Source organism: Dromaius novaehollandiae, chromosome 1, assembly GCF_036370855.1.
Source record: "Dromaius novaehollandiae isolate bDroNov1 chromosome 1, bDroNov1.hap1, whole genome shotgun sequence".
NCBI lineage: Eukaryota > Metazoa > Chordata > Aves > Casuariiformes > Dromaiidae > Dromaius > Dromaius novaehollandiae.
This window is the reverse complement of record NC_088098.1, coordinates 129,407,646-129,479,734: the sequence shown is the minus strand read 5'-3', so window position 1 is coordinate 129,479,734 and position 72,089 is coordinate 129,407,646. Positions and strand designations below refer to the sequence as shown.

The following is a 72,089-nucleotide window of genomic DNA, read 5'->3' as shown; positions in this document are numbered from 1 at the left end:
TCTTCCAGGTCCTCAGGCAAAAAGATGTCGATGGACACATTATCGACATCATTGCCGAAATGTATAACAACAGTGTGACACGGCTGGAGGTTGGAGGAACCCACTCGGAGAAGATTAAGATCCTCACCGGCGTGAAGCAAGGCAACCCGATGTCCCCGTTTCTTTTTAACCTATCAATGGACCCGTTATTGTGTCAATCAGAAGACAGTAAAGAAGGGTTTAGATACAAGAACAGCTCCATGTCAACATCGGCATTCGCGGATGATCTTGTGCTGCTGAGCGACTCGTGGGACGGTATGCAAAAGAATATTCAAGTGGTGGAAGAATTGTGCCATCAAGCCGGGCTGAAGGTGCATGCAGCAAAATGCCACGGGTTCTTCATAAGGCCCACAAAAGACTCTTATACAATTAACAGCTGCAACCCATGCATGATTGATGGAACTCAATTACATCTAATTGAGCCTGGCAGCTCTGAGAAATATTTGGGCCTGGGAGTTGACCCTTGGATTGGTCTCTCCCGACCGGAGCTGCAGGAAAAGCTGGGCACACAGGTGAAGAACATCCGGGAAGCCCCATTAAAGCCACTTCAGAAGGTTGAAATCTTGAAGGTGTATGCAGTCCCACGGTTGCTGTATGCGGCCGATCATGCCGGAGTGAACGCCTCATACCTCCATTCCTTGGACCTTGCAATAAGATCAGCAGTGAAGGGCTGGCTTCACTTACCTCCCAGTACATGTGACGCCATCCTGTACTCCAGCACAAAGGACGGTGGTCTCGGAATTGTGCAGCTGGCGAGCCAAATTCCAAACATTCAGGCTCTTCAGTTGCATCATATCACCCAATCCTCCGATACCATCACAAGAACAATTGTTCTGGGAGAGGGGATCCAGAGGGAGTTCAAGAAGTTGCAGATTGCCGCCAGAGGAAAGGCCGATAAAATACCATCAACTGGGGAAGAACTCCCCATGAGAATTCCGACCGTACTGGATGGGAGCAAGATGACGTCCAAATGGGAAGTACCATCTCCTCGGGTCATCTATCCTATTCCTAGCAAGTGGAGGAAAAGAGAGTTAGAAAATTGGGCCAACCCGAAAGCACAAGGCCGCGGGATCAAGAACTTTGAGAATGACAATATTAGTAACAATTGGCTCATACACTATCGGGGCATTCCCCACAGGAAGCTATTAACAGCAATACAGCTGTGTGCCAATGTCTATCCCACCAGGGAATATTTGGCATGCGGGCTGGGAGAAGGGGCACCAAAGGGATGCAGGCATTGCCCTGCGGAATGGGAGACTTGTTTGCATATTATCGGATACTGCCCTGCAGTCCAAGACACCCGGATTAAAAGGCATAACATCTTGTGTGAATTGCTGGCTGGAGAAGCTAAGAAACTGGGCTGGGAGATCTATGAAGAGCCCAACCTCAGAGGTAATAACAACAAGCTCTTCAAACCAGATTTGGCTGTGGTTAAAGAAGGCCAAGCGAAAGTAGTGGACATTACAGTCCGCTATGAGAGTGGATTGTCATCTCTGGTGGACACAGCAGCAGAGAAAGTTTGAAAGTATCAACATCTTGCAAAACAAGTAAAAGAATTGACAAAAGCTGGAGAGGTGGACTTCCTCGGCTTCCCAATTGGCGCTCACGGGAAGTGGCATAAGGTAAACGACAGCTTCCTCGACGACCTTGGACTCTGCCGTAGCCGCCAATCAAGGATAGCGAGGCTCTTCTCTCGGAGAGCCCTCCTATCTTCCATGGACATCATACGCATCTTTACCAGTAAAGGTAAGGATGTTTAACCTGTTGTACTAACCAATGTATGACTTTGCTAACCCAAAGTCCTTCTTTGGAAGGCAACAGTAAAATTCTTCACACAGAAGACATGGGCTTGCTCAGTCTTCGGTTCTGCTGAATTTTGCTCTTGCCCAGCTCCCGTGTGGTTGAGCTCTGTACGTAGGGACGTAAGATCTTGTCTCCAAATGACCTCACTGAATTTGACTCGGGCGGACAGGCTGCCTTTCAATCCCAACCCGGAAAAGGTACCGTAGTATCTATGGTTCATTAAATAGCAGCTCTGTAGCCAGCCCTGCTCTCGAGCAGAAGTAATTTCTAACTTAATTATAACATAGGGTTTATTTCTCAGTCCACTCTCTGGCATGGTACAGTACCACTAACGACCTCCAAGGCATCCATTTGTAGGGTAAAATTTGATTTGAAACCCATATTGTATATTAAAATATAAGATATGGTTCTCCTTAGGAATCTCAGAAATTTGCTCAGTCTTCCATACAAGCTATTTTCACCGGAATCATATGCCCATATGTGATCTGTCCTTAGATATGCTTTGAGCAGGCTATTTGGATTAAATGACCTCCAGAGGTCTATTCCAGCCTGAACTTTTTCTGTGATTCTGTAAGTATTGAGCTGTTGGCATCAACATTCAGGCAGGGCTGAGCTGTTCCACATTGCCAGGGCACCAGTTGCATGGGATGGGATTCCTGTCATTCACTTGCTGACTCTTCAGTCAGCACCATGTCGAGCATATGGCTCCCACCTCGCTTCCAAAATACTTCTGAGAGTCTACTGTCCTGAGGAACCTCACAGACTGGTTTACTTGGATAGTTTCAATTTAACATTGCATCAGAGAAATATTGCCTGACAGGATCAGAAAAGCTAAGTAGCAGTGGCCACTGGGATCACAACATTTGTCCTGTTTTTTTGTTTGTTTGTTTTTTCCCCCAGTAACCCCATTTGTGAGACTATAACTGGTCTTCCTGGCCAGCAATGCTATTAAGTACTAACTAGAAGCACTGAGTCTTGTGCTTCAGCAGACTTACATGATAAATTTTGTCTTCTCTTTTATAGCTAGCTAGTATATTGAGTAACGCAATTGGTCTATTTTCTTTTGCTTTCTGTTAGACATTCTACCCAAGGTGAAAGATCTTTGACTCTGCTAAGAGTAGTAGCAATGAATCCTTGAAGATAGGCACTTTCCCTCATGGCAATGCTGGGGATTAATTAACTTAATCTTTTACAGTTTTTTATGTATGGCTGTATACATATACCTGTTTTTGCTTTTGGTCTGAGATAGATTGGAGGATATTTTGAATCATATGCTTTTCTACCCAGATTCATTTTATGAATGCTACAAAACCTAATATGCTCTTGAGCTGGTTGAACTTCAAAGCTGATTTCCAAAGAGGAAGGAGTTTAAGACTCCTTAGAAGTGCATGTTATTTCATATTATGAGCAGAAGAGCCAGTAAGATCAGCATGCAGTGTTGTACATCATGATCTATTTCTTCAGAATTCAAGCTTTCTGTCAGTCTCTAAATTGCATGAAAGGCTTGATATCCACTGTCTTATAACCCCTGTTTTGAGTGGAGCAGTGAAACTGATCAAGAGTTTGACATGATTTACTTAGGAAGCTCTACTTGGGTGAACAGCTTCACAAGCTCATTAGGAAGGAGGTCATTTTCATTCTCAGAGCGTAGTCCCCCTCTCCTTCGCTCTTGGGCTGCCTTATGGAGAAAACCCAGAGTACCTTGCTCAGGACAAGCAGTGCTGACCTGAACTGCACCAAGCTTGGATCCCTATATAGTTTTGGGTTTTTTTAATGTATGTTTATTTCTTGTTTATATTCCCTGTATATTCTTCTAACACTCTCTCAGTAGGTTTTGCATCTCCTCATACATCATTCCATGCTCCAGGGCATATAATATACTGTTGCAGTTTCATGCTGCAGAAATTTCTTTCTGTCAGACTTCATGAAACAGCCCTTTCTTTTTTCATGTCATTAATCCAGAAACATACATGTAAAAGTCTCAAGGCACAAGGTTGCCTGTGGGTCTAGATGAGACTCAGGCAAAATACTGTACCATGTGAATATGGCCAATCCACCACTCTGGATTATGGCAATCCAGGGCAGTATTTCCACTGATCTATAAACCAAAGTTCTCCCCATGGCATGGTCCACAGCAGCACATGTAGCTGCTGATGACTTCTTTGGTACTGATGGACTTGAGGATTAAAGCTTCTGAATAGTGAGAGGTACAGTCTGTTATAACCAGGCTATACAGTCACCTGTTGAGTTTTTCCCCAGCAGAGTGTCTACTTCTAATCCAGCCTAGGTAATCCCTAGTATGGGTGAGGATGCTAAAGAAGTCCAGGGAGATAGCAATTATAAAATCTCTTCATTTCTCAAATTTCCAACAAACAGGAAAATGAGTGATAACAGACCTTCATTGTTTTTCTTTGACAAGCACCCCACAGTTTCCCTGGGGCTAGAGGTTCAGCAGAATGTAGTACAGTAGTCCATTTTATAAAAAAAGACACCTAGCTGAATTCACATCATCAGGATATCGTAAGATACACCAGTGACCACCACTGTCTGTTTGTATCTATAATTCTTAAGCAGTAATATCCACCATTATCCAGAGATTCCACTGTTAAATTAAATTGTCTGTGCTAGAAAGGCCCACTTTGGACTGTGGAGACATGCTCAAAATTACGTCCCTAGAGAGACAATCTTTCCTTGAAAGGCTCACACTGCCAGAAGAGACAAGGAGTGAAACTTCCTAGACGTATTTGTCAAGAATACCAATTGATGCATCTTCCTAATACACCCACTCAGTTAGCTGTGCTGCTCTGTTCCTGCCTCAGGGGCTGGCTGGTTGAGGGCTGACAAAACCTTATGTGGAGTAGGCAATTTTGAACAACAGTATGGGCCTCTTTCACTGGCACAGTCCCTATCCCTAGGTGGAAGTATCTGCAGAAATCATAAGTCTATAAATTCTATAAGCCAGGATGTAGTACTGGTTTCTACCTTCAGCCAGCACCGGGCTAAGTCTTTCAGTTGCTGTGAGATACACAAGAGACACAATCTGTCTAAATTTTGTGGTCCTGTAGTGTATAACCTCATCGGACCATTCTCTTGTTGTGACAAACCTGTAATGCAAACAGTTTGGTTGTGGACCATGCTTTGAGCCTGCTGCCTCTGAAACCAGGGCCGTGAGGTTACTAGCCATTAGCTGAGAGGTACACATGGATAGGCCGGGATTTAATCAGCACTGCAGGTCGCTCCTATCGGAGCAGCTGCAAGGAAGTGCTACTGCAGATGTTCTCTTCCCAAACTCCACAACCCTGTTACCTGCTCTAAACTTGGCCCACCCTGTGGCTTCTGCTTGACACCATCTGCTTGCCCAGCCCTTCAGGCGTGCACTTAGCTGGGAACCAGAGCCTGTGACCTCCAGAGATCGCTGCATCTCACAGCTGTGCATTTTAGTGGCTGTAAACATGTTCAAACAGAGGCCGATATACTGGCTACTCCAACATAGAGTTGGCAATAGGCAGTGTTTTCCAGTATTTCCACGTCCTCATGAAGTATGTATTAGAACAGAGGACATTGTTGATTTTGATGAAGTTAAATCAGGCAAGTCCTTGAAAAATCTGAAATGGTATGATTATTTCTACAACCAAGAGTCAATAAACACATTGACCTAAACATTCTTTTTTTACCTCACAGGATAGGTATGCCAGTTTTTCTGAATAGTTGTTAAACAGGTCTGAGTTAAAAATTCTGCTGTGGCTTCACTTTGTATTTTTGAAGATGTTTTACACAGTAATCACAAAAATAGGCAATGATAATATTTTTGCTTGTGAAGTGAGAGAAGAGCTTGATTTTTCTAATTACAAGATTTAGAAGTAGGGATAATGAAAGATTTCACACAACAGAGACTAACATTTTACAAATAGAGCTTGAATTTCTGCAACAGCATTCAAAGAAAGGCAATTCCTCTTCAGTGAATACTTGAATAAGTAGACTGTACTCTGAATTAATTAAAAAATTCTTTTTTTGGCAAAAAGCTAGGAACTTCATGAATTGAATTAGTTAACAATAATGTTCTTAGATGTATTGAAGAAGCTAACCTTGTTTATGAGTTCCCTAATATTTAAAATAAAAAAGGAGTGCCAGAGAAAAGTTGAAGAGAAATACATGGATAATATTGATGCAGATAGAAAATGGAGAGATACAGTCAAATATGTGGGTACACAACACATACCTTGTAAAAACATGAAAGTGCCAACTGAACTTTCATTGGCAATACTAAGAACTACTGCATATGTGGAAAAGCTGTTTTCACCTATAAATTCTTAATGAACAGATGAAAAGATCTGTTTTAGTATCAGAATTATTAATATTGTTACCATAAACCAATACTTTTCAAATATTTTTCCACTGAATATTTTATTCTGCTTTTTCAAAAACTTAAAAGATTTTAAGAAGTGATACACTGCTCAAAGGAACATGAAAACTAAAGAGGCTCAGCTTCCCAGTTTTACAGCTGCAGAATATTTAGGCAATTGTAACATTCTGTAAGCAATTCATTAATGATGCCTATAAAATTTAAGCAAAGTGCTTTCCAAAATATACCACCTGGCACCACTATTCATATTGTTCCAATACTTATGACTTCATGTACAGTTATCTAGATGCTAACTAAGCAGTGGTGATTAGTTTACTTAGCTTGTTTTATATATTTGAAATACTAATTCTTTTTATTTACTCTGTACTGTCAAGTTTGTCTGGGAAGAAAATCAAGATCTGGGGAGCTGCAAATTTAGAAAGTCCTGGCATAAACCGCTTGGAAACAGTAGTTCTGTTCTGCAAAAATAATATTATATAATGCTGAATACCTAGGATTTTCAGGCATGTAATTGTTTTCTGACTCATAAAGAATTCTGAATGATACAAAAGGGAGCACACTTCATTTCTGATTCACATTTGCTTGTGTCTTTTTTTCTGGTCCAGGAACTTTTTTTACTCCAAATCTTATCTTTTCTTTTTAATAAAGCAGCAGTCCTGCATTTTCATCAGCTCTAGCCACGAAATCCTCCTTTTTAAGTTGTTCTGCTTTGTATGTTTAAAATTATTATTATTTGGCTCATTAATTCTTCTTTAAAAAGAAAAACATGAATATGAGATCTCTATAAATTTCTTTAAGTCTTTGCATGTTAAACCATATGGCTGGCTGTAAGATAAGATGCATACATAATATACACAACATACATATTAGCAAGATTAAGTTTTTGGTGTAGTTGCATTGAATTTAATTTTAAGTATGCTAAATAACAACTGTTTTCACACGTGAGGGTCAGTATTTAGCCAGTTCTGTGAAAGCCAAGTAACTATCAATGTACAATGGAAGCAAAACCCCCCAAATTGGTGGGGACCTATTAATTCTTTTCACAGAAGCAAAAAGTGCTTGAGAAGCAGTTGATCCATTAGAAGTAACTTGCAAGATAAACATCAAAAAGGTGAGTTCACAGGCAAAAGAAATGTTGAACTTTGGCTATGTCTGGCTGTGTCCGGATGTTGTGGGGCTCCAAAAAGGAGACAGTGCTTATGACTGCTAGAGGCAGGTGGTGCTCCATATTCAGCTGAGTGAGCTACAACCCTTCTTCTACAGACAGCTCTGTACCCAGTGACCCCATCGCACTTCCAGAGCTACTGTGAAAAGCCCACTTATCTGTGACTGCGTCTGAGGTGCACCAGAGGTGAGAGCAACCAAAAATGAGCTGCAGCTAGCAGAGCAGTTCCCACGATCTGCTGCAAGCCTCCCTCTTTTCTGGGAGCTGCTCAGAGCCACAAAATAGGGTAAGACCCAGAATAACTGCTTTGGCAATGGCAGAGGGAGCTCCTTCCCAGATTTTATCTTTCCAAAGGCTCTTTCCGCCCTCTGCTTTATGGCTACATATTTGGGCATGTCACACGATCAAGAGAGATCACAAGGCCCTCAGGAAAAATTAAAGACAGAGGATGGCATGCCACTGCCAGCAGAGCAGTTTGTCAAGCTTGCAGATGGTTTCTGAGGAACACTTGGGAAAGAGACACTCATGAGGGAAGAAGGGTATGAGCTGGATGCACTAGGCAGCAAAATCAACTCTAAAATGCAGTTCTTTTGCCATAAATATCCTCCATCATCCATGCCCTAGAAAATTTTCCTTATTTTTGTGCAGAATTTATGATAGCAAGTCTGTATAGATCATTCCTTCAGCGTAAGAAGGGATCTGAAAGGAGGGCAAAGATGAAGCAAATCTGTCTAACAGCCTGCTAGGGTATTTTCATGTTCTGCTGTGCTGATGGCCCTGTCCCAGTGAGAGGACCCTCTGTCCTGTGCATGGAAGTGGCTTGCATGCCAAGCTGTACAGAACAACAGCAGAGCCAAGTGAGCTCTGATAAAGCAAGATTGCCCAAATGCATTTCTAGATGCTGGGTGACAGATTTCTAAGATTGTAGGCGGTGATTAATAAATGGAGCAGAAGGCGGCTGTGATAAAAAGCCTGTTGCCGGTTCACACAACAAAGTAGAAAACCTTGTGAAGAGACTGCTGTCAATATTGTGGTGAAGGAACGATTCATTCAGCAATTATTCAGATATACTGTTGCTATGTTTTTTTCTTCTAAGAAAGTTTCCTGTATTTCATACTAGGACTAATTGCTAATGAATAGAAGTGTGTTGTCTATTAAAAGGCACCCAGTTTATTGAATTCAGAAATGCTACGTGGAAGGATTGAGCAAGTTATGTTTATTAATTTTGATATGTATCTTAGCTATTTAGCTCATACTGCTGTGTACGGTACCTCATAGCAAGCTCCTGGGAGCATGTCCTGGTTCTGCTGAGAGCCCTCCACAATGTCCAGGGAGGTACAAATGCCACTCTCTGGTGAGTTTTGTCTCCTTGATACGGGAGACAGTTGAGGTCTACAGGCAACTGAACTTAATCAGCACATGGATCAGGGGATGTTCTTATATCTATAGCACAGACACCAGCACAAGGCTTCTCATATGTCCTGCCTAAAAAGTAAAAAGGATGTAGAAGCTACAGCTTCAGAATTAAGAGCAAAGATTTGGTTTTGGCACAGAATAGCCTCATTTAAAATAATTCACACGTGTTTCTAACGCTGTTAATCTGTTTTAAAATTCAGTGACATTTGAAGCCATACATAAAAAATAAAATTCTACTAAAAATATGCTTTAGCACAGCCCACAATGACATCTCTAAAACTTTTTCATTATTTCATCAGTACTGTTTATCACATTTATACATTTAGACAATTTATTTTGAAACCATAGATAAGAGATAATGAAACAGGAGTCATCTTTACAAGGTAATAATCCTGTTGTAGATCCCACCTGAGTCATCCACAAGGACATGGGTCAATTACCACCAGTAAAATATTTAGACAAATGCGAAGTGGAATTAATTTCACCTTTTCTTGCTTCTCCCATTGTGCCTGGCACTTCCTCGTGCTGAGTTCAGCTGCAGAGCTGAGTAGCTAAGAAAATACCCTAGGGTCAAGAAGTACTAAATGTGTCTTCCATCTGAGTTTCTCTTTGCTGTCTACAGTGGATTTTTGCTTAGAAAATAAGGTATCTGTTGCCTCAGTAAAAGTTACATAATTCTTCATTTAGCCATACAGTTTTGCTCCCTCTTTTTTGTTTTCCTGCTCATTGGTACACACACCATCTGTGCCTTTACTACAACATTCTTACATGGCCTCTAGGCTTAATTAGTGGCTTTAAAGTTTTATTACTTTGCCCTTCAGCCTCATATTAGTCATTTTGCTCTCTGTTTTAAAAGTCTGCCCTATCAAACCTCGTTGTTAGCATGTCAACCACAGGGAAACCACCTCTGATATGATACCATTCCTCACTGTATGGTCATGGCTGGTCATCAGTGGAAATACAGTAATAACAAGAACCAAACCTAGCTGTTACATTCAGCACAATAAAAATTTATTAATTAAAGAAAAATAGAATAGCTTGCCAAGAACACAGAGGCAGTCAGGGTAAGAGCCATATGAGTAGGTAGAAACAAAAAAAGGTGCTTAGAATAATCTCCTTTCAGTCACCTTTTCTAATTCAATGGTTGAGAAATCTCAGATGGTGCCACATATAATTTATGTGATGACAGCTGCAAATACAGTCAGAATGTTGTGCTAAATCCTCTTGCAGTCTAAAAACATATATGGCAAATCCCAAAAATTGCCCCTCAAATTTGAAATTCAGTCCAGTTCAACTGGGGAGATTTTTGAGATCGGTCTGTGTTTGTAAGGGGACCAGTGCAGATTCATAGTAAGGAAAACTACACCTCAGAAGGGCTGGATAATACTATTTCCTCAAAAACAGAAATATTTTGTAGCAAAGCTGGGTCACTTTCAGATTGTAAGAGGAACTAAGGCTTTCTGATTAAGGCCCTGGGCAGGAAAAGGAAAGTGTAAAACCCATCCCTGCCAAAGGTTGCATGTATATCCCTGGGCAAGTCACGTCACCTTTCTGTAACTTGTTTCTGCAGCTATAAAAATGTGACTGATTTTTTTCTTTTTCCCTTCTTCAAGCATTTGTTGGAGTGAAAGCTCTTTTAGGACTGGTCTTTTTCAAATTGCATATTTGTAGGGGACCTAACACAACAGTGCTTTATCTGACTGAGGCCTCCAGATGTTACTGTGGAATAGATCATTAAGGCCTCAACTTAATGTGGTAGGAAAAGTAAAAACTGTAAATGATCATTTTAATTTTTATTCTGCAATGTAAGCTGGGAAGAATGCAACCTGAAATCTCTCAACTTGTAAATTTGCTATTATACTGGGGCAAATGAGAGCACAATCATGACTTAATCATTCTGAAAGAGTTTAATATCTAAATATGATTTTGTTTATTGCTATTTTCAAGTTTGCAGAACACAGTACAAAAAAACAAGAGATACTCCATTCTGAGACTGATGAACACATGAACATTCATTGTGGAAATATCAAGAGATTTTGCAAGCATACAGATTGTTCCTTTTATACCCTATCTGTATTCTTGAGTGAGGGTACAGGGGAGGTCTTTCATATGACATTGCTCTCAAAAACTGAGTGACTTTGAAATGCTTTATTTCATATTAAATATGACAAAATTTGATTATCTCTTACAAAATCCCCTTCACTGTTTTCATTTAAAAGGCAAACAACTAAGCTATTTTTGTGTAAAAGAAGAAAAGGAATAAATATAATTGAATAGAATTTTATGCCACTTTCATCCAATTCCTTCTGCTCAATTTGAATTATCACAGTTCCAGTGTGCCACTGGTCCTTCTCCATCAGAAATAATGAAAACATAAATGAAGCACTTGACTTGTTATTTGTATAAAAGACATTTGCCAACCCAAGGCCTTCAGCAAGGATTATTTTAAACTCAAAAATGTAATTTACTAAAGCCATTTAGTTTACTAAGTCATTTAGTTACTTATCAGAACTGTAGTAGTTGACTATCATCTACGTAAATATATGCATCAAAATTTGGAAGAAGTCAATTCGAACGTGGCTTCACTGACAGAGCTGAAAAGACAGCACTGTCCCACATTTTCAAAAGATCCAAATACCATCTAAGACCAGGTTGTACCTCCAAATAGGAAAATTTTGGAAAAATTGTGGCATAATAAACAACAGTAAATTAATTTTAAACTCATTTATCAAATACAAATTTTTGAAACATGTTTGATGTGTTTGAAATATGCATGGACCAATACAATAGAAATGAAAATAAAGCAATGACACATTATCAGATCTGTTGCTATGTCACAGCTCACAATAACAGAAGGAATAAGCAGAAATAACTAGAGGAGTTTTGAGAAGATGGTCCAGCAAGCCCTACATCCTTTCTTTTCCTTCACACAGAAATTGTTTTCTGTACTCTCATACTAACAAAATTTATTTACATTAATTACAAATTTGTACCAGAAAAATATTTATTGAAAACTTTCTCATGTATTGAGTTTATGATGTAGTTATGATGAAGTATTGCCAGTATCTACAGCTGAAAAATACATCATGTTCAGATCCTCTCCACTACAGATGTTTTTTTCTGACTCTTCCAGGATGCATACTGTCTCAGACTCACAGGTAGACACATATACAGAGATTTTATTCAGAACAATGCCTTGACATAGCAGTTTTGTTCTAAACATACCTTTCATTTCAGCAGCTCTACTGAAACCTGATGCTAGTGTAGATTAAAATTCAGCTCGTGCAGTTTGCTGAATATTGGATTTCTTAGTCCTCTTTTAAGTTCTTCTCTTTAGAAGAATGACTAATTGGGAGCATTCACTTTGATTATCAGGCAAATAGCAAGTTCTTAGGGCATTATGGTGATCTATGTTTTTGTGAGTCAAATCAGGAGGACTTCCAATCAGTACAATGAAAGACTATTTTTTATTGGCATATGCACAAGAAGAGTCAGAATGATGGCTCTAAATAGAATTATCTGTTCCTGAAAGTACATCTGGATCTGGTCAGGTATGAAACACAGCAGCTCTCCTGGAATAGCAGCCTGTGTAGCTCAGCCCCGAGTTATGAGCATCTCTCCCCAAATTCCAAACAATAGTAAGCCATTTGCTACATGATATCTGAATTATAGTTGCTTTCAAATGGACAATAATATTTGTTGATTTTTCGTTTCTCATGACTGTGTTTTCTGAAATGCCAGCATGGCATGCTGCTATTAAATTAGATGAAATAGTCTCCAGGCTTTTCTGAAGGACCTGAATCTGATAACGTTTCAGTCTAGTCTCCCACCCACACATTCTCATCCTGCTTCACTCGTCCACAGAACATATGCTTCAGGTCAAGCCAGCTCCAGTAAACAGCCAAAGAGGCATGTGTCTTCTGAAAGAATGTCTTGCTTCAGAAGGGGTGAAATGGTTGATGTGCCATAATGCCATGCATTGCATTTGCAAATAGTATAGTCTGGATTTCACTTAAGAAATCACATATTGTCATACACAGCTGGCACCTTCCAAGGATTGGGCAGTGTAACTAATGCAGTATTAAATGATCCTGAGATTAAAGCTACAATTTATTTTCTAATGAGGTCATGCAAATTCTTTGAGCTGTGAGACTGACCATATAACTGCACTGTTCTGTAGGAGGTGTTTATTTAAACAATATTGTTCAGGGCATGACTCTATTCAAGGAAAGATGAAGTGGGAGTCTCCATCTGCATTAGTTCTGTCAAAAAACTCCATTACAAATATTTTTATCAAAATACAATCTATTTTTATCAACATGCGAATTACAGAATCACAGAACCACAGAGTGGTTGAGGTTGGAAGGGACCTCTGGAGATCATCTAGTCCAACCCCTCCTGCTCAAGCAAGGTCACCTAGAGCACATTGCACAGGATTGCATCCAGGTAGGTTTTGAGTATCTCCAAGGATGGAGACTCCACAACCTCTCTGGGCAACCTGATCCAGTGCTCAGCCCTTACAGTAAAGAAGCTTTTCCTCATGTTCAGATGGAACTTCCTGTGTTTCAGTTTATGCCCATTGCCTCTCCTGCTATCACTGGGCACCACTGAAGTCTTCTCTCAGCCTTTCCTCATATAAGAGATGCTCCAGTCCCTTTATCATCTTAGCAGCCCTCCACTGGACTCACTCCAGTAGCTCCATATCTCTCTTGTATTGGGGAGCCCATAATTGGAGCCAGTAGTCCAGATGCGGCCTCACCAGGGCTGAGTAGAGGGGAAGGGTCCCCTCCCTCAACCTGCTGGCAATACTCTGCATAATGCAGCGCAGGATGCCACTGGCCTTCTTGGCCACAAGGGCACATTGCTGGCTCATGGTCAACTTGTTGTTCAGCAGGACTCCCTGGTCCTTCTCCACAGAGCTGCTTCCCAGCAGGTCAACCCCCAACCTGTACTGGTGCATCGCATTATTTCTCCCTAGGTGCAGGAATCTGCACTTGCCTTCGTTGAACTTCATTAGTTTTCATAAAAATTAGCTTTTGAAATTAGCTTTCATAAAACTCAGTCTGACTTTATTATATGTCTTACTGGTTTTGTTTCTTTAAAATATTAAAAATAATCATTCTTTTGATCAAAGTCAGGCAATGATGTATTCTGGAGCCAACACATTTGTCACTTGAAACAATAGTTTGGGGTAAAGCTGTGATTCGTTCTTCCTATCATTCTTGCTCTTAGAAAACAACAAAAAGAAATCACAGAATTCTCTTTTACAAACTTCACTGTGATTTCCATGAAGTGAATGAGAACTTAGCCAATGCTCTTGGCAGTAGCACTCTCACATTGCTGAACTTTCCTAGATGACAGGCCAGATCATCTGTTCTGGCCGAGCTGTGTATCTCTGTCATACTCCAACATCAGTGAGCCATGCGTCCCCTCTGGCCATAAGAAACAAAATTATAAGAGGCAGAGATGTGCACCTGCCTGCCTTTCCTCCTCCAACATAGAGAAATAATCACAGCATGCACTGGGACCTGAGAATGCAAAGCAGATGCAACAAGTAGATTCTCCAAATGTCTTCCTTCTGAGTGTCGTCTCTTGTCTTATTTTCAGCTTACAAACTCTTTGGTGAACAGAATGTCCTGATGTTTGCACAACACTAACACCAAAGCGCTCCTATTTGTTGCAACTTTCCTGGTCAGACCTGCCCAGGGACACTCTAGATCACACTAAATGACTTAAGACCATTAGAGAGAACCACCTGGTTTCTGGAGTCCTTCCACCCTCTGCTGTGGGCCCAGTCTCAACAGTGTATGACCATAACTCTTGTTATCTGGAGTTCTGGTATAGTTTTAAAGCACAACTATCAGTTTTGAAATACAAGGCTGATTTCTGAAGTTGCATGTCTGAGGACAAAGTAACATCACACAAAATAGAGATTATCAAAGCCTTATTTTTGGATAAAATTTATTTTTGAATGAAGTCTTCTTTGAGAAGTGGCTCTTTCTCAGGTTTAAGCTGAAGGGAAGATACTGTTGACATTAATTAGGGCTACTTCTTCATTGTCCCTGGTGTATTTACATCTTCTGAGGTCAGCTGACTTTCACCATCAGTGAATTTACCCTCTTCCTGTTGAGTGTCATCTACAGCCTCCTTAATTCAGAAATTTCCGTTCTTTCTATGACTATTTGTGTAACTCAGAACGATTACAAATCCAGCCATGTCTATGAAATTAAATTAGTCTTAGAATGATTCTGCCAGGACACCAAACAAAAATTTTGTGTTAAATGACATATTTACTTTTAAGAATGTGTATTCATCAGGCTATTTATTAGTTTCATTAATGTAAGTTAATTATGCTGCTACAGAATTTTTATGTGATCCCCAATCTTGAACATTACGGTTTGTTACTCATAGAAATGACCAATTAGATAGATAAGCAATACATTGATAAACTTTCAAAACAGTTTCTTAGAATGGCTGCTATAAAATAAGATTTCATATTCACTTTGCCTTTATTTAACAGGTTTTGTTTGACTGTGTACAGAGGGCTTCCTGGCTGTAAAAAGACATGAATAAATTAGAGAAAATAGAAAGAAGAGCAGCAAAAAATGATACAGAGTTTAGCAGGCATGACCTATGAAGTGACAGGAAAGGAATTTAATAGGTACAGCTGAGAGAAAAATGACAAAGAGCAGATATGATAACTGTATTTAAATGGTTCAGGAGAAGTAACACAAAAGATGGGGAGGAAGTATTTAAAGTGATTAGGGGTAATATAATAAGGAGTAATGGCCTGAAACTTGAAGCGGGAATATTAATTTAGGTTAGGTGTAAGGAATAAAAATGCCAAAAGCAAGGACAATTAGACAACAGAATGATTTTCCAAGAGAGGTAATTGAGGGACCATCACTAGGAATACTCAAGAGTAGATAAAACCTGTACAGGTTTAATATTGAGCGCAAATCCTGCGCTTGTGCAGAGCGATAAACTAGATGACTCTTAGTAACCTTCCCTAAGCTAGTATTTTAGTGATTGTCATGAATAAGATGAGGTACAAATGCATGTGGCTCAGCTGAGCTCTGATTTAGCAAGTTTTAGACAGTCATTTCTAGAGTTGAATTCTTCACCCTGAGCCTTAATAGCAAAATGAAGACCAACAATGCTAAGCATAGAAATTTGACAGAGAATGCTGCAGACAGAAGTGAGAAGAAACAAAATTCAAAAGAAGTGAATACATCTTTCATAGCCATATGCTCTAATCACAGTCATTTCTTTAATCATCCTAAACACATGGATTCATGCATAGACACCTGTTCTGATATTTGAGAACACATATTGTGACATATATGTGTATTCTTATATAGAGGCTTCCAGAACAACACTGTCACAAGTGTAGTGAAGCACTGAGAAAGACTTGTAAAAATGCATTAATTACTGAATGTCTACTTAGTTAAGGAGAGCTGGAGTTCTATCTTTTTTTTTTTCTTTTTTTTTACCCATAGACACATGGCATTGCATATAACACACTCTGTAATGTACTATGTGTTTTTCTGGAGTATGGAATTTACAGTAGCTCCATTATGCACTGGTGACAATCCATGAGCAGTTTTACCCCTCATCTTAATCTGTGATCTAATTTGGGATCTCCTTTTCTTCCAGCCTTATCCCATCTCCCCCTACATCATCCTCCAAAAAAACACATAAAATAGCAGGATAGAAATAGAAGTCTATAAATCTTTCTGAAGCATTTATAGAGCTGCTCTGCACTGTGGCATGTATTCAACTGACAGCCGCTGCATGTCTTTGTGTTCTCATTCATTAGACATTGCAGTCTGCAATAACACTGGCATAGTGGAATTCTTTATATCCTAATTATCCTTCTGCTCTTTCAGTCACGCACAAGGTAACAATCAGTAGATATTTTGTAGGGATGTTAGCAAGAATGTCCAAAGTATTGCTTTGGTTAACTAACAAAACAACAAACTTTCTATAGAAGTTTCTCACAATTTTGAAAAGAATCTGAGCAATAGGTTGGGGACAGTTGATTTGTTTAAGGAGGGAATTAATAATAAGTATTCAGTCACACAATTAAGGTAAGTGAAACGATGAGCCTACTCTGACCCTCAGCAATTAAAGAATTTCAGGAATTTTCTAAAAGAGAGAAAAAGAGCAGGGCCTATTGTGCAGCATGGAAGGACTGTGGTTCTAGGACAGTAAGAGCTGGGAAAGCAAATACTTTTGTCAGCTTACCACTGCTGATGTCAGCTATGCCACAAGTTTCAATAGTACTGATTAAACAGTTATAGTTTTGAGAAGCCCATTTTCATACAGACTGAGATGCTTTGCCTTTATCTAAATACCAAGGAGACCATTATGTCATGCCCAGTAGGAAGCGAGGCATAAGTCATCCAATAAAGGTCAGCTTCTGAAGGATCAGAGATGCCTGTGTTAGATAGCAATAGTTGGTGGACTGTGTTTTTAATTTCTCTACTTTCCCGATTAAAAATATTCTTTAGACAAAATGTCAGTTACTGATATTAAACTAAGCATTTTTCAAGCCATGATTTATGAAAACATCCAGGAGTCATCTATCTGATTTTTATAGCTGCAGGTGAAGTTAGGAATTGGCAGCAGGATATACTGTGTTTATGAGGAAATCTCCAATACAATATTTATATTTTCAGTCTTGAAGATTTGTGAGTTCTGTAGGGAAGCAAGTAAGAGAGTTGTTGCTCTTTGCTGCATGCTAATGGGCCCAATTTCCTGCACTGTAGAACTACAGGAACCTGAGACTGTATCTGTATCCTTGAGGAAGGTACAGCAAAGCCCAAGCAGATGTTCTCTGGGGTGTTCAGCTGTGGCAGTGGGCTCTCGTGTGGAGACACTAGTGATGCAGTACATCAAGATCTTATGCAAAGATTAAAGTCAATGTTCTTCATAGTCATTAAAGAAAAAATACACCCCAACTGTCCTCTCAAAGCCTGATGTTTGTTTCAGTGAGGTTTGATCTAGATACTCGAACCAAATTTTATTTCATCAGAAAAGTTTCTAAGTTGTGGCAGGGAAAGACGAGGCCCAGCTGCACTTTGTAAAGCAGCCACTCCGAAAAAATCGGTTAACTCCATTGCAGTTTTATATGTCATTACATATGCACTTATGTACATGCATTCCTGGGCTAATTTTATATAGCATAAGGTGCTGAAATGCTAATGACAGTCACCTGTTTTTCACAGTCCAAATCTAAACCAGATGCACCTTTGATCACCCCATCTGATGCAAACATTGCCATGTTTACATGTTTCTAATACTTATGGATTAGGATGTAACTCCATCATACCATTTAGTCTAGAAGGCAAAAGCCAGCAGCAACATACAGGCCAAGGCTCTCATTTAATATAGGAGGTTGCCTACACAGACTCATAGTAACCCAGGGCACCTTCGTATGGCAAATGTGTTTTAATAGAGAACTGGAAACAAAGATCTGAGACTGACACATTGTCTGGAAAAGAAGAAAAGTCACATATATGGTTCTATCACTGAGTGATAGAGTAGGTGAGGCACTGACCAAAGCAAGCTGTTGAGCCTATAGCAATCCTGTAAGGATTCCTGCAGTGTCTTTTTTCAGCCATGGAAAGTGTAAGGCTGAAAGGGGACCAGGGAATTTCCAAACTGTGTCGTTCAGAATGACTGGCATGTACATGACTAATTATATGATGTTAGCTTGACTGCATACTAAGCAAATTACTGAGTAAAATACTTTACTAAGAAATACCTAACCGACATTTGAGCAGAGATAATAACCAACCAGGGAATGCGTATCATGATTAAATAGAAATAACTAAGTGTGCCCCTATAGCAAGACAGATCTTTGCATTCAAGTCATTGGCTCAGCTGTACAAACTACATCCTTTTTATCACTGGGACACTAACCTTGCTATTGCCATGTTTCCCCAATAAAACAAACTTCAGTGACATATGTGGTGTGGATGGGCAGGACTGAACAAGCATGATCTACACTCTGGTATGTAACAGTTATGCCTACATTATCAAACAGGTCAGTCCTGCAGGAGCAGATCTCTAGCGCAAAACAGCTGGTGCTGATGGTGACATCCACACTGCAAGTGTGTTGTGCTTTTACTCTGGCCTAGCTCTGCTACAGCCCTGTGGAATAAACACTCTGTAATATTTGGAGCACATTAGGTGCACTCCTGGAGTACATCTTCTTCCAGTTTAATTTAATCCAAAAGAAAGTTAGTCCACAGGGAGAGACCGATGTGTGATATAAACAAAAGCACAGTGAGTGAGGATGATCACAAGATTCATCTCAAAAGTACACTCCCAATCCAAAAATTGAACTCCAGTGAGTGCCAATAGTGGTTTCAGATCCTCGTAGTGGTAGTAGCAGCCATTGGAAGAGATCCAGCTAAGAGTCATGACTCCACTGTACATGGCCTTGCATAACATTAGTTCAAGACATTTATTATATATAATACCTGTATATTCCCCTGTATGCACTAAAGAGCCCTGTCCCAAAGCACCTATGAGTGGATTCCTGTCAGCAAGCTTCACTCACACAAAGTTCCATAGCTAGTCTTGGTGAGCCATCTAGTCTCTCTCTCTAGAAGAGTGGAGAGGAAAAGATGTACCACCAAAGCTGTGTTCAGCCCATCCTCAAATATGTGTCTAAGACCGAATCACCCTCCAGAAATGCTTCTTTCTCTCATTAACTATACAGGCAAATGACCAGAATGAGGTGAAATGAATCCACTCCTTACATCATAGTATCATGGCAGTATTAATTGAATCTTTGCTGGAATTTTGGTAGTTGTGGAATTTTTACTGAAATTGACTTTCTACTACTTTATTTCTTTAACTAGAGACTGTCTGTATTTTTATTAAAAGAATTTCATCAAAAGGAAATCTCTGAACTTTATGAAGCTCAAGGATGTTTTAAAATTAGGAGTAGTGTCTCTATAGACCATTATGTATGCATCATTTTGACTAGATATATTTTCAAAGCTAATGCCTTTCAACTTCTTTATTTCTAGAAGTATGTGGCACTTCAGTTCAATGGAAGCTGGTTTACCATTATTAAAAAGTATCACTCTCATAGTTGAACACCATATGGTCAGATTTACCATCACATAGGCTTATCATTGTGCCAAATCCTGACCACACCAACGAAAATGTCTAGCTGCTTCTTTTTTACAGTAGAAATGGAGAATGTATTTTTAAAGATTGAGGTACCCATTCTTCCTTCTTTTACCAGCATACTAAATTTACCAGGGTTTTATATCAAGCAAACTTGCTTCTGCTGTCTAAAACACACTGTTTCTGCAGTGAAAATAGTCTGTCTTTAGAACGTTAATACTTCTGTTAGTTGTAGATTATTTTAGCATTCCATCTCTCACAGTTGCCAAACCCTCTAGCCAAAAGCACTGAGACAGCAAAGGTCATTTGGGCCAATGATTACTTTTGTCAGCTGGGAAGTTTCTTTCACTTGGCTAATTAATCATGCTCCGCATATTTCTCAGGCTCAGCCTATCTCAGAGAAACAGTATGTGCCATCATTTGTACTGATGCTGTTAAAGTTTCAGCAAAGAAACTATTCTGCAGATAATACAGAAATAAACCTACAGATGACACTATCACAATAATAGACATTGTTTAATTGACTGAAGGGGTTGTAGAAATATTTTGCTTGTCGTGGAATTCAGATGTTAGCTAGTATGACTTACACAAGGACAGAGATAAATGGGGAAATCAGGTAGGTCAGATCCTATATTCTTGTCAGATTGTAATTTGATTAGCAATAATTTTGCAGAACTGCTCTCTTAGTTGTTATTTGGAATAGTACAGTCACCTTGGATATCATAATTTAAGACAGGATGTTTTTCGAACATTTAAGACTAAAGGACCTAAGATATTGAGGACATAACTATAAACTGAATGTTTAAAACTGTGACAACATTTTAAAGGTATGCAAATTCTTGTGGAAAAAACATACATTTTCATTTTTACATGGATTTTATATAAGTAGATCAGGATATTCTGCTATAAAGGTCCTTGTATATAAAAATGCTCCTTTGCACTTGCAAGTTAATTATTGCTGGTTTTGCAATAGGAGCCAGTCTCGGCTCAGCCTCACATTGGTCTGTTACTGTGAACAGAAAAAGTAGTGGACAAAAAAAACCCAAATAAATAAATGCAAATATATACAAGAAGTAACTCCTGTTAGGAGTTTGCAAGTTGGACCTATAAGTTTAAAAGGAACTTCAAGGAACTAAGTGCCTTACACCTAACTATGGTTAGTAAACTCAGTTCTTAACTACTTTTGTCCTTTCTTTCAATTTTTCAGGGGTAGAGCAGCAGGCTGCCTTTATTTTAAAAGGACAGCATAAGCTGTAAAAAGAATAATGTTTCTATTTTGAAAAAAAGTTTGGAATACTTAAAGGACATTCTTACGTTTATATGTGCAGGAGCTCCAAAAAAATGAGTTTCCTGTGCTGCTTTCCAGTTCTTTAACTACAAAGCTATCCTCTTCCTTCTAAAAGACAGCATAACTATTAGTTTTAGATTTCTGCTTAATGTGTCTTTTACAAACCAAAAAAAAAAAGTTAATGGATAAGTAGGAAAAAATAATTAATCTAACATCATTTAATAAGCAAACGTAGGGTAGGTGGGAATTTATACTATTAAAGTTGTCCAGTATTTCCAACAGTAAGTCCCTTTTTCAGGTACTTGTACTTTTGCAAAAATCTGAGCTGACATTTGTCATGCAAGATATGAGCCTCTGGTTAATTTATTCTTCTTTTTTTATTTGTTCTCTTTAAATTTGAACCAAAATCTTTTCATCCCTTCCAACTAGGGAAGACCTATTATTCTGCAAATGTTAAAAGATTACGGAAATATTTTGAGATGCTGTGGTTACCCTATGGTTGGATATTTGACAATGTAAAAGTTGGCTTTGGTGATTTGTATAAGCCTTCTCCTGAAAATACGCCTAGATTTGAACAAGCATAAGTATTTGAAAATGTGAAGAATTACTTATGTTGTTCAGCTGAAAATGATTCCATCCTTAGTTGGTCCTCTCATAGCTCATACTGACAGAGAGATGGTGACTACACTGTCTCCACAGGAAGATAAACAGGGTTCCAAAAAAGGATTATGAGGATTTGAGGACATCTTTCCTGTAGTGACTGTTTCCATGCATGCTGGAGAAAACCCAGGAAACGAAACAGAATGTGGAAAACACATCTTCTCGGCTCTCTCTCGCCTTTTACGAGCATGGTTTAAAAGCCTGCACTTTCTTGCCCCAAACCTTCTCTCTCCCTAGAAGTATGGAGGCAGAGTCAAATGCAGAAATGTCTAACACAGGAATGAGAGAAGAGCCCAACATGAGACGGAGAACGGGGTGTAAGTGGCACTGCGCGGGGAGCCAGCAGTGGCAAGGGAAGGCTAGGACTGCTCAGCAAAGGTGCTAAACAGACAGCAGACACCTAATGGGCTTCTTGCTAATTGCTACAAGGGCACTAAGATCAGGTAAGAAACTGGCAGTCTGAGGAAAAAAAACTGGAAGGGAAAGAGAAGAAACCGGAGGAAAATCGAATCTGAGGCAGTGAGGGAGAGAAGGGGCAGGAGGTCACCCAGCAGGGCCAGGAGCCAGAGCTGGGCATGGGAAGCCTGAAGAGAGAAGGGGATCACTGGGATGGTGGAGAGACAAGACTGGGAGAGGGAAATTTTGAAAAGGGCAGGGGAGAGCAGATTATACCAGAGGATGAGAAGCAGAGGAATATATACCCAGTTAAACAGACATCCAGAGCTTGGAACAGAAAACAGGACCTGAGTTTTCTCTGTTATCAGTAGATAATTGTGAAATCCACTGCAAAGCACCTTACCCCTGGTTGAGTGTTTGTCCACTCAGGGGAGAATAGCTCTATCTATCAGAAATTCTGCCAGCTCAGAGAGCCTGGGTATCTTTAACAGAGGTACCAACTGCAGTAGCCATATGATGATTTTTCTTTTTTGTTTCTTTTTTGTAATAGCAATTACAATTATGAAAACTAAAAAATCTGAAAGAGCATTATTAAGACTGAGGAATGCAAGAATTGGAGTGCCCTGTGTGATTTTAATTAGCCTACTGTTGGTTGTGGATATTGCAGGTGTGGTTATCTTTATTTGCATGTGGCACACTTTTTTCTCTCATAGCCTCACTAACAGCAAAGGATGACTGACAGTCTATAATTAAACCAACCATTTTATAGTTTTGTGTGTGCATGCATGCGCATGTGTGAATTGGTATACATTTATATAATATATATTTACTTCCACTGTTTAATTGTGGCCTTGTGCCTCGTTTGCTGCATGTTATTAAATCTCCACAGTGAAAAAAAGCATTATTAATTTCCTCACAGGGCTTTCTATAGCATTATAGTGCTTGACATAGCATCTCAGTGCTTGACAGATACTGTCTTCACATCTTCTCAGTAGTAGCTGAGATTGGAGGGTGCCAAACCCTGTTCTAAAGAGAGCTCTGGGCTTAAACACAGAAAGATTCAAGTAAAAAATTTCCAATAATTTTGTCTATGTCGTTTGACAGCCTTTCACTTGCTAGTTTTGATAATTTATTTCTATATAGTATATAATGCATTTACTGCAGTTATTTTAATTTCAGCTGCAAGCACAAGTGCTCAGGATCCACACGTGTCAAAACTTAGGGTATTGTGATCAGCACCCATAAAGTGAGGAAAGAGCAACTAAAAGCCCATGTAAAGTTGGCTTTCAAGCTAACTTCAGCTACCTGGACCATTAGACCCTCCTTTCACTTCCTAGAAACAGAAGTCTCCTTTACTGCTCCTCCATTCTTCATCTCCAAAGCCTGGTTCAGCCTCTTCACTGAATAAGGCTGTGGCCCAGCATTAAAAGTAGGATGTCATTGCATCAAAGTTCATGGTCAAGATGGCTGGTTGGATAAAATGCATAGATTCTGGCATGTCCTAAACCTCAATTGGGCTATTTTGCAGGCTTAACAACATGAGCTTTTCTTTCCCCTAAAACATCTTCTCTTAGTAATAAAGACGTAAACCTAGAGGAAGGCTGAACTGGTGTTTGGCATCTGCACGATGGTGGAGCCCAGCCCAGGCTGCTTTGCCACAAGAAGAGAAGACAGAGGAGGAGGAGGCAGAGGTGTGAGAGCTCTTTTGGAGGAGAGGTGGAAGGAAAACCCTTTCCCTTCTGGAGGGATCAGATCTGAATAGATCTAGAAGAATCAGATCTGCTGCTCCTGCTGCCACCAGAGGTGGGATGGGACATATGGAAAGAACAACTGATACTTCTGCACTTCTCCTACAAGAGGAGTTTTACTTCATCACAGACATTTTTACTGCCTTCTCCCCTCCAAACCTTCTTGTAATGCAGCAGGGATAACTTATCTTCACAGGACTTTGACCAAGGCAGAGTGGTCACTGGGGCACAGCCATTTTGCCGTTCCCTTTTCTTTTCTTGCTCTTAGTCTGTGGCCCCACGCCACTGCCTATTTCTGTATGCTTAAAGCCAGCCCTAGATATGCCACCGACCAAACTGTGCATGCAGTTCTATGCATGTCACAGTTTACATAGAAGTGCTCTGTCACCTTTCTTTTGCTCTGCGTTAAAACCTATTCATTTAGAAAGGAATTATCACTTACCTTTGTGAGTGTATCAGTATGTTAAGCTTTGGTCTTTCTTATAACATCAGCTGTGACACAACAGTTGTTCCCAATACCTGAGTCCAAACAATCCTTCAAAAAAAATTAGTGATTCTCATTCAGCTTTGGTTATTGAAAGTGCTTACCTTTGAAGCCCTGCTAAATATTTTTCTTTTGCTTCTTGCTTAGGAAGCTCAGTTTAGAACTGCTTTGTTGTTGTTGTTGCTGTTGTTTAATAATCTAGTTAAAAATCATTTTTCCCAGAGATGAACGCTGTTCAAGACCACAGGGGTGGTAATAGAAAAAGCTGTCAGAGGTACAAAGAAAACTGTTCATCTACCCTATACAAAGATATGAAACGGAAGAGCCAAGAGAGAGTAGTAAGCGAGGGTCAAGGAAACTTCAGAGGATTCAGATTAGAATGAGCCAGAGGGAAATGAGGTGCGGTGGGGGAGACTAGGACTGATTTTCAAAGAAGAACTTACAGAGAATGTTTTCATGTGTGTAACAGAAATACTTTCATTTGGATTAGTATCTCTCTGTTATATGCACAAGGCACTAGCTTTTTCCAAGAGTGCCTCATGCACAGAATAATAATTTTTTTTCTTTCCAAAGTAATGCATTTAGAACAGTGAATTCTGTAGAGACAATAGAACAAAGAAGATTCATCTAAAAATCATTTTAGTGCATTTGGGTTCAAATCAGCCAGGCTCACAGTTGGGGTAGATAGCAAAATAACACTTCTATCTTCCTGGTGAATTTACACAAACAGGCCTGAAAGAGGAACACTAAGGAGAAGGGTAAGCTTGTTTTTTTCATGGCAAGGAGTAGGGAGAAGAGAAAAAGGTAGCCATGACTGAGAAAACACAAGGAAAAAGGAAATTAAAGAGGGAGTGGGAAAAGAGCAGCAAAAGTTTGAGGGGAAGAGGTAAGGAACGAAATATTCAGCCACTACACAGGGATTTCTTAGATTCAGTCTGCTTTCAGCTCTATTCAGCTAGGTACCTTTGGCGGCAGTGCTGGCTAGCTAGGGTCAGGGGGATGTAACCATTACAGTTTCTGCATTCAACAGGAGACAGGCCTCACATTTTGCCAGTTATCTCTCCTTGTAACATGAGATATCTGTCACCACCTTAAGCTATTAGGAAACACAAATATTCCTATCAAACCCTAAAAGATCTGAGTGTGTATAGAAATCCCCTCCTAGTATTCAGCCCAGTGCACATTCACTTAAGGCCAGCAGGGTTTTGCAGTTTTGTCTGTGCAACATTAGGAGCTGTACTTGCAGTGACAAGATTCCGCCCTGGTTTTTACACTGTGCTCGATATGGGTGACATGCAGAGACTGCTGAGCGCAGTGCTGTAGAGTCTAGTGCAAATTGAAAGCTGCAGGTTTTTTTCAGCAAGTCTCTAAAGTGTTCTGCTAAGCATGTAAGAACACGGTTTTTGAAAGGTTTTGTAAGCTGGTCAAATCAGTGTAAATAATCAAGCAGAGGTAATGGCCAGCTTTATGTCCTCTAGATTAGTCCTCTACCACAATTTAAATCTGCTATCTAAAGAACAGAGAGACTAGAGCTCTTCAAAGAAACCGCTGGAGATGCTGTAACTTAGGCAAACCATCTTTTCATGTAATTTCAGTCTTGAAAACATTATGAAATAATAACTGCAAGCATCCCTACTATCTCTGCTTATGATAAGCACAAGCAGAGCCATGCAACCACACCAGTTTACTACAGCATGCTGCTTCCCTTGCCATAATCCTGCGTTAAACTTTACCCAGCATTTAGTGAGGTGCCCGGCTGTAGAGAATACAGAAGGAAACTCTTTCTTGTCCAATTTACTGGATCCTTGCTAGTTTTGCGTCTCCAATGAAAGCCTGATCAAACAGGAGCTGCTGAGTGAAGTAGGATGCATTTGTATACATTTGTTTGTTTGTTTGTAAATTTATTCCTTCATTAATTCATTTATTTGCTCACCAACTGTAAGATTATTTTCATTTCTTTAAAGAGACATTCACGTCCTCTTATGCTTCTGTAAGATTTTTAAGTTTTTTAAGTGGGTTTCTGCAGGTTGGTTATTTCAGAACAAAGGAATTCCCCCCTAAATTGGATAGACAGAAAGGTCTTTAGTCCACTGAACCAAGAACAGGTATTTTATTAAAACAGTATGAACAATTCGATGCAAAAGGTAAGTGAAACATGGCCCAGACCTATCTTTAAAGGTTTAACAGGATTTTCATTTCTAATATCAAATTGAAGGAGAGCTCATTTTTTCTGTTTGTGGCTCAGGATGCACGAAGTAAACATGTCCCTAGGAGAAAAAATAATGTCTTCAGTGCAAAGTGTGAGTCACGTCTCACTTGGAAAGAAGAATAGTGAGGGAGCAGTGCCATCTACAGCATATGTTCCTGTATCCCTGAACGGGGCTAGTTCTCATGTTTGTCTCCTTTAGACATAGCAATGTGTAGCAAAATAGTGTCTCTAAGCAGTATGCAGTATGTATCTGAACATCTGTTGGGGATGCTCAGAATAAATTTTTTGCTTTCTGGAATTTCTTCTGGCTATGGGCACTTTGTAGCATGTACAGCAAAGTAATAAATGAGGGTTTCTCTGAAATAAGGGAGAGTATTTTATTTTGAATTTTTGAGTTAAAAATCTCTGAAGGCTGCACAGTGCTCTGAAAGCAAGAACTTTCAGTCATACAAGGAAAATAATTTGTTTGCGTAACACAGATCTGCCCAAAAAAAATCTTCAGTGGTGAGGAGATGTCAAATCAGGAACACTTATTTGTGATTTCTTACTAGGAAATAATGTCCCTATTAGGCACCAAAGCAATGACTATGAAGCATGTTCAAGCAAATAAAAAGCACAACTACCTTGTGAAACTTACTGTCAGAGGGTATTTTTGGATCCAAGGGTATATGGGTTCAGAAAGGAGTTAGACCACTTCAGAGATGGCAGCAGCTGGTCCTTGGGTGTTATTGAACAGAGTAGGCTGGATATAGTTTTCTTTCAGGAAATCTCTAAATTTCTGAAATGCTTTGCAAGTTCTTGTGCCTTGTTTATTGTATTCATTCTCCAGACATCTCTATTGGCTGCTAATGGGGACAGGATAATCAAGCTCAGTGGACTTTTCTCCTGACTCAGCACACTCATTACACTTCTATCTGTAGACGAAGCCAAGCCTGCTCACAAGAACAATCTCTATTACTATATTCCAATGCAAAGGAATAAAAAACAGCCATAAAAATTCTAGTAAGCTAGAATTAATGTTAAGCTAAATAATGGCATATGCATGGAACCTGCTCCACTTTAACAAGCTCTTTCTCTTGAAAGAACCAGTTTATCTTGCTAGATGCTTCTCCCCTCAAACCAAAAGATAGGAGTGCAGGCCAGGTGGCTACAAGACTACTAAACCAGAAGGCACTAGAACATGAGAGAAGAGATCTCTTCATTCAGAATTTGTATTGCATGGTGATAATAGGAACAGTTTGCATTAATGAGTCTGTTCGCTATATTTCAGGCACCCAAATAGATTTACCCCAGATACATTTACCCCAAATATTTAAGGTAGTGAGGATTCCATGATTGTCTTTGTCACTAAAAAGAAAGAAATGTAGGCCCTCTCATCAAAAGTTTTCGAGGATAATTCATATATTCAGAGGTTTTTTCATTTTATGTCTAAAAGCAAATTCTCATTGTTCCTCATGAAACACATTAGCATAGCTAATCATAAAAGTGGCTTTACACTTTTCTCTCACTCAGCTCAGGATTTTTACGTATTCTGAGTAGACTTGGGTCCGCTGCCCACCACCACGGATTTCTACTTTCTTTTGTTTCTCACTATCACAGTTCACGTTTTAGGATGGCATCAGGCCTAAAGTGCCTAGTGAACATCAGATGTGCAGCATGAGATTCTTACGGTGGTGGTATGAAGCTACTTTTTTCTTCTGCCTTCAGAAGAAATGACCTGATAGCTTCCATATAAAATGTGTTCATTTAAAGGCTATCACATTCCCTTTGGAGTTCTCATATGACTTTCCCTCTTCTCAGACATAATCAGAGGAGGCTTCCAATGTTAATCTCAGCTCTCCCAATGAAAAGAATGCAAATTTAACTGCCCTATCTCACTTTGAGATCAACAGGACTGATTACTACTTTGGGACAAGGGCTATGCTAAGCTTGTTCTTCCATGGTAGCAATATTTTATAGCTTTGCACTGTTTGTAAGATACCATCCTATTTCCCCTCCTCATTATCATCATCACTGATAATGTTCATGTTTACCTCAACATTATCATTAGATCACACAGTAGTAATACTGAGTGACCATTTTTATTGCTGACAAGTGCAAAGAGTATATATTCCCTTTCTCTCTAATGGTTTTGTCCCTGCTAGGAACGTGGGGAGCAAATTGAAATTTAATGCAGGATATGTTTTCTATTATGGAGTACATATATATGGTCTGGAAGTGGTAATCAATAAAGAAAATGTGCCACATTGTTTGCTGTACATGAACTTATTGTACAATTCTCGGTGCCTATTTATGGCTACTGAAAAGAATAATGCTACTTTCTGATGGAGGTGTTGTGCCTGTATTTTCTTTAGAAGCATTTCTGATTTTCCTGCTGCTTTTGCTAGTGTTGTTCACATTTTCTGTAGTTGTTACGAACAAGATCATAGCAACCATTCTGGACATGAATACTTACTATAGACAGTTAAAACATGGAGCTATATGAGTGAATCAACTGTCCAGGAAAAAAAAAAAAACTAGGAACTTCTTGTATGGGAGAAGTAGGTGATTAATAGCCTATCGAATCTTGACCAAAGTAAAGCTCAGTGTTTTTCTTCAGTATTACTTAGACTCTTCCATGTTCATAAGCCCTCTTCATTTTGGTATTATGCAAAGGTCAAGCCCTAATATTAGAAGTGCCAGTAAGTAATTAGTGTAAACTCAACTTTTTATTGATAATCGGGACTGTTTCAATGCACTGCAGGAGTAAATCGCAGATATAAACTTGAGCTGTGAATGGATTTTTCATTATCTTCAGGCTGACAAATACACCAGCCACTTTCAAATATGATAAAACCCACTCTATAGAAGAGTTTTTCACTTATCTAGTCATCTCTTCAATGCTGGGGTACATTGACTCTCACCCATAGAATCCTTTGGAAATATACAATTCACAGACTTAAATTGTAAAATAATGCTATTAGAGGAAATAAAATGTCGTACCAACTAGACCAGCTAAAAATAATGGGTATTTTGAAAAATCAAATTTAACAGCAGTGGATAAAAGGGAGTTGAATAAAAGCTAAATTGGAACAGAACAGCAGTTTAACTTTCTTTTTTTTTTTTTTTCTTGAAGCAGAACAAACCCCAGACTCTATTTCAAAATTCTGGTGAATTTGAACTGGAACTAAAAGTTAAAAAGTTGCAGTCACAACTGAATCCATGTGAATCCATGGGCCATGTGAAGAGATCACATACAGTGCATGGAAAAAATCCAGAGAAAACATTCAGAGCTAACATTCCTTCTGCCGCATTTTTCAGACAGGCTCACAACAGTCAAAATTACTCTGTGGGTAAATATTTGGGTTTTATATTCTCTGTCGGACAGGAGATATCATCATTGAATCTGCCTCAAAAAACATGAAAATTTAGAAGTTAATGCTGCCCCTTTTGAGCCTTTGCAGCTCCAGTTGTCATTCAGGGAAGCTGGATTGAAAGAAAACCTCAGTGTTTAGAGACTGCCTAGCATCAGCTGAAAAAGCCTCACACAACCTTCTTTCGACTCTCGGAGAGCAAGTGGAAGAGTGGTGGAAGAATGTGAGAATAATCACACAGAGTGCTGCAGGACACTTTAAGCTATTTTAAGGTCTGTAGCACAACCTGTCCTGAAATACTTGCTTGGGGTTGTAATTTAGTCAGATGCTTTGTCAGAACAAGGTACAGAATATGAAATCCATAAATTTTATATAATCTTTCATATTCACAGACCCAATATTAATAACAAATTTAGAAAAATGTACTTTTGCACTTTTGTAACCTCTATTTTTAGTCATTCTGACACTTTTCTTAATCTGGCCATGTTTGTCAGCAGCATTCCTCATGGGCTGCCTTTGTAAGAAAATAATGTATTCTGATCACATAGTGTCTATTCATCTATAGTGCTGTTGAGTCAGTTGCAGTCATATTTGAACGTTCGATAGTTTAACCTTGATATAAATGGTAGCTGAATGTCTTTTCACCACACCCAGGTACGTTTCTGACTAGTCATCAGTTTTTACTCCTAGTCTCCTGTCATTATTAGATTGCCATTTTTACAGCAGAAATCCTCCCTCTTTAAAATATTGTTCATTACCAAGAAATAAATGGCACCACCATTGTGCTTAATAAGCACTAGTTTTCTGGGGGTGTTTGTGGGCGCGTGGGTAGGCGAGTGCATGTTCTTTTTGCATTTTTATCCCACAGTTAAACTGAAAATCTGCACTTCAGTTCCAGGCAGGACTGTAGCTGCATTCCTAAAGTAAATAAGGAGCATAAGCTGGGGTCAAATTCTGGCCTTACTGAAGCAAAAGCAAAATCTCTATTGGCTTCAATGGCATCAGGATTTCACTGGTTTGCACTGGGATCAAGAAGACGTGAAGCACTGAACAGGTACCTTTCTGTTTTCTACAAGGCAAACTTAACATGCTGGATTACACCAGAGTTGATGTGATTCACCAACGATGACCTGCACCTAGCATGAGCTGGATGCCATTTTTAGGAACGCAGTCAGAGTCACAGGATGATGGTCCTTTCTTCTTACAGGGATGTGGCAGTGCCTCATGTAGCCAACCCCGCTACTCCAAAGAGCCCAGAGAGGGCTCAGGGAGGGAGGCTGCTCAGAAAGGAGTTTCTGGGTCACCACTCAAGCAAGGGATGGTTAATCCCTGGCATGCGGCTACACTTCCCTTCAAAGCCGAAACCACCGAGGGGCTAGACCAGTGTTGTAAGCTGACTGCAGCTCATGGGCTACAAGCTGGGCCATTCTGAACCAGAAAGTAGTGCAAAAAGGAAATGAAAGGTTTTGGTTGTACTAAGGGAATGAACACAGGAAGAGACTGACTGACAATGAAATTAAAAATATGCAAGATCCTAAAGATACTACATACAGTTAAATTACACATTTCTACACAGCAGGCTTTGTGGATGGCTAAGTAGGCTGTAATTTATATCTTTTTCAATCTACAGTAAATATATATTGTTGATACCTTTGCCTTTTTGGGGGAGGGTTAGCATATCCAAAATTTTTAACAATGAAACTTGCAATCTTACATGATAGGTCAGCTTGCAAACAGAAAACTGATTATGATAGCAATGTAGAGAGTGCAGGCTGTCTGTTTTTTTCCAGAACATTAGGTGTTTGACAGTAATTTGACAAAGCACAGTGGACCTATAAAACAGAAAAACTAGGGGTTCTGTAGTTGCCAAAGCTGTGAATTCATCGAATATGTAGAGTAATTGTTAATGAAGAACTTCTGTGCACTACAGTATGTTAATGCAATATAATTATGATATGCCAATAGCCATAAAGAGAGCAAGTAGTGACATATTCAGGAGCAGAAGTTCAAAGTTCAGATGACGGCAGAAATGTTAATTTTCTTTATACAAAAAGGTTGCTGTTAAAATAGTCTATATTTTATTACCACAGAATCAAAATAGCAACTAGAAAAAAAAGACATAATTATCTTAAATTTTTCAATTTGTCAAACAGACTGTCTGTGCTTCTGCAAGGATTCTTTTATTAGTTTTCCCTGCAGGCACCACTGAAGGTTTCAGCATGGCTTTGTATTCTGATGGGGATTTTCCCAGTATGCTTTTCTCGTTGGTGCCTTTTAAATCTGGAAGCCAGCAAGGTGATTGCCTTGTGTGATTGCTATAGATTGGGCTACTTCTTTTTTCCTTCTAAATGGTAAGCTATTTTTAAGTTTCTATTACACTTTGACATTTTCCCTCACTGCTCTAAATTGCTTGCTTACTGTGTTGCGGAAATGTCCTTGTATGTGCAAATTCTGCTTTTTAAAAATCACAAATTATAGACCTAGACAGTAGATATGAAAACAATATTATCTCAGGCGGAGTTCACAGGTATAAGCAGGATGACTTTTAAGGTAGGTGATAAAAGTAGTCAGCTACCCTAACAAAAATGGAATGAAGGCAAAAAAGTAACTTATTAATAATTTACAATAACTGTTTCTTGGAAAATTTGGAAAAATGTTGAGAATGATCAATCAAATTGAAAGAAATTACTGAGGATTCCGGAAGCTAGCATAAAGCAAAAATTGTCCTGCCTAATCTACAAAATAGATTAAGATCATTAATGAGCATAAATCCTGGAGAGTTACCTGTGAGGAGTCAAGTATTTTACTGATGCTCGACAAGGAATAGCACTTGAATACTACTGTGTACTCACCTTTCATAAATAACAGCCTTAAGTCTTAAAGCTGGAGAGTCAGTGAGATATTTACTATCCTTCTGAGTATTCAGAACTCTTTTTTTATTGTATTGAATTACCTAAAAGTGTTGAGGAAGGTGAAATGGAGATGACGTGACAGGTAAACCATCTTTCTGACTAGTACCATTTACTGCCATTGCAACACATGTTGATCTCACGTGCGTAATGAATTGCATGTGTTAATGGACATTTCTTATCAGTGCCCAGTGAAATTCATCTTTCAGGGTGTATTTGTTTGCTTATTTGTTTGTTTGCTTCAAAAATTGTATTTGCATACAGAACCTTGAAGTACAGTCAAAAGTTGATACAGAAAATCCCCTCACTTCTTGCTCATAAGTCGGTGATGTTCCATTGACTCTTTCACCTGCTCAATTTTTAAGACCCCAACTAAGGTACAGAAACTGCTTTTTGCCAGTTTCACATTTCACATCTGCCACACCGAAGCAGAAGAGAAGAGAAGCTGTTTAATTGTGCTTCCCCAAAGCAGTGATCTCTTCTCTCCCCTGCCACCTCCTAAATGCATTTTTATTTTCCTCACTACTAGTGCGGCAAAGTTCATTGTACCTTCTCAGTAGGCTGCAGAGAGCTCACAAGAAAATTAGTGTCTTGAATGTGTCTTAGTGGCACATTAGTGTCTGAAATAATTCTGGCAAGAGAGCAAGACAATGGAAGTTAGATCTAGGCCTTGAAAGCACAGTGTCTCATAAACAGGGAGGGTTTGAGAAGGGTAATAAATGAATTGCAGATGAAAATGGGTCCTCAGACAGCTTAGACACAGATGTCGAAGGCGTCCTCCAGCCATCTCCGCTAACCCCTTCCCATGCGCCCACTCAAGCGCTCCGCTCCCCAGCAGCTCCTCTGGAGGGGGATGCCATTTGGCACAGCCTTACTGGAACTGTGTAGTAAAATTGTGTTTGCTGTGCAGCGGTATTATTCTACTGCATGGGTACACTTAAATGACAAACACCTGTATACAGTCAGTTCACTTCTACATTTTTATGGGACTCAGCTGGGTGTAAGAGCTGAATCAAATGTTTTAGATGTGGAGGCATGACATGAATAGCTTTGGTTTCCCAAAACCAAAGGTAAGTTTTGTGCTCATTTTGCTTGCAGAGTAAATGCTCAGTGACATTCACCTGCATCACTGTTTCACAGAATTAAAAAATATGTGATGCTCCAGGAAGAAATCTATGTCAAATTTATGCTGCAACTAAAATAGAGATCTCAAACCTTAAAGAGAGAGAGCAGATGGGAACCGGCATGTCCCCAGCAGCTAAAAGAGGCACTCAGAGGCTTGAAGGACCGTGCTTCAGGTACAGTCCTGTCAGGGGCCCTGGTCCTCATCAGTCCAGCAGCATGTGGTCATGGCTCTGAAGGCCAAAACGAGGAGCTCAGCTATGTTATGCACTCTTTCTGCATGGTATCCCAGGCTCCATAAACATTTTACTATTCCTGCTAGTTGCTATTTCTATGGTGTTAGAGTTCAAAACCCAGTCAGTAGTGGAAAGTAATTGGAATAGTACCATATAAATGTAAATATATACAAACACACAACTTTACATAAATTTATATTAATACAGCCATGTTTCTATAAATAATACACAAATTACATGTGCATATTTATAAAAATAAACATAAAGACACAAATATAAATGCTTATCTTGAAATAATTGTTTGAGATTCCAGAACTACATTTTCCACACACTGTAAAAAGCAATGTCCTGTAACAGATTCAGTTAATGAACTGTATCTGAGGTGAGTATCATCCCCTTATTAGAAGTAGCCACAACAAAAACTATTTCATCTCAGGTTTCATCATTTTGGCAATTTTTGATCTGATACAGAATTCAAACTAATTCAAGTATGCAGTCTGGTTCACTAGGATGCAAACTTTATGGAACAGCCTATCAACTGGTCATCTCCTTTTTGTCATTTGATGCAGAGTCTAAGACCAAGTCGACCTTAGAAGTAGAGCAGCATAAGATAAGAGGATCTGTAGAGTCAAGCACTATGCTGAAAACCTATTACCCGCACTACTGGCCTTAACAGTATTGTACTTCAAACAACTCTAGCCTGATCCCATGGGCAGGAGCAGCTGGACCTCATCTCCCAGCTTAATTTCATCTTAAAGGAATCCAGTTTGTGTTCTTAAAGACCTGCCCACAGCGTGAACCAAGGCATGGTAAATGGGAACGACTGGAAAATTCACTTCAAAAGTATACTCCCGATCCAAACGATATTGCTAATGTAGACCACTCTCATACTGTGTAAAGGCACTCATTTACATCGTCTTCTTCAGAAAATTAGACTACACATCCAGCATCACAATAAAATAAAAGATTTTTAACTACAAAGCAAAATCATTTGTATCTTGCAATGCAAGTTAGAAAACTACAGATATTTTAAACTAGTCTGAGGATGAACCTTGGGGGAAAAAGATTTTGTTTGGATATGATATGTCTATATTTATGAATTCCTCATATCTAATTTAATTCTCCTTAAGGCCTAGGAAAGCCAAAAACTCTGAATGAAATATTTATGCCATCTGTCTACGTTTCGCCCAGCTCAAGCCATTTCTAATGGTTCTCAACTTCCCCATTACCTCACATCTTTAATAAACAATGTTCACAACATAACCTGAGAAGAGGGATCTTTTCCATTGCTAATTTTTAAATTAATATACGAAAACTTGGAAGAGAAGAAAACAATCTACTTGCATAATCACAAAAGTTACGACACTGTAGTCATTATCTTATTGTATTTAATCTTGAGGGGAATAAATTTCACACAGGTTACAATGCCGAAGGGGAAAAGGATATGTGCATGTAGCAACAACTTTTATTTCTCCTGTGAAGTAATATACCTTAAACAGCAGTAAACATTCTAATGAAATAGCAGCTGAAGCAGTAGAGCGTAAAATTAATATGCATCAAATGACAAAAAGGAGATGATCAGTTGATAGGCTGTTCCATAAAGTTTGCATGCATAATTCAGATGATGTTCAGCAATTCATGATCTTACTGTTATAACACTTTTTATTGCCAAGTCACAAAGTATATTTGTTCAGGTAATAATATCACTTTTTTCATAGCAAAGTTTAAACAACTCAGATGTCAAGTATTTGATCTGCCCACAAGTGCTTTATAAATGATATTGTGATGCTGTAGCAACTTCTTCTTTTGTAAGATGTATATGAAGTGATTTACTATATTTCTATATCTGTAGGCTGTATTTTTGCTAAATCCTCCTAAATATTCTCCACTGCGATCATCAACCAGCTTTGCTGGAAACTCATTTTGGGTATAATTTTTATGGCTGGCTTCACTGGCATATCAGACAGGCAAAAATCACTGAGCAGCAGAGTTGTGATGAGCACCTCTGAATGTGGAGACTAATTGGATTTTGAAGGTAGAAATGTACTTATTGCTTAACAACCTACCCTCAAATGTGAAGCAAGTTGGACAGTCTCAAAAAGCAATTAAGGCTTGTGATTGGGAAGAAAAAATTGCACTGGTGGAAAGAAAAGGCTAATCTCAAGAATGCAATTTAGAGGACATTTTCTTTGACCAATTTTACGTAAGGGCCATCTGTTGTTTTTTAAAACTGTATTTTAGACACAGGAAAGTGCACCTCAAAAGCAGAGTCTGGTGTTTTTTCTTTCTTTTTTTTAACAAGCAGTGTGTGCTATATTGATTGCCTAGTGATGTAATAGGTTATAGTTGCAGATTTAAGAAAAAATAGCATACATTTCTCATCTAAGAGAAAACATTATTATTATGGGCTGTAATGCTCCCATTTGCATTAACTCACATTACCTTAAGCATACCCATAAGCATATTTACAAATCTAAAAACTTACAAACAGCAAGAAAACCCAGCTGTTAACTTGCAGAAGTATGTAAACTATATATTGTCAAATTTAGACATGGATGAACAGGGTATGCCTGCATTTAACTTCAAGTACATCACTGAGCTTTCAGAAAAAGAAAGATTTTTTCAGGTTTCTTTATTAAATAATAGAGTCTAATTTGAAGTTGCCTTTCACAGCTTAACTTGCAGGTGTTTATGTTCCAATAATCAAGTTTCAAGTAATTAACTTTAAAACTAGAATATTTTTCAGTTTTAATATAACTGTCCCTCCAGGAGCTGAAGTTACGTTGAAGTTACATTGCAAAAAAATATGTGGGATAACTTCCTTTATTTCTCCTTGCATTCAGTAAAGTGACAGAAAATTATTTATGTGGTTTGTGAAAGTTTTCAAGAGTATAAAATTATAATTATTAGATTATAATTTTCAAGATTTCAAAATAAAAACTTCTATGTAAAGTAAAAAAGTGCAAAATATTAAAACTTTTTGCCAAAATATGGGTTAATAAATTCATCTAAATTGATCTCATTGAATGATTGTTATATTGGTTATATTAAAGATTTTAATTTTATTTGTTCAGTATCTTCTGGAGAAGAAATCTTTCACTCAAAAATCCACAGTCAGTTATAATTTGGCTTATTTTAAGCAAGATTTTTTTTTTCCCAAAGTTATCACTGTTAAATGATTCCAAATGGAAGTGTAAAGTTTATGATTGGAATTGAAAAAAATTCCAAAAAATAGAATTTCTGATTCTCAAAATGTAGTAGATCTACACCAGATTTTTGAATCTCTTCTCCCTCTGTAATGTCAGGGTACAAGCTGCATCATGCTCCAAGTTATGAGTAAGAAAATGGATTAAACCTACCTGGAATTCTTATAGGAAGCTTTTAGTCGCTTGGGATGAAACCGTAGCCATGCTGAATTTGCAGGGTGATTGATTATGATTTTCAATTGGTCATGATTTCATCTCTTAAGTGTCTACCTCAGCATTGCAAAACTTGCATTCAGCCTTCCTATTAATTCAGATTCTCCCCTACTGACCAGAAAAGAATGTTGTGAGGATAAAAGCAGAGATCCCAAAGTGTTACATATTTTTTCTTCAATTACCTTCTCTCATTTTCTTGAGATTTTATCCCTTTGTCCTCTCCTATTTGATTTTCTTGCTAAGCATCCCTTGTAATAAAGTGCAATGTTCAATGGAGTTGCAGTGAGCAATTTAAATAATAGCAGGTGTAGATGTGTAGGAATTTTGATTGTAATGTGCTACTGTGAAGAACTCATGCATTTACAGTGCAGCATATTTCTGAAACCATTATGGCAATAAGCCAATCAGCTTGAATGCACCAGGGGCACTGCTGCAAATGTATAGAGCTGATGAAATTCATTTCAGTCACTTATTCTTCAGGCAGGATTAGAGGAAATTGTGATCAGTTCATGCATCTCCAGTCTGGCCTGCAGCTTTGAGCTCTGGCTACAGCGGAGCTCTCAAGCTGAGCACAGATGAGGCTGGATGGTATCTAGGTGAGAAGCTTCCAAAGAAGTCCAAATGCTGCAGTGTGTAGGTGTTGGTAACCCACTAGGCAGTATATTTTCCTCTGGTCTGTTCCTTACATTAGTGCATTTCATTACTGTAGCAAACACTTGCTTGCTAGAGGTATTCCCTTGAAGATGAGAGATCAAGTTCCTTATCAGTTGCAAATCTGATTACATGTTTTCCAGTAGTAGCCTTGATATCATGTCTAGTTTCCAACTCAGGCAATTCCATTGTATTCTGTCTACTTTTTCCCTTTTCATTTTCAAAAGGAGCAAGTTAGAACCATTGTCAATATAGAATAGCTATGACTGCATTTTGGAGAGAATTAGTTGAGGCTGTCTGTATAAGAAAAGAGGGGGTTTCCCTCTGGGTACTAGTAATGACACAGTGCAAAATTTTTACATGTTTACTCATTTTTACATATGACCGTTACAAAACTCTTAGATTCTGGATTTTTAGTTTGTTAGTATGATCTCTATGATCTCCACAAATTGCCCAGAGTCTTGCTATTCAAGTCAAGCTTATTTTTTGGAACTATGACTTAAATTGTGCTAAAGGACCTCAAATACGAGTTTGAGCTACATGGCAGCAGTGAATATCTTCAGCATGCTTTGCAGGTAAATATAACATGACTTATAGCTCACTGTTCTAGGAAGCTTTTGAGAACCCATTAGACAATGTTGAACATGAATTAAGATGAATTGCTTGGGGGCATATTAGAAAAAAACATTTTTCAGGTGCGGACAGAATATCTTATTCATTGTCTTATTCATTATTCCACTTAGGAAACTGTGTTAAGCTCTTCTAATATGAAGGAGATTCTTACTGAGTTCTGTCACACCACAACGGTGCATTGAAGCTGGAAAATTAGTTTGATGCTCAGAAGCCACGCTTGAATGTCGCTGGGGATGATGCTCAAAGCGTCTGTCAGGCTGTGGGCCAAGCTTTGCTGAAGTTGCTTCTCCTCCTGCCTGTAGAAAAATCCCCGGAGCTGCACAAATGTATAACTAAAAGTTTCATCTTAGCCTGAATTTGCTAACCCACTGACATTGCTTTGAAATTACACTGTGGATCATGGTTCCACCATGTTGAATTGTTTTCTACTTCACATTGCTTGCAGGTAAAATAAATTGCATAAAATATAAAGGAGGATGTAAGAAAGACCCCATGAAGTTGTGTGGAGGAATATTAATTTTATGACACAGCTTCATCACATCTCCTCAGTAACCTGCCCCCAAAACTAACAAATGTAGACAGGATGATAATTGATGTAATTTTGGGTGATGAAATAATCTATGATCTATCAGAATTCATTTAAGAGATGTTGTCATCCTGCATCCTTTAAAGTTGTAGAGAAAAAAAATCTTTTCTATAGTGATGATAGTGCATTTTGACAGACAGGAAGTAAAGCAGCCTTAAATGTAAATTATATCTGTAACAGTTACAACATCTATAGCTATATAACTAAAACAAAATCAGACAGGATATCAAATTTGTCTCAGAAGTCAGCTGCTTAGGGTGGATTATTTCTTTTTTTTATCCCATAGCTACTCCCATAGCTAGCTATTTTCAGTCAGTACGTTTACAAGACAAACAAACTGAATGAACCTTACTTTTTAACATGTCTGAGCAGGTATTCTGATTAGCTTCTTGAATACAATCCTTTTCTTTGATGGGACAGATTTATTTCATTTGTCAGAAGTAACACCTACCTCAAGAGTCCACTGGTCATTATGACAGCCATGAGATCCTCAATCAGTCCTAGCAACCATAATTCATATAAATTTCCCATCAAAACTACTCAAAAAGAACAATACATCTTAATATCATCCTGCCATTAAAATGTTAGATTATGAAAGATCATACAGATCTGGGTCATAAATGGAAGAAGATTTCCCAGGGTACGATATTTAGTAAAAAAAAAAAAAAAAAAAAAAAAAAAAAAAAAAAAAGCTTGTAGGTCTAACTTTCAAAACTGTGTGTGTAATCAGTGATTTCTTTTCTAAACAGATAAGTAGGTGCATTAACGAGAACTTGCTTAGAATCACAAAATTTGGGTGAATGTTTGTGCACATTGGAAAGTATTGGAAAGTGCTGTTCAAAAGGAATCATTGTGCCATACCAATATTCATACACAGAACATTTTGAGGCAGAAAGCTATTTAAACTAAGGAAAAAAATAAAATTTCAAGAAGAGATCAAAAGAGAATCAGATTTCAAGAGAAACTGAAGGATGTCACAGAACATAATGGCTCAGAAATTCTGATATTCAGGAAGCAGCGCTGCAAGGTATAGAAAGTGATTAATATTCACTGCACAGATTACTGAAAAAAATCCATAGATGTTTAAAAACCTTAATTGGCTATTCCAGTCTCAAGAGAGAGGAAAAATAAGCCTGTTATTGAAAAGTACATGAGCAAGAAAGAGAGTTTTTGATAATATCAGCGCAACTCCCAATCCCTCTTTCACAGGCACAAGGTGAATATTGATTGGTGTAATTCCCTTGACTTTTGAATTGTGCCTTTTTTACATTTCCGTAAGGAAGTTCTGAAACAGGCTTCAGTACTTTATTTTTCCTCATTACTTAGGATACGCATGAACAGTATCATTTTTTTTTCCCCAGCCACAGCAATGATATTTTACTACTGCCTTAATTTTAATCAGTTTAATGTACAGAAACACATGGTGTTAAATGATGTCGGTGAAGAGCACAATGTTGATGGAAATGGCAGGCTGCTATTAGGGGTGGTGATGGGATTATGGGAAGCCCAGACTCTCTGCAAAAGGAGTCAGGGGGGCCTCTGGGAAAATACAGAGCAGCAACATTTGTGTTTCACTGAGCTCTCATGAGAGAAAGTCTTCTGGATGCTTTTTATTACAGGCTTTTGATGAAATTGAGATGGCACCACCGCGTGTTTCCAAGAATAGAAATGTTAACGTTTCTTTCACCACATTTGGGAGCTGCCTTTGACAAAGTATGGCATAGCAGACACAGAGAGAAGAGACCTGCTGTGTTGCAGAATTTGCCAGGCTCTGTAACAGCCATCATATGCTGCTTTAATCTTTCTCAGTTTTTATTTTTCCTCTCCTCCAGCAAAATTTCTGATGTATAAAAGCCTGTGTTATTTGTGAAGAAAAAAGTCTGCGGTAATGACAGTGTTTAACTTTTGATGTAAGGCATTCTTCTTTGGGCATGTTGCAAACAGGAGATTAGCTGTTTTCTTTTCATATTCTCTGCATACTAATTCTGCTAGAACTGCTATGTTACATAAGTGCTTGGTTCTTTTCTCATTTTCTTTCTCTTCTATTTTTTAAGACAGTTTAAAGAAGTAAATTAAAATCCACCGTTAAGTGGAACCTATTTCTCTCAGGAAAACATAATAATGGTCATTGAGACAACGGCACATGCTGATATTGTAATGAACTGATATAACGCAGTACATTTCATAGACTCAAGGCAATTAGGCACTGAAAATTACCCATCCACTCAGCTTACCCACCCACACTGACAGTTTAAGAACAGTCCCTCTAGGATATTTCTAAGTGTTTTGACCAGTCTAGTTTTGAAATTTCACAAGTGTCAGGACTGTCTTGAAAAAAGAAATCCAAGAGTTATTTCAAATATATTTCTATCTGACATCAAATACTACAACCATGAGATTAGAAGTGTTCTGATTTGCCAAAATGTCATTAATGTTTATGCAGAATGTTTAGAACTCCAGCTAGAAAATATATTTTAACCCTGTTGCTGACTATGGGAAGGTGGTAGACTGATATAAAAGAATTAAGAAAAAAATATATATTATCTGTAAAGGATTCACTGTGAAGTTTAAAAAAAATATGTCAAAATGGGATAAATGGATTATAGAGGATATATATTATTCATAAGTATTTTTCCATTCCAATAGGAAATATTCAGGAAAGATGGTGACCAAATAGAAGTCCAGAGGATAGTAAAAGATCTAGGAAACATGAGCAGTTGCAAGAATCCAGGCAAATACCTTTCCACAAAACAATATTAAAGAATAATAGCCTTAAAATACACAAGGCACTATTGCCTAAAACTTTTTCCATGTAGTTGGTGAATAAGTTAAGAAAACATGAGTTTATATTACAGCAAGGAAAGTTCATCTTAGATATCCAGGCAACCTCCTAAGGGTAGTGACATACAGAAACAGACTGAATGGGGATGTCTTGGAGACCCCATCACTGAAACCTTTAAAAACAGGTTAGATAAGCATTTGTCAGGTATAACATAATATATAATTCATCCAGTCAGGACAGAGGGATGGATTAGATGACCTCCTGAAATCCCTTCCAGCCATATGACTACTTAGAAGAACAGAATATACAACTACTATAATTTATAACCTGTCTCAGTTTTACTGCTTCTCTTCATTTTTTTCTTGTCATCTTTACTGTTCTGTAATAAAATAACCAATAGAAAAATGGTTTTCTTTTTTGAATTACCTTCCTATGGTCTTATATTGAAGAAACATTGAGACAATATTAAGTCCAAGTGTCCTGGATTCTTTTGGAGCCAGGCAAAACTTTAAGTGCCTACTTCTTGCAATCAGTAACTCACTTTCAGCCCACATATCTGATTTCCTTCCTGCAAAAACCTAAGCCCTCTGAGATAGAGAAGAGGACAGAGATAATCGAGGAGGGAAACTGCTGGCACACACATGCTCACCCCAGAGCAGATCTGGGATGTAGTCAGGGTGTGCATCCAGGCACAGGAGCTTGGAAACTCTACTGACTGAGCTGCAATCTTAAATGTCTGAGGTGTTTCTGAGCAGGATTTCTATATAGTATAACCGGTTCCCACTGATTCCAATTAAGTGTCTTTAAAGTTTAGACATACAATCCAGTTACTTCAGTTCAAGGAGTTGCTTCATGTTAACTGAGCTGCAATAATTTGTCTGCAGCAAATGTCAGTAAAAGAGGTTTCCCTTCACAGCTCAAATGTCACAGAAGTGATAGGAAAGAGCTGTTGCAAGTCAGCTTACTAGATGAGTTGAGATAACTAGCTTAAAGCTTATGCTTTAGGACTTGTTTATCAGATCCCTCTGAGCCATCATTTCCACAGTTCTCCTCACTTTTTGTGTGATTTAGCTCATCTGGAAATTAGATAGCAATGACTCATACAGTATAGGTCATAAATGCTTCCTCACTGACCTCGTATTATTTGGGAACAGCTGATGTTCATGCCCAGATCCTACCTGCAACAGGTTTTTTTCTCTGCCCCTCACCTGAGAGTTAACTGACTGAGAAGGAGGATTTTCACTTACTCACTCCAGACACTAGAAATACGACATTGTTTCCCAGCTTCCTAGAAGATGTTCCCCCTAAAGAACACTTTCAATTTTGGGTCCTCAGGGCACCAGAATCCTCGAAGAATGAGTACTATGCTAGTGACTGCTGCCTGCTAAGATGCAGCTATTTGAACACTGAGTCCTATCTACTCCTCTGGCTTCCTGACCTGATGAAGAGAAGATGGAAAGGGAGAGGAGAAAAAAAAAGCTTCCTTACTCCAGTATTGATCAGTTTGGCCACTTACCCTAGGCATAGTCAGTCCTACATGCTCACTTCAGTGTCCAAAATAATAAAGGGAGCCTTTAAGATTTGTCAGATGAGACAAAATTAACTGGATTCTCTCTTTCTTCCCAAAACGGTCGAAGTTTAGTGAGCTTATTCATATTTAAAGCTAGTATACATGTGTTATGTGTTTAAAACCTGGAGCAGTGGGCCTGACTGATCCTGGCACAAAAGCTGTCATGTACATGGAAGTTTCCTTTCTAAGTACCTCTCTGTTTCTACTCTTGCAGGCCTCACAAATCATAAAATGATTTTTACTAACTTTTTTTTTGGTGTTATTCTTAGTCTAGCCCCATTAAACAAACAAGATGTGTGTTGTCCTGCTAAGTTTTGCTAAGTACATGTATGTGTGTAGGTATGCACATGTGCATCCAGCCTTCCCATATGTGAGAAGCTGGACTATACTCTCAGCTGGCAAAAGATGGTTATTCTTATCCAGAAGTGAGGAAGACTCCAAAGGCTACCAGTTTTTAGTGTATAATCTGTACTAGTTATCTAGCCTTACCGTATGAAGCGCGAATCCGTGACTCCATCGTAAAGTAGGTATGCTGGGATAAAACGCCATCTGCAGGTGTTTGTCTCTCTCCATTCACTCCAGACGGAGCCTGGATGCCCTGATTAGACTTGATGTCTGCCTTTTAGACAGCTCAGTTTAAGCAAGGTGAAATTCACCCTATGCAACAAAACAGTGTGTGGTAATACAAAATGAAAGCACAGATTCTTTTTTTCTGAACCTGAAACTAATGTCATTTTCCTTATGTATAACATAAGTAAATAACATAAGTATACACAGAAGAAAAGGTGTCTGTATACCATGTGTGCCTGCATAAACATTTGTATGATTGTTTACCTAAGTCTAGACAAAGTGTGAATATCTAAAAGAGTCTGGGCCAATTTCACTGCTGACATAAGCCATGAAATGACTATTGATTTACATCAACAATGCAAAAGATCTGTAGATTTGCCTATGATGCCAGCTAGCAAACTCTAGCCAGTGTCCTCACAGTGCTTGTTGATTTTAGGACATTTTAATCAAAGTTCCTCTCCAAGTCTCTTTAGTTGTTTCAGCTATTGAATTGTACTTGTGTACATTTCAGATTCAAAATAGCAGACTTTTGTAATTTAAGTGTTAAGAATGTTAAGACAATATGTGTGTACAGATCTCAAATTGTCTCTCAAAATTTCAAAATGTCTTGGTATATAATATTTACTCACACTGTTCAGGACTTTTGCCAATGAATGAAAACAAGATCACTGACTAGCTTTCCAATTTTTTTTTTAATTTTTGTTTTTGCTGTTTATTGCAATGCCCAGAAGGTCCACTAGAGGAAGAAGTTCTATTTTTAAAGGGAGAGATGAAAATGACTGACAGCATAGCAGATCTGAGTCAGTCCAGAAGGCCATTTCAAAAAAGAACATTTTAGTCACAGGACAACACCTTTGGGAGCAGAGTTATTGCTCAACAGACATTAACAGTGTTCATAATCTACAAAGTTTGCAGCAAACTGCTGCAAAGAAAGTTTTAAATAAACTATTAGAAAGTTTACCTAAGCAAAGTTTATACATTAAACTTGGAAAAGGAAGATTATAAATAAATGCCATGCTTTCTCTAATCTAAAAGAAACACTCATAAACATGATAACTAAAAATGCAAGTGTGTTTCTAATTTAGCCTTTCTCAGATCTCTTCAGAGAAAAGGATATCTCACAGTAGTAACCCCTGTCGAATGGCACTTTGTGATTAGAAGCTGACTGTTGCTGGTATTACAGTCCTGAGCACAAGTAAGGGGCATCTATGTTGAGGTAGGTGGGAATGGCTTTTTTTTGTATAGCACCAGTTCTGTCTAGCTGAAGCAGTCGCTAGAAGGATTGCAGAATTACCTTGCCTGGGGGTCTGCTTTTAGTTAAAATGTCTGTAACATACAGGAGGGCTGAGAAAATGTGCCCATGAGAAGATGCATGCCCAGAATGCTAAGGATAGGGAGCAAATAAAGAAAAAGCTTAAAAATTCTCAGAAATTATGTCAATATCTGGACTGGAAAATAGTCTTTACTGGTACATTTCAGACTATGAGGGAAAAATGTACATGTAAATAGACAGCTTCTCCTTTATACATTTTTTTAAAAGTCCAACAAAGTATTTTGCCACTCTGTTTTGTGGTGGAAGTGCAGTTGTCTTTGATAAACACAAGCTACTAATTTACACGCCTATATTATGTTATTGTATGTACACAGAGGACCTGACCTCACAAGTTTTACACCTTGCGAGAGATTATATAAATAGTCTCTATGTATCAACCACAATCTTGCAGCAATGTCAAATCAGAGCTGGAGTCCCAGCAGTGTCGTGGGAAGCGACCTCTCCTCACCTGTTCCTGTGGGCTTTGCTAGTCCTGAGCGTGTGTGGCAGAGCTGCTCTCTTGGGACCGACTGCAAGCATGCTCCTGCCCTGGGAGCATAAGCATCAGCAATCTGACTTGGAGCAACAGAAAAGTTTGGAGGAGAATCCCTCCACTGTTTTCTCGGGTATATGATCTGTTTCGGTGGGATCAAATGAGATTCCTTTTGAGGAAAACTGAATTAGAAACTTAGCCTCAAATGTTCTCTGACATTTAAAAGGAACATAAGGTACAAAATCCGTGCAGAGGCCACATGACCGAGTGGTCGTCCAGCAGTTGCCTAACACCTGCACAAGGCATGAGAAGGCTCTTAAACCCTTCAGAGCTCCCTTTACACCCTCTAGCAGTTCATGCCCCATGTGTAGGGGCAAATGCCAGCTGTACTTTCCCATCTGCTGATGACTCTCAGCCTTGTGCTGACTTCCTTGCCAGTCATCTGTCAGCTGCTCCTTCCCCATGCATCTACTTCTTTTGTTTTAAATCCCTTCCCTGCTTTACCTGCCTTGCCTTCTTTTGTTGTCTCTCTGCTGGTAACACTGTATAAATTTATATTTAATTTCTTCCTGAAATCTCTTTGCTATACCACAGATCATCAAAAAGAATGTAAGAGGGACCTGCTCTGGAGTTCCTGCTCTTCGGCCCTGCAGCAGGCAGAGGCAAGGAGCACCGCATCGCCCCATTCTTCACCATGGAGACAATACCTCCTCTGCCGATGCTGCTGACTTTGTCCCAGGTTACTATACTGCTTTTCTAGTGTTACTAGGGTGGGTTGTGGGATACAGCTGAGGAGTCTCCTGGACTTCCAGTACTAGGCACAGGACCATGGAGAAATGAGGTGTATTGCTGGTCTGACTGCGAGGGCTACTGTGCCTTTCACACCAATTCTCCCAGAGCTATGAGTGGTGGAGTAAGAAAACTACCTACATCAGAAACTGCCTGCCTATACAGGGTGCCTCAGTCTCAGCATCCACGCGTGCCATGCATGTGGCATGCCTAGGGCCTCCCCCACAGCTCCATCCTCTCACCAAACACAGCAGGTTAAGCATGAGGACATGGTCATGGTGCCATGAGCGGTAACACTGCAGAGACTGTCCCAGCCCCACCATCACAAGAACAGCACAGGTTTCAGGGTTTCCAATTATTTTGAACACAAGCTGCTGAAATAGCAGCTGAGATAGCACTTTCCCCCTTCTCCTTTTCCTTTCCAAGAAACTCAAAAAGCCAGAAGAGCACCTGCCTTCACTTCGATGTGGAGGGGGACAGCAGTGGTGCAACCCCATTCCTGAGATCTACCCTGTCCCTACAGGTCCCTCTGCAGAGCCCCTGCATGGCGCTCAGCCATCACATCAGTGTTGGGCCCATCAGTTCCCGGGCACACAGAACTGAGGGTGCCAGTCTACCCTCACCCTCGGTTTCAGTAGGCAGCTTCCAGGCAGGGCACTAGTTGTGGCCTGGAGATCCCATGAGCAGGAAGGATAAAAGGAACATCGCATTTGCCAATGTTACGTTGCTTCTAACAGAACACAGAGCCGGTGGCACAGCTTGGCCCTGCATCAGACGGGGCTGGAGGCAAGCTTTTATCTCAGAAGGAATCCCAAATAGCTGATAAACGGAGGTCTCTTCCACCACCCTGCAGCCACCTGAAGCTGCAGGAGGGTCTTGACCCACACTCCCTCTGATGAAGCTATATTGCCATTGGAGCCTCCTCCTCCAAGGCCCAGGCTTTCCTTCTCCCCTGGAGGCCTGAGAGGTCGGCCAGGTTCAGCAGGTCACCTACCCCTACTGCTGTGGGCATCAGGAGAGACAGTGTCCTGTGTCACAGCACTGGTCAGGGCCATGTAGGCCACCCAATTAAGAGTTCAGCTTCACCCATCCTGCACAGGAGGGGGCCTACGCAGAAAAGGATCTATCCCAGTATTCCTCCTGCCCATTGGAAAATTGTTCTCTCGAAACAAGGGTCATAAAGCCTTGGGCAGCAGAGTGGGTTTGCTTACCAGTGTGAGCACTGTATCCTCACAGACACTTGGAGGCTGAACAGCTTGGTCTTCCTCCTGCACAGCTGCCATTACAGCCCCTTCTTCAGCAAGTCAGTAGGGAAGAGAACAGGCCATCCAGCCCTGGAGGGTTGGTGGGGAAGATAGAGTCTTCCCCACTCAGCAAATATTTTTTGCACCCTTTTGCTAAAGCACTGGCCTGTCTTGTGAATTACAGTCTCTCCCTCATCTGCCTCCAGTCACATCTTGGCACAGTTTCCACACTAAAATCAGAGCCTTCCCCACTCTGCTCCACTCTCTTCTCTCCCATTCCTCTTTGGATCTTTAAGTCTTTATCTCGGTTCCTCCTCTAAGTCTTTTTTTTAATTTCCTGCTCTGCCACTTCTGTTCCTCTGACCTATGAGAAGATGCTTTTTTGCCACGCCTCTGCAAAAAGCCTTTATAAACTGGTCTGACCATTCAGAAGTCCTGCTTACTGTTCCCTGGTGCTTCCATTTGAATAGACAATAGTTAAATGACTAACAGTATTGCTAGTCCAAGAGAAATACAATGGAGCACAGCAAGTTCAAGGTGGATTCATTGTGCACAGAAGCAATATTTTTCATGACAACTTCAGAAAATTGAGCAGAATACAGAATTTATTCAGAGAGGGATATTCCTGCTTATCAAACTTGCAGATTAAAGCAGGTCCACCTGGGTCATGAAAACTTTTGTTTGGAGCTGCACAATAGATCCAAACTCCTGTTTGTCTCAAGGTGACTGCTCAGCTGAAAATCCTTGCCTGTGACCAAGGTTCAGCTATTAAAATTCATTGTTAGGAGTACTGCCAAAAAGTCTCTTCTGCCACTCATAGCAGAGAAGAAAATGGAATTATTTCCATCCCCAAGTCTGAACAGCAAGTGCATATTAAGAAATTCTCAGGGTCATATAAAGCTGTTTTAAGTTGAGGCTGTTGAGTTTTTTTAGTCCTTACCCAAGAATCATCTCCTACCTCTAACCACTTCTAAAATGTTTCACCAGGCTTCACGTTTTGGGGAGAAGATATTTCTTCGTCAGCATCCTTGGAACCTAACTATTGTAAGCTCACGGGCTATTTATACCAAAAGAAGAAAATATATGTGTATGTTAGATAGTAGATAGATGGATAGTAAGTTCATGAGCTATTGTAAGCTCATCAAACGTGTATCTTCAGAGAAATATTCTCTATATATATATACATTTTATGCTTGCTATGTGTATTTGTGTGTGTGTGTGTGTGTGTGTACATAAAAACATGAATTTAGCAGAAATTAAAGACTAAGACCTCTCTTTTTTATGGTCTAGCCTGGACCAGCAGTGAAGACTGCTTTACTTAAAGACTTTCTGTGCTTTGGAATTTGTGAGGAGCTCCTCAGGAGACACAACCCTACCCAGACTGTGTATTTAAGCTATGCCAGTGCTTTTCAGGATGAGGATTGTGGTTTTTTGTTTTGTTTTGTTTATTCAGCGATGATGTCCTAGACTATGATGAGATCCTTGTTGCTATGGCAATACAAATCTCAGTGGTAATACTTATGGGTGAAGTTGTCCTCCTGGGAATGTTTGGCTACCTCTGCAGCTATTTCCACCAATTTTATCCAGGTACAGGTAAGTACGTAACAAGAGTCCCCCTTCCTTACCTGAACATAGGAGCTGTGATTATCCTTTGCGCAAGGTGGCAGCAAAAGAAAACACTTCAAACGCTTCCCTCACTCCCCTGCATACCTTTAATTAAGGAGAATGACTGCCTCAACTATATTAACTGTGTTTTAAAAAACACCTCTGATTGCTAATGGTTAATATACATGTGAATAATACATAGTTAACTGCTATCATTTACTTTGGGAACACTAACACTTACACTTCTCTCCCCACTTTTAAAAAATATTCACCAGGGGAAATGCCAGAAAACTGGATGGAGAGAAAGGAAAACCATGAAGCAAATCCCTCTAAAAATACTGATCTTCCCTTTCTGGTTTTATTTTTAAAAGAGGATTTTTTCAACAAAAGCACAACTGCTTTAGGAGAAAAGATCAAGTCTAAACAAGAAAAAAAACAGGAAATGAATTTGTAAGCACCGTACTTAAATAAGACATGTCCATGCTAGCTGACAAATATGTACCAGTGGTACATCGTATTCTAGAAAAATAATTTTGCCTTTCTATGAAGATAAGTAGTCTGAAGAATCTGGCTCTTGAAATCTCACCAAGTAAATGCTAGAGAAAAAAAGCAAAGAAAGTTTTCAAGACCTTATTTTACATTTGCTGTTTGGAAATTTTTAGTTATTTTTGTCTGCTTGTTTTGTTTTGGGGAATAGAGTTACTTTGTTTTTCTGGAGCCCAAAATGTGTTAAATAGAATGTTTTAGCACAAGTATTAGAGGTATTAATAAAGTTACTTCACGTTTCAATCAGTCTCACATTCTGTTAGTACAAGTCAGTAGAAGTAGTTCACTGACTGCAGAAAGCCTTTGATAGAGCCAGTATTTGAACTATGAGCTGAATTGTGATTACAGTATCCTATTCTAATATTATAGAAATATGCAAAGTAAATGGCTTATTCCCCTCTCTGTATGCCTGTATGTTTAAAATGTAAACCTAGACTAATGTTGATTTTGAAAAAGCAGGGATTACTCACCTTAAAAGTACAATATAGTAAGCGTGATATTTATTCAGAGACATTGTAAAAGAATAGTCAGTCCACTTTGGAAATTAACATTCTTAACAATTTTAAAGCTTATTTGGATAACTGTAATATTATTCCAAAAAACTATGTTTAATAAAAATTAAGTTTCAGAACTTAAAGACTATTTTATTATTGAATACAAAAATACTATCTATGTAAAAACAATAAGTTAGTTTATTTACAGTACTTTACACTATTCTACTCTAGGGCTTCCTTTGCATTAGATTTATTTTCATTATTTTACATGCCTTTATAATTTTGCACAAAGCATTTCCAAAAGCATGTCATCCATGTTCACTGCGCCAATGATAGGCCTAAAGAATAGTTCAGCAATCACATTAGCATTAATAGATCTTAACAAGGATAGAACAACATTCAGCTTGGCAAATCTGGCTTCATAACCTCTGTGAATGAGTCTGACATGTTCATTTAGAGCTTGTTGTGCTTCCCTCTGCAGTCCTTCAATATACTGTGTACACTGCAGTCCGGGTAGATCTGAAAGAAAAAAAAGGAAAGATAAATTATATTGTTTACATAAGTTTCATCCATAAACCAACATTCTTAAAGAACAACAACTAACAGCTTACAGATTATGTTTGTCACACAAGCAGTGAAGCAAATAAAATGACTAGAGGATTTTTTGTATTCAGAATGAACATGCCAAATTTTTATAGTTCAAAATCTTATCATGTTGTTCTGGACATTCAATACTCTTCTTTGTTATGCAAATTTGGAATACAACATTCCTGTAAGTTTTTAAAAAAACAGTTGATAAAATAGAAACTTCAAATGAAGAACGCTGTCCAAAATACCTTCGCCATGACAAAAGCAATCTGTAAATTGCAGAGATAACAATAAAAGGAACTTATTTGTTAACTTGTTGACTTTTTTTAAATGCATTTTTCACGTTTAAAGGATCTTTTTGACAACTGCTTTTGACTTGCTCCAGATTACAAGTGGCAAAAAGTATTAACTCTAATATATGATAGAAAGTTTCCTAGTGAACCAAACTAAGGATAGTGGAAGACTGAGAGTACAGAATCTTTCATTTTCAGTCTAACAATTTGGCAGTGGGAATGTTGTCATCAAGAAGTGCCCTACCCAACTTGCCAGCTACATTTCAGGTAAGTAATTCACATGGTAATCACTTGGTAGAGCTGTACCTATGGAAGTCTCTACTCAAGGAGATGTTGGTAGAAAAAAAATCATAAATTAAACACATACAATCAAAGAAGCACTTCCCTATCTATTCACACTGTTCCCGAAAGCCTAGAGATTTGTCTCGTTTTCTTTCCACTGTGTGCAAACCTCCCAAGGGAAGCATGTTTAGATCCGCTCCCCTCAGCCAGACGGTAATTCATTACTAGAGGACGGACAGCGCAGCGTCTACAACCCGCCTTGCGGTACGGAGGTTAAACCTGAGAGGATGCGACCGCCAAGCGCGCCAGCCAGAAACAAACAGGAGGCAGCAACTGCCTCCCAACTTTTCCTAAGCAATTGCCACGGATTTGTTTTAGTATTAGGACAGGTCTGTGGAAGGCTCCAGCCCGGGGAGCCCTGATGGAATGGCCGCTGCCGGGCCCCCTCTCCAGGCGCCTCTCCCCGCCTCAGCCGTGCGCGGCCCCTAACGGCCACGGCGCGGCCGTTAACGGCCAGGCGACGGGCGCGCGCCACGGCTCCCCGGACTGCTCACGCTGCTCCGCCACGACCTCTTCGCCGTCCCCGGCGAAAAGCTCCAGGGCTGCCCCTGGAGTTAAGCTGGAGGTACGCATGTGTTTCCCCCCAGTATCGCGCTCTCCTCCCTCCGCCTTGGGGCCCGTGGACAGCTCTACCTGACCTAAGGCGCCTTTCCTGAGGCGCCTTTCCTGTCACTCACCCGGGTTGAAGAGCACCGTCCCCTTGAGGTAAGCGTACTCTTTGGTGCTGATATCCAGGCTCCAGCACTTGGCCAGGAAGCCCTTGATGGCCTGAATCTCGCCGGCCGAGGGCAGGTGCGGGCCGCCGCCAGGGCCGTGGTGCTGGCGCGCCGGCGCCGGGCCCCGCGGCGAGTGCTGCTCGCCGTGCCGCCGGTTAGTGAGGATCCTCTGCAGCATGCTGGGCTCCGCGCTCTCCACGGTCTCGAAGTGCACCCGGTCCTGCGCCAGCCCCAGCACCAGCAGGGGCGCCCAGCAGCTGCGCACCAGCACCAGCTGCTCGTCCAGGGGCAACTCCTGGAAGCAGGGCACGTTCTGGACGAAGCGCAGCGTCTTCACCAGCACGGCTGAGGCCGCCTTGCATGCCACCTGCGGGCTCTTCAGGGCCACCCGCCGCTGCGAGCCGCACGAGCAGCCGCGGCCCGGCTGCCCCCGCCGCGGCCCCGGCCCCTGCCCCGGCGGCGGTGGCGGCGGCTGCCGCCTCTCCGACGCCGCCTGCTCCTCGCTCTTGAGGATGTTGTAGAGGATGCTGCTGTGCCGCCTGCTGTCCGCGCAGCACCGGCAGCGCTCCACGCACGCCATGGCACCGCGGGGGCTGCTGCGGGCCGGCGAGCGAACCGCGAGGGAGGCTCCGGGGGGCGGCAGCGGTCCCAGCTGCCCGGCCAGCCGGGGAAGGCACACTGCTCGCCCTCTGCCCGGCTCTTAACTTATTTATAGCCGGCGTCTGTATGTGCGTGTGTGTGTGCGTGTACGTATGTGCGCGTGTGTGCAGCCGCACGCTCTGTCCCAGCAGTTCAAAGGGGCAGACACTCTTTACTGGCTGGAAAAGAGAGAGAGGAGGGAAAGAAAAGAAAAAAAGAAAACCCTCCTCCTCTTTCTTTCCTGAGACGGCGATGCCTAGAGGGAGCCGGCGAGCTGTCAGCCTTTGCCTTCAAGCTCTGCCGTGATAAGAGGCAAAACGCCTTGCCACCCCCCGCCCGCCCTGTGTGGGGCGGCGGGACGCCGGGTTTGTCCCTCTCTTTCCAGACCGGCGGCCCGTTTTGTATTTTACCAGGTCTCCTTCAGATGTGGAGGGCGACACGACGAAGGCTGCTCAAACCACGCTTTTGTTTTCCCTGGAGAAGCGACACAACCGTGCGGGACAGCCCCCGCCGCGGCGTGCCTGTGAGGGGCAGCGGACCCCGGCCCCGCCGGGGACCTCGTCGTAAAGTGGCACCGTGGCCCCCGGCCCTGCCGTCATCCCCCTCCCCCCCGCCCCTCCCCACATAGCCGAGGACAGTGGAGCAGCAACGAGAAAACGTTGAAGGGGGAAGGGAAGGAAGGAGGGAAGGAATTGCTCTAAAGGATAAAATTCCTCCAGGAGGGGAAGAAGGGAACATGGCTAATGGTACCAAGAGCTTCCGCATATGCCTGTTCTAAGGAATGCTGCTCCAGGGACCTAACACCTTGGTGCTGCTGGGTGGGGAGGGGGAAGCACAGACTGGGTCCTGCCCACCCTAGGAGACCTCTCTGGGCTTGAGGTGCTGGTAGGGCTCTGTCAGGGTGCCCTGGGGCTGGCACCCCTGCACTATGCAGAAGCCAGACTGGCCCAGGGCACTTCCACTTGGGTGGGCCATCCATCCTCCATGAATAGCTCCATTCTTCTGCTTTGCAACACATGGCTCATCTTTCCAATCTCATGGTATTTTAAGTTCCTTTCATCAATTTGAAACAGTTCCATTTTCCTTACAGGTTTGCCTTGTCCCCCTGACTTGGGCCCTTTGATCCCTACTTTTCAGATACTGGTCTCGTACTAATGTCATATGGACTGCAGAGCAAGGAAATAATCAGTCCAAGCCTTGACAGTTACAAGGGAGAGACAGAAGAACAATTGCCCAAGTGTGATTTTACTCATGAATGAAAAATAAGCACCTCTCCTTTCTTATTCAGACTAATTAAAAATGTGTGCAGCAGAGAATAGTACTTACTTGCTACAGGAGGTAAAGAGTTACTTCTGTGTGCCACATGTGGGCCAAAACATAAACATTATTGGTTGTGTGTTTCATGTGCATTAGAAGAACTTTGGCACAGATTTGGAGGAACTAGCTGGTTGCAAGTAGCACTCTGTACCTGTTCCAGCAGTATCTGCTACCAAGGGAGGTCTAAATTGCTCCTGGAAAGACTTCTTTTCTTTCAGTGCATGTTTTTAATGAGATACCAGTGGGTGCTCTGGGCTCCTTAGAAACATAATAACTTTAGGCCAGATCTCAGCAATTTCTTTCCCTCTGAAGCAAGTCCTACTCTATTAACTTACATAGATATAGAGTTATATAGCCATTTCTCTCTAAATAGTCCTTCACAATTGGACTCAGAAGGGTATTTCTTACAAAGGGCATATGTTTAACATGAAGCACTGGCAGATTATTTGGCTCTAGCACACCTTGTTTTCTAAATGCAGGTTGTCCAAAATGCATATTATTAAAATTGTCTTCAGTTTTACATCTGCAATGCATTATATAATTTAAAATAGTTGTATTAAAATGTTATTTTATTAACATTGCCTTAAGCAATCTTATACTTTTCTAACACAAGGATTTCGGACCTTTGACTGAGGACTCCAGCTATTTTTTCCACAGCCCAAGTAAGAAAAAACCCTTTATTGGCTTTGCGGTAGTGGAGAACTGTTATTTTGTGCCAGTGGGCTGATAACTACAGTTTGCAGACAGGTGAGTTAGTTCCCTGGGCTAGAAAACAGTGACATTTTACTGAACATAGTTTAAGGGAAAAAAAATCTTTTGCTTACTATAAGTAGAATTCAAAAATAAATTTAATGACACCAGTTTTGTCATTTGGATAGTAGCACTGGTAATGGGAAAACACTTGTCTAATTATCTAATGGCATTTCCTTACCATTTGGACTGTTCTCTGTTATATTCTAAATATTTTCTCAACATTGTTATGCTATGATTTTAGTCTTTTTCCTTTTTAGTGTTTTTCCTTTTTAGGTCTTTTTTTTTTTTTTTTTTTTTTTCACCAACTTCAGAAATGAATCTTGCCAAGTCTTAGAAAGTGAGCATCCCTAAAGTTTTTGTTGGCTTCAGTAGCACTTCTGCTACGAAGTATGTATTTCTAGACTAACTGAGGAATCTTAACTGCACTTTTTATTAGTTTGTGATTTGGAAGGTGTCTCAGGGAAAGCATGGTACAGCTGAAGTTCAAATCATTGTCTTTACAGTTCTGGCCTTGGACTTCAACTGTGGGAACATTCTGCTTCTTCTGGGTTGGTGCTGCTTACACAGGGTTGTATTTTAAAAGTACAAAGGCACTGTGTAACTTTTATACCACGTCTTCAATAGAAATTTTTGCTGATGTAGCTATGTTGGTTGCAGGTGTTAAATTTTTCAAAGCATTTCTCTTCCAGCCAGGTCTCAAATGTAGATGCAGTTCTACTGTCATATAATGGTTTTGCTGACACAGTTCATTTTCTGAACCAGCCTATACAGAAAGGATTTTTTTTTTTTTTTTTTTTTTTTTTGATAATTATGTCTGGACTAGGAAGATTTGGACAGTTTATTAGCAAGAGTTCAGAATCAAGATGCCTTCCTAACACTCCTCTCTTCACCCAATGGCATCCTGTGGCAAAACTGAAACCTGATTTACTATACAGTGCCAGAAGTTACATTACTATAGTTAAAAGTGTACCTGCTTCTCTCATGAGTGCATGTAAGCTCTCATTTCTTTTTCTAACTCTTAATGCGTCTAAAATACATGGCAGTTTATTCAGGGCACATCTTCATATTCTCTTTCTCATCTAAAACATGTAGAGTGTCTTAGAAATATGTATTGGTGTTTCTTATATTGATATTTAACATACAATTTGAACAGTCTTTATTTTCATATCCTGTGTATATTATCTATTCATAGTATTCAAGCTAAATTAAAGCCAGCAAAGCTGTCTCTTTAAAAACAAGATGAAAACAAAATTCATACAGACAAGTGTTTTTTGACAAAAATATATGAAAATACTTTTAGCAAAAAGTGAATATGTCTGCTTTCTGCTGAAAGATGAAACATTACATGAGTGTTCTCAGGCTCCACATTGTGCAAACATTAATAGATTTACATGCTTCCAGATAAAGATTTACTTGTTTGTTTGCTTTTTTAACTCACACAAAAGCCTTGGATATGAAGGTGATACAGTGCAATCTTACTCTTTCATGTTGCTCTTCAGTGCCACTGTATCCCTCATCTGGTAGCACATTTGGTACTTGGCCAGAGGGCAAGACTTCAGTTTCAGAACAAGATCGGCATTTGTTTTTATGCCGTCCGTGCTTTAGTGCACCATTAGTTTGAGAGATGGTTTTTTCCAGTGGGGGACTGGGTCCTATTATCCTCTAAACACCTACTGATCCTCCCAGTATAAGTGCTGAAAAATAAAACTTGATCCTAAGATCAGATGTAAAACTGAGGCTCAGTTTAGTGATTAGCACAGCAGAAGTTAATTTTTTCTCAGAAAAAAAAGGGTGGAATGTAGAATACTGTTGTGGAATACAATTAGCAAGATGTCTTTTGTTTCTGACCAAAGAGAAGTAGTCCATAAAAACAAGGTTTTGGAATTTAAGTATATTGGTGTATTTCACACATATATCCCATGTGACTGTCAGTTTGTCAGACTGACCACTATTTACAGCATTCCTGTTTTACAGAGATGTTTATTTGAAAATAACCCGGGATTTGGTGAAAGGTATTGCCAGAAGCAATGTTCTACCTATACACTGTATTATGCATTCCTGATGCCTCTTTACTTGATTTGCGGTGGATTCCTTGGGAGAGGAATATTAAGAGCCTGATTGATTCTGCCTGAGCCAAGAACAGTTGCTCTGTACACAGACAAAGGATGCTGACCTGAATTTACAGAGCTTTTGCAGATATCCTAAGACTGCGATTTGACTGTCCTTATTATATTCCAGCAGCTCACCTAGCAATATGATTTTTTTCTGGATCCGGATATGCATATGGTGACGCTTTTATGGAATTAGCCAGAGTATATAATAAAGAGCTTATACCAGTTATAGACTTTTATGCCCACTGCTTGAAGGTAGGTGATATCTGATCCAGTACAACCTATAGTGATGCAAAGTCAACACTTCCATATTTCTTAAATAACTTTGAACCATCAGAAGGGATTTTTGTCAGATCAGTGCTTTGCATTATATGGCTGTGGTATTTTGGATCCAGAAGTAAGAATACTGACTTGGTATTTACTGTTACTGGACCATGGACTTTAGTGTCATTTGCTCTGGCAGATAGCCAGTCCTTCACATATTGCAGACATTTTTTCTCACACTCACATGCTAATTCACCTTAGCTGATACAGCTAGGAAGGTGAAATTAAGGGAAGAGAAGCAACAGTAAACTTGTTCCAGTTAAATGCCTACAGCTTCCTCCCCATCAAGAAAGATAAAGAAATACTGAGCTTTGGGCTTTCATGGGTTAGTGTTAATGGGAGTCCTTGGGACCTCTACTGTAAAGAAGAGCTGTGGGTCCCAGGAATCTAAAACTGTAAATTTAAGTATGCTGTGGGGGTTAGGTAATTTCAGTTTTCAAATGTAAGTAATCATTTCTTTTTTTGTCCAAAGTGAGTTCATACTGCCCTGAGCTCCTGAACATCTGTCTATGAGGCATGCTTAAGGGTGCAGTCCCATAGGACAAGCTGAGCCAATCTAACAGCTCATTGGAGCTGAAAGAGGAAGCTCTCAGGTATGCACTTGCTGCTTGCTACTGCTTTCCTCATGCTAGCTCTGGCACTTATCTGACTTCTTGGTGAGCCAAATCCGTTCACTAAGCTGGCAGCATTTTTTTAAAAAGTCATTACAAGAAAGGTAGCAAAGAAATTAGGTATCTTGAAACATGTTCTCCATACTTTATTTTCCTGAGACATGCTTTTGAAGGTGCTGCGTAACCTAACTAGTTGTACCCCAAATGTGATATGACAGAATTTTGTTTGTTTGAATCAGCAAAAAGCTAACTCACTAAGAAAAAATGGGTCATTTTCTGTCAGTTTACTGAGCTGAGCTGATTCAGCTAGGGATCTGAGTGCCAGGGCAGAAGGAGAAAGATGAAAGACTGGGACCACTGTTGTAAGCTGTTATGCCACTCAACCTCCATGTGGAGCTCCTCCTCCAGGGGGTAAACCCTAAAGCTTCAGCATGGAAAAGTTAGGGGATAGGTAGAGAGGACTTGTAGCAATCTTTGTTTTTAAATGAGTATTTTACATACCATCTGAAATTGGCCCAGACTCTTCCTAATGATGCTGGGATAAGGGAATTGTGTTATAAAAGGTTAGTATAGAAATAACTTTCAATTACTGAGCTTACTACATTTATTTGCCTTGAGGAATACATTGCTGACACTGAAAAATAGATGAATAAGAGGCAAAAAGCTACCAAATTAAGCTCTTAAATACACAGTCCAAGGCTGTGGCATTCTAGCACTAATATGGCAATAGGACACTATATATCCAGTATACTAATTCTAAATTTGAAATTACTGTATCAATACATATGTCATTGGAGTTCATCATCAGAGACTGACAAGTTCACAGATACACTTATATTTGTGATTAATGTCCTATCCTATGGTGCTAGTAAAGAAATTACATTCAAATAGACTTATAAGTCAGTATGCATTTTATATGAAAATTAATATGAGGGCTTTCAAAATGCATACATCTCTCTCCATAGTTTTTAATTCAGGCATACTTCACCTCAGATTGATATTTAAAGATACTATCCTTCTGGTGAATCAGTGATACCATTTTTCATTAAATCAGGTTCATGTTTTGATGTTAGAAAACATTTTCCTTTGCTTTTTACCATTCTTTGTACATGAGTTTGACAGGCTCATAAATCATGTATAGGTTCACCCTAAAAGCTAAAATATATATCTTAAATATTCATTATCTTAAAATAATTTCTGCAGTACTTTGGCTACACTCTGCTTAAATCACAACCCACTAGATTTCTAAATCTGTACCATTCTGTAGGTAAGGGTAAAATCATTAGGCATCCTGTTCTGGTTGCAGATGAGATAGGTTACTTCTTCAGCTTTGTCAAAATCATCTGATCAGATTAACTTCTTTAAACAAAAGACTTCACTAACCTGGATCGTTTCAACAGAACTGGATTTGGGAGTGACCAGGCATGCAGTTATGTACATCTGAGGTACTGGTAGTCACAGTATGCAGTTATGTACGTCTGAGGTACTGGTAGTCACAGTACTCTCTGTCACATGTACAGAGAGAAGTGCTAACATCTTAGTCTGTCTCAGCCGCTACCAAATGTCATCCTTGACTGTTCTGAGATTCAGAGAATTTAAGGCCAGCTAGAACTTTTAGCTCACTTAGTTGAACTTCCTAAAGGCTCTGTTTCCGCTGTTAACAAGCATGGAGCTTTCATTGACAAGAGTGCAACTTCTTTAATCTCCCTAACTCTTCCAGGAATGAAAACTCACCATTACATTAGTTGTTTATTTAGTATTTATTCACTCTTACTGTACAATAGGAATGCTTTATTACTAATTTCCAGCTTCAGCTTCTAGCCACTTGGCTCTTGATACATTTTCACTGCTAAATTAAGAACACAGGAATTAATCCTATCAAGATACCTATGTTTCTATGTAGTCAACAGTAACTCATTCTAAAACAAGCAAAACAGATTTTAGCTTATAAACTAAGCTTGAAAACTAACACTTCTAAGTTTTTTTACTCTTCAGACGTATTCCACCAATGTCCTTTGTGGCCATTGTGATGTTTTTGTTAATTTTCAACATCCTTGAAAGTGTGGACATCAGAACGGCACAGAGTATTCCAATTGTAATGTGCTCATCAGCTGTATAGAAAAATAATCATTCCCCAACTCACATTCATTACTGTATGCCTTATACATTAAAGGACCATATTAGCCTTTTTTGGGTCATTATTACACTGGGAACTCTCATTAGATTGCTCGTCCACTCTGACTCCCTAAATCATTTTCTGACCTGCTTCTTTCCACAATAGAACTGTATATCTACAGAGACAGGATGCTTTTATCATTTCAGTTTTGCATTTGGCTGCATTATAATGCATTTCTTTTAAACAGGTCCAACAATCCAAGAGAGGGATACTTACAATCCTATTGCCATAGGATTATTTCTCCTCAACACCATTAATCATCATCAAGGAATGCCCAGACAGCCTTTAAATTAGAGATAAATGTTGCATGCAGCAACTTAATGTTTTCTTCCAGATGAAACTCATATATACCCTTGGGCCTAATACTCATCCCTGCTGAAGCCCTCCGGAAGTTTTGTTCCCGGTAAGTGTGTTTTGGGAGTAATCTGTCCATTTAATTTTAAATTTGTTAAGGCTTTTATTGATACTGCATAGTGCTGATGTTTTAAATGACGTGTCATTTCACTAAGGGAAATGCCTTACCAAAATCTAAAGAATGTTGTATGTGTGTGGTAACTTTTCGCTACATCTAAATAGAGTGGGGTACTATCGTACTCCTTGCGGACACTGTCCAGATCAGGGACTTGGCCACAACACCCTGTGGTTTTCTTTTATCGCATGCATGCCGGGTACCAGGGCACTGACCGAGATGCAGAGGTTCTGCACCCTCTTTCCCCTCATTCCTAGGGATTTGGCTGCTTGTGCTCAAGCCAGCTGTGACACGTATCATGTAAACTTAGGTCAGAGCTATGTGAGAAAGAGCTTTAAGAAGCCTCCTTGGGGGCCTCCCCCACTTTGTTCGGAAGTTGCTTTTATGCTTAGACTTTTGCCCTTGGTTCATACCTGTAGAAATGCCTGTGCCTTTCCCTGTATCTTGCTGATCTGGACCTTGAAATACTGATTTGACTTTCCAGCTTGACCTTGGACCTGCTGCAGGCTTGCCTGCTGATCAGTGGACTGCAGCTGACCCTGGTCACCATCACTGGACCTGCTGTGCCCTTCTTGTTGGGGCACTGTTGGACTGTGCCCCTTGTTGCTGCAGACACAGCCCACAGCTGAGGTTGTCACCCTCAGCTTCCAGCTTGCCTTCCCTTGCAGAGCAGCCCACTCCTGCTGCTCCCTGACACAAAGCTACTTCCCATGGACATCAAGGTTCAGGAATGAGAAGGGGAGAAGGGTGATGAAGTGAAGGATGATGAAGCATGCTTGAGTTTTACCCAGTCAAGGTGGGTGTTGCTGGCCCAAAGAGCTCAGAAGTACTCCCGGCTCTGTCAATTAGGCATTCACAGAATCAGCTAAACTTAAGATGCAATTGGGTAAATTTACAGATAGATCGTAACCAAGAAATGGAACGTTAAGAAGAATCCCAAGCCTATAATGAAGTTGAAGTTCAGCACTTGAACTAATATAGATCAGCCTTGGTAAAGAATGCAGGTGAAGTTACGAACTTCCTCCTGCTTTGTGGTGGGCATATAAAATAGCAAGCCAATTCAGATTCTTGAAACGGTAATCATCAACTATTAAACAGACAGGTATGTATTCAGATACTGTGAATAGTATTAAAAGCCATTCATATTGATGCCCCACTTGCCAATTATCATTAAAAATAACTTTATGGTTTGGCTAGAATACAGTGACTCACTACAGTAGTGAGTATAGTATTTCTTTTACAGCAGCTTTTATGAAAATATGACATAGTTGTGGAATTGCCTAGTAATATTTGAATTACCAGATGTGACCACTGTTACGGGTTCAGTTGAATATAAATAATGATGTGACATATGCTTTACAGAAAGGCACATTAGGGAATAAACATCCATTATGATAATGGTAAAATTGCTTTCAGAAGGCAGTCGGAAGAGCCCTTAACTGGGACTCAGGATGCATCTGTCCTGTTCCATAATCCATTCAAATGACTTTACTTCATTAGTTCTCATTTCTGGAATCCTTGAAATCTACCAATAACCAAGACTTTTTTGGTGGATATTCTTTATGATAAGTATGAGGACTTTGCCTTCCCTCTTTTACCTGTCAGTTGTCACATGATGTTAGCCCAAGTATATCAAAGCTTATCAATGCTCATAAGCTCTTATTAGCAATGATTTGCTAGATCCGAGATGACTCCCTATAATTATCTCCAATAAACTTTGGGTACCGGGAAGCCTTACCCTTTAGTTCACCTAAGCAAGTTCCATCCATTCATATATTGATTTTCTTTTTGGACAAATATATGGATGATATTCTTAGTTGCAATTATATTTCTGGATTTACTTATGCCAAAAGTATACAGAAAAAAATCTTCAGATTTCCTTCTTTGCATTTGTTCTGTCATCTTACTGTGAGAAAGAGTAAGCGGGGGGCACAATTGATGCCCTCTATATCTCTCGTTGTTTTGCATGCTTCTGTAATATATGCTCTGTAGCAATCTTCTTTGTAAGTTTGTCAGTCATAATCCTTTTCTTCCCCCAGAATTTGTTCATGGAGATGTCTTTTACTGTCTCAAATCCTTTAATTGTTTGGTTTGAATTCTTTTAGCTGTTATCACTTCCTTCATAATACTTCTTGGCAATAGTTATAAACATGTTTTTTCTCAGAAACCTTCTTTCACTTTTCCAGTAATACATCAATTTTAGTGTAATTCCCCTTGCTTCTCATGAGCTATTAAGACACATTGTATGTCTTTTACTGTACAGCTTCTAATATGTGTGATTGTAGATATAATTGCACCAGGCACTTCCGTCTCAGCTGTGAATCACAAGCATTGCACTGATACTGCTTTGCAGTGCTTACTCTGTAACATTACATCCTGATTAGAGATCAGCATAAGCAGTAATTCTTAAGGAAAAAAATATCCAGGTCAGCAGAGCCATATGCAGGGCTACTTTTCCTTCTCAGTATTATAGTCTGCAAAAATGAGTCAGGAGAAAATGACAGGACTTAGAATCCTTTGTTTATTCAAGTGCTGTTTACATGTGTGACTGCCTACATCCTCTGCCCTCTACTGTTTGGTATTAATTAAACATTATGAGTAAAGCCACAACACTTCACAATCATTTGATTTTGTCATTTCTAGTCTTGAAAAAGTTTTGCCATTTTTAATTACTCTGCAATATATTCTTGAAGAATGGTAGATATATGAATAGGCTGTGGCTTCTTCATGATCCTTTTCTTAGTTACAAGGATTATGGTTTTTGAGTATTTGAGACTGGTCAAAGAGCTACAGGAGAGAGATCTGTGCCTGGCTGTTACCTTGTTGTAGCTTACATTAATGCAGACTTCTTACACAGTCAAGTTAAAGAAGGGCTTTCACTGAAGCTATTTGATTCTGTAAACAACGTCTGTTGAAGGGTTAGTACTGAAGTATTGTACTTTCATAAGTGTGTATTTCTTTAGTGTCACTCCATCATGTCAGAATGTTGTTCTGTCTCTACCCACACAGTCAGCTTACCTGAGCGGTAAGTATGAACTCATATAAAGAGCCACTGTTTTATGCTTCTAGAAAACAGAGTTGATGAAGATGAAAACAGAGCTGCTTAGCACTAATCCTGTAGTTCCTCAGGATAATGAGCTCAGCACAGTAAAACAGAAATTGCTTTCATTATTTTGTGTAGCAAGGTCAGTTTGTTTATTGTCAAAGCTTTGCTACGGTTCTTGTAGCCTCCATCTCATCTATCTCCTGCAAAAAACTTTCCAGTGAAGTGTGTTTAACCTGTCTGTACCTCTGTGCTATTACATTTACAGAAGGATTTAAAGTTATTTGCAAGAGAAGAAGCGAGGAAAAAAATATATTTAAGCACTTCATAATTGAAAAGTTGCATCTAATGCATTGTGTTAGTAATATGCAAACAGTATTGCAAAAAAAAAAAAAAAAGAAAGAAAGAAAAAAGAAAATCATAAGGGTCCAAATCTGCTGACACATTTTGTACATCCATAGGCTGAAAGGTTAGGCTTGAATTTTTTAGATCCACTTCTAAGAACATGCTCAAACCTTGAAATATTAGGATAGTAACACTGAAATCAGCAGCATAAATTTCACTTAAAAGAAACACGAGAACTAAGAATCGTGTACTATTTCAGAGTCAATTTTTGAATAAGGGTGGCAGAAGCAATTGATTGCATAATGTTTAGATTGTTCTGCCATGAATACTAATGAAGAAATAAAGGAAGTTTAGAACCAGAAATCAGTGTGTTTCCATGAGAGAATTCCATAATGTATGTTATCTTTTTAAGACTTCTGTACAAGAAAATATGAAAAAGCGCCTACAACATTGATGCTGTATATTTATTTGTCTTCATTTTAATGCAGAGAGCTGAAAAAATAAATAAAAAGGTTTTAATCATCTTTAATATTATGAGCTAATGTTATATGTTTGGTGGATATGAAGGTTTGGGAGTTCTTCAGTAAGCACAGAGAGGCTAGAGACACTGAGGGCTGAATTAAGAGGAAGTTTCTTATCTTTACTGAATCAACTGTTGAGTGGGGTTTTTTTGTTTGTTTGTTTGTTTGTTTGTTTGTTTTGGTAGGGATATCCAGGAAATTGTAAAGGTTTGAACAGAAAAGTAAACGAGTAGAAGGTTTTAAAACATCCATGTCCATTTTAGTGGCTTTAGTTCAGAGGGCCAAACTACAGTGAAACACATGCACGTTACTACTGACTGAGAAGCACCCATGATGGAAGAGAAATGTGGGAACGACTGAAGAATTAGTGAACTGCAAAGAAGGATGAAAGGCAGTGCCACTGTATGGTGATAGACTTGTCATAAGGTGTACCTGGGAAATAGAAAATGGGGGACAGTAAATAGATATGTTGAGGAAATGTGGAGCTTGCAGTAGGAGAGAGACCTTTTAAGGACAGACAGAATGAAAAGAGTTCGTGCAAAGAACTAGGAAAGAGTGATAAATATATTTCCCTTTGGCTCCTTTTTGGTAGCCTCTTCTTGGAGGGGAGGGTCATTTGTTTGCTTTTGGAAATAGTAGAGGTAGTTGTATTTAGAGAAAGAAATCATCCTTTGTGTCTCCTTCAGACCTCTGTAAACCAAACTTGATGTAGCCCCTGTTCCTAGTGAAATTTCCTTGTCTTTAATAACTCAAGACATGTCCTTCCAGGTTTTGACTTTAAAAATGTGGTTGTCTTAGAAGAGCAAGATTAGAAATTCTTTCTTTTACACCTTCATCATTTATTTTGCTTACCAGTCATTTATGCACCACAGGGAGGGTCCACATCAGAAGAAAAAAATCCCTAAAATGTCATTGTTGACACTTCATTGTCTCTTTCTTGCATCCAAAAACTAATTCAGTTTAAATCTTTCCCTCTTTTCAAGGACAAGTTTTCTCTATATACCTGTAACAGTAAATCATATGATTACCTTGGACTTTTAATCTCAGAACTTCAGGAGCATGTTCTGAGAATGAGAAATAGGGATGTAGCAGGTTGTAGATATAAATACCTAAAACTTTTAGCAATTACATGAGGGATAGTTTAGAGTAAAGCAGCCATGCTTACTTTTGATTTGAAATATGACTGTTTACTTTTAATTAACTGTGTTCTGTCCTTACAACAACAATTCCTACAAAAAGCATAGAAAACTCAAGCTGATATTTCATAGCTTTTTTGTCTTTTGTCTGCTGAAAAGCGCTCTGACTTGAGAGCTTTTCTTTACCAAACTTGACAAGAGCTAGTCCTTTACACAAACAAATCCCAGAATTTCCTGGACAGCTCCTTTTCTTCTCAATAATCTTCTTCCCTTCCACCTCTAATTCCCGTAGAAGTTCAATCCTTACAAAAGTTTTGATGTCATATCCTGCCTTAATCTTTGGCACTCTTTCCTGGTAAGCAAAGAGCCGTTCACTTTGAAGCACGTGTGGCTACAATTTAAAAATGTAGAAAAGAGGAAATAAACTAAATGACTATAACCGAAGCTGAGTTTGAGGATTTTTTCCCAAGGTCTTACTTACAAAAGACTACGACAAGTCTGAGTCCCTGCCATGTCAGATGGTGAACTCTACCCTGACTCATGGAATTCTTCTCTGGTCAGTGGAACTACAGCAGTGTTAGGGCTGGCATAAAACTGTGGTGCACTGGACTGTTCAAAAAAACTCTAAAGTTTTATCCACCTCACAAAATTAAACACTAGTGATTTTAATAGGCCTGGCAGGAATAGCAGTAATAAGAGTGACATCATGGAAAAGACAATCACAGTCCAAGTCCTCCAGGTTGTCAGTGTTATCACCTTTATTCCTACAGCTAAGTTAAAGCTACAATGGTTTCACATCTTCATTTTGCTGTGTAGACAAAATCCTAATATCGGTAGTTAAATGATTTAATCCAAGAGATAACTACAGCTCCCTGATGTTAGGAAGCAACATAAAGAAATCCCATGTATTTCTGTTATATGGTTTCTCTGAAGTACTATGAGGCTGTAATTTGGGGAAAATGGTACATTACTGAAAGAAAATTAAAGGTTTTTTTTCAAAACATTTAAAAGCTGAGGTGATGTTGCTGAAACACCAAGTTTCATGTCTCTGTTGCTGACACAGCTAATGTTGAAACAGTTTTATTAAAGTCATTACAGGGTCAATGGAAAATCTCCTTGCATATCTGAAGTATTCTGAGCGATTTATGTGAGTCCATGGATATTCATTATCATGATATTCTTTCATGTTTCCTTTGACAGGCAGAACAATGTCACCAGTAATGTCCAAAATAAATTATATCATCATAAAACTGGACCTCAAATGCAACAAAATTAAATTTAAGATAACTCTTAAAGTTTGACAATTATTAAAAGTTGAAGGACGTATTTCAAGTAGCACTTGTCACCCTAAATTGCCCTGCTCTGGGTGTTGACATTCAGTAGGCTTTTTGACAGAGAAACAGAGATACCATCTGTAATCTGTGCTATAAATGCAAGGGAAAGAATACAGTGAGAGAGTTTATTCTAAATTGTCTCACCTTCTCTGGTTTCTAGCTACTGTGTTTCAATACACTGTTTTCAATGTCGTGTCTCAGAATACTGCAGTTTTCTGTATTATGTGTGTGCTGTTGTCTGTAGCTATCAAAAGATTCTCTTCAGTGGAGTTCATGTGCAAGTACTCATCATTATCCCTAGCAATTGTACAACTAGCCCCAGTAAAAATACAGATAAAAATACAGACTGCTCATGGATTTCCTGATACAGTCTGCTTTTATACTGTCGTTTGTGTAGGATGATAATAACTAAAGACTCTGCGATAAGAGTGCCATTGTGCTTAGGAACTCCATAGCTAATAGTAAGAGACTGTCAACAATTTGGCACAGGGACTATCACAATTGACTGTAGAGAATCAAAGCCAGGGAGGAGAAGCAGGCAAAGAGGTGAAATGGCTTGCCTGAGGTTATTTAGCAGATCAAAAACAGAACTAAGAAGAAAAACTAGTAGTGGAATTATGGCTCTGTTTAAGCCAGCAGCAAATTTTCCACTGGGTTCAACGAGGCTAGGATTTATCCCACATATTACAACTTAATTACTTCAGTCCCCTTTCCACACCAGGCCTAATATGTACCTTAATTTTAAAATATCACAGGCCATACTCAGTACTGGGATTATGATGATTTTACTGAATGTACAAAAACAAATTGGAAACTTGTTTCTCTAATCAGCTGAAACAGGTGTCAGCCAATTTCCTCATCAACAAAGCACTGAGAAACCTGAGGACTATTCACAAAGGCCTGAATCATGCTGTTTAGGAAATGTTCTGGATCAAAGTGCCACTTTCAGAGAAATGGTGGAAGTTAACATCGATAGAGTGGTCAGCATTTATAGCACCTACACCGAGAGCATTGTTTGGCCTATTTCTCCTCCACTATGGATGTGCCACACCCTTTTCCACCCTGTAAGTCTTCCAGGGCGGCTTACATTCTGCAAAATTCTCCTGACCACTTTACCTAATTTTGTTTGTTCTTGTTCTCTTGTGTTGGTGCTTTCATGCAGTGATTTGTCCTCTAAGCCATGAGGTTTTTTTTCTGAAAGCTTTTGTGTATCCATTACAAGACCTGTCCCCTTAGGGTCCAATGATATTTATAGTAGGTTTCTCCAAAACATGTAAGATATTTATCTCACATCTGTATTGTATTTCCTTAAAACATGTAGTGTTCCTGTTTCAAGAGGAAGTAGGGTAGGGAGGAGAAAATATGGTTATAAAAAGGATAAGAGGGCCTCTTCTTTCATATGCATCTTAACCCAACAGTCTGACATTCTAGTTCTTTGTGATAAAAGTGCTCAAGTTACCTGAAAACATATACAAACAGGATCAAGGTCAAGTGAAAAGGTAGATATTACTCCAATTTTCCAGTGCAGAAACCTAGCATTATGCTAAAATTAAGCATGTGTTTAATATCCTCAAGAACACTGCCTTAAAAAAAGGATAATATTAGGAGATTCAAGCTTAATACACAAAATTTGCTTGCTTTATTTGGCTGTTAAAAAGAATGAAAATTTTGGTGTTTTAACTCAGTGACAAAAAGATGGCTTAATGCGGAGAGAGAAAATTTATTTTGCCAGTTGAAAACTACCCGCATTATAGCGTTTTTGCATATGGCATATCTGCTGTTAGGCAATGTAACTCTGCTCAGACAAATGATGTTGGTCAGTGAAACAGTACAGCTTAATAGTTCCAGAGTGAACCGATGAAGATAGATATAAAAATAATGAACCCTTGAGTTATGTATTGAGGAAAACATTGATTTTTGCTGTAGCTACTGTACGTGTATGTAGCTTTTTCATTGTAAGTCAAGAGCCATGCAGAAGAAGGGAGTAGGAAACAAGTAGAATAGGCAGGCAGAATGAAATTTCTATGGTCAAAGTATCTTTACTTTTCCCCAGTAAATAAGGCCATGTACTGGATATTGAAAGATTTATTTTGGAATGATTTGTATATAAGAAATACAGGATTTTTTATAATAAACAGCAAATAGTCATAAAACTGCTTGCAATTTTCTATTTCCATTAAATTCACCTTTGAATAAAAGCTTCTAACTGTATTCTTTTGCTGACTTTTTCAGTAAATTGGCACAGTTATGCTCTACTTCAGGGAGCTTTATTACCTCTATGGTCAGATGGTCTTAGATGCTTGGTCCCTTTTTTCTGGTGATGAGAATTAAGTGCTTAACTCAGTGAAATGGAGACAGCCTAGTTCAAGAAGTAAGCCAGCTGTTGTTTTCCTTGTGCTAAGAGAAAAGAAGCAATTTCCATAAATTTCAGGGTTATATGCCAGGGATGATATTAAGTTTGCCTCACAAATATGTCCTTGCATATCACTATATGGATTTACTGTATTCTTCCTGAAAAAATGCAGGTATTTCTGAAGCAGGTCATGAGTGGATTAATGAACTGAAAGTTTCAAGACCTGATGACTGCCGAAAAGTAGCGTGCTTTCTTAAAATACTCTAATATATTAGAGTGAAGAACATAGAGTAACAGGGATTCATTTGACTCACTGTCGGGTTTACAGATTTTCACAGAAACTTCTCTCCCAATATTAGTTTTTTGTTTTTGTTTAGTGCATATTAGTGTGTAATATGTGTAATACAAATCTACTTGCCAGTAGTTATAGGAGTAGTATTTTAAAAAATGAATAGGTCAGTAATTTGATCTTGTAGCTCAATGTTCAAATTACCAATTTAGGGATGACCTAAATCTTTAGATTAAAAAATAACAATTGCGAATCAAATCCACAGATTTGGAAATTGGAAAAAAAAAGTTGCTTTAAGGAATGATGCAAAAACATTAGGATAACAAGAGTGAAAGGGGAAAAGTTCATGACCTGCAGAGTGATTCAGACAGATAGTTGTATCAGAAAGCTGTCCTGAGAGGTTATGATCGTCTTTATTTGCTGTCTAGCTCATTGTGTTTTGGCTCTGAGCGCCATGCATCCATCTATGCATTTCTTTTCCTCAGTAAGTAGCATTTACCTTTGTAGCTAATATTTTTGATGTCTTTGAATTAACTGCTACTTAATCCACTTGTTATGATGAGGTTTTTTATTTGTTTATTTGGCATCTGTACAATACAAAGAGGACATAGGTGAATCAAGTCCTAAGAGATGCTAAGCCAGTGTTCAGTGGGAACAGGAGCTTGACCAGCATTCATATACATTTCATACTACCTTTCTGGGCTCAACATTAGTCTCCAGTTTGCCATTTCATATCCTGTGGCTATTACAGTTACATTTCTCATGATTGTTAACCACATTACTTAAGGCCCAAACTTGTGGAAAGTTTTGCCTGTGCTTATCTTTAGGCATGTGATTACTTTCCTTGAATTCAAGAAGTCTGGTCTGAACATGTTTGTCAGCTTAGAATGTTGGAAAACTTGCCTGAGTCTCAATTAAATCAAACCTTTCTCTCACACTTCAGATCTTTACTATAAGCTTATAGTTTAGTCCTACAGTAACCTAACACAAATGAAGCGAAGCAGATTTGGATACTTGGCTTGGATCATTGCTAATTTCTTGTCTGTGCTTCTGCTGTCAGCCATTTTCACTGGTGAAATAGCAAAAATCTGACTGTCTTACTGGGCGTTTTCTATCCTGACTTCATTCACTGGGAACAGGTGGGAATGGCTCAAAGAGAATCTTAGAGCAAAGGCCGGAAAAGGAGCATTCTGCATGGCTGGCATATTCATAACAAGATTGGACCACTGGTTATCTGTTACTTAGATTTCAGAAATGCAGAAGCACTTCAATATGTTGTGTGAAGAACTCCAACATTACTAATAGATAAGCTGGAGACTTAATCAGTTTTGTAATCTTTTTTTCCCCTATGCTTCTGTTTTTCTGCAGGCTGTGTCTAATAAATACTAAGTAATCCATGTTCATCTTTAATCTGACCACAGTGTTAAGTCCATTTTTAATGACAGGGTAATTTAATATAATGAAATAATGTAATTCTTGTACATGCTCACATATTTTAATTGTATTCTCTCCTCCCTGGTGCTTAGCAGTATTGATTTTTAGCTGGTGTTAGATGCATTTCTACAGCTGACAGGTCACAGTACTGCTGTCAGAGACTGGTTTCATGCACATTGTGCTTTTACTACTTAAAAAAGTTTATCATCCATATGAGGTGAAGTCCTGCAGTTACAGAGAGTTCAACACATAGATTGGCTTG

The 72,089-nt window shown here is 39.3% G+C and overlaps 1 protein-coding gene and 2 long non-coding RNA genes across 3 annotated transcripts; 2 read left to right on the top strand and 1 right to left on the bottom strand.

The window, feature by feature from the left end:
- The first annotated feature begins 30,296 nt into the window (after positions 1–30,296).
- On the top strand, positions 30,297–39,191 carry LOC112984072 (uncharacterized). Its single transcript, XR_003259395.2, has 4 exons — positions 30,297–30,344; positions 30,965–31,126; positions 32,260–32,423; positions 39,153–39,191. It is a non-coding gene; the product is annotated as an uncharacterized LOC112984072 (long non-coding RNA).
- An 11,819-nt stretch (positions 39,192–51,010) lies between these two features.
- NR0B1 (nuclear receptor subfamily 0 group B member 1) lies at positions 51,011–53,697 on the bottom strand. Its single transcript, XM_026101655.2, has 2 exons — positions 52,934–53,697; positions 51,011–51,552 (listed from the first exon to the last, which is right to left on the bottom strand). Exons 1-2 carry the CDS (start codon positions 53,550–53,552, stop codon positions 51,308–51,310), a joined length of 864 nt encoding a protein of 287 aa, XP_025957440.1. The 5' UTR covers positions 53,553–53,697; the 3' UTR covers positions 51,011–51,307.
- Positions 53,698–58,568: 4,871 nt separating this feature from the next.
- Positions 58,569–63,720, top strand: LOC112984074 (uncharacterized). The gene is made up of 3 exons (XR_003259396.2): positions 58,569–58,709; positions 61,091–61,306; positions 61,857–63,720. It is a non-coding gene; the product is annotated as an uncharacterized LOC112984074 (long non-coding RNA).
- Positions 63,721–72,089: the final 8,369 nt, after the last annotated feature.

What these genes read in the sequence shown, in the direction of transcription:
- NR0B1 (XM_026101655.2), bottom strand. Translation starts at nt 53,552, where the DNA reads ATGGCGTGCGTGGAGCGCTGCCGGTGCTGCGCGGACAGCAGGCGGCAC. An exon ending in GACGGTGCTCTTCAACCCGG is followed by an intron (nt 51,553 to 52,933) that starts GTGAGTGACAGG and finishes TTTTTCTTTCAG; the next exon opens with ATCTACCCGGACTGCAGTGT.